Source organism: Anguilla rostrata, chromosome 1, assembly GCF_018555375.3.
Source record: "Anguilla rostrata isolate EN2019 chromosome 1, ASM1855537v3, whole genome shotgun sequence".
In the NCBI taxonomy this organism is placed as follows: Eukaryota; Metazoa; Chordata; class Actinopteri; order Anguilliformes; family Anguillidae; genus Anguilla; species Anguilla rostrata.
Window position 1 is genome coordinate 30,326,177 of NC_057933.1, and position 60,948 is coordinate 30,387,124.

The window sequence follows — 60,948 nt, forward strand, 5'->3', positions numbered from 1 at the left end:
AAGGCACATTGTATGCATTCAGTTTACAGGCCTGCATTGCTTAGTGATGTTTTTAAACTAAAGGTCATTGACTCAATCTTTTCCCTTTAATTTTAGGCTTTGTATAGCCTGTTTGTATAAGAATCTATAGGCTCTATTATAGGTAATTTTTGGCATGCTTTACAAATATATAAAAACTTCTTTTGTTTCTTTATAACGTTACACGTGTTGTTATACAGTAATGTGGAGTAAAAAAGGGAAAGGCTTTGTCTGTGCAGATCGCCCATTGAAATCACTGATGTGAATAATAATAATAGGTACATAATATTACCGATATTACCACTAATTCCGTCCGGACAGGGCTTAAGACAGCACCTATTGGCTGTTGGCGCTGCATGGTTATAAATTGCATCGACCATCACAAACCTTTTCATCCTAGACTAAAGACCTACAATAGTATTAAACATTTATAAGATATTAAACATAATACATAAACATTTGTCAGAACGGTCAAGATGAGAAAAAAACCGTCAGAAACTCAGTCTGAGTCGTTTTAATGCAATCTGACACAAGTCGCACCAACTGGGGCTAAGACGGGAGAGATTTTACTACGACTCCTGAGACTGTGAAATCGCTAGCCTTACAGTATCGCTAAGTGTAAGGCCGGCATTAGTGTGCTTACTGCTTGCTGTTCTGTTACAGCGCTGATCTAATGTCCAGATTCAATGAGCGCTCATAGATTTTGAAACAAACCCACTTTCTGTTACCTGATTATTACACTAACTGTATTCAAACAGAAATGATAGTTCATTGAAATATGACTCATAACAGAATCTAAGTATTCATAAGTCTGTGTAGCAGCATTACGAGTTGTGGAATTTGACTGCATACGTAAATTGTAATGTCTCTGAATCTGTGAGTCAAGACACGTCCTACAAAAGGGGGTGATGCAGAGGTTGCAGACCTTTAATTTGGCTCTGCTAGAAGACTTCTTGCTCTTAAAAAACATATTTTCTTTATATTCTCATCCTTCTGCCCAGTTTGTATCCTAGGCCAACTCATTGGAAGAATCAGCATGGCAAGCTATGGTGGTTCTCACTCACTTTTGTAGGCACGCTTTTTTCTTATCCGGATTCCTATACCACATTAAGCAGAAATAATTGAAGCAGTCATGCATATTATTTTGCCGATAGACAAAGAACCAATTTGTTTTCCACTTTTTTATTTTTCTGTCATGTCATGTGTAAACTCATCAGAAAAAAAGGTAATTTTACAATACATAAGATAATGAAACCAAAAAGCTAAACAAACCAATGGATGTTATGGCTACAACACATGAGAAATGTAAAGTGCAAATGAATTGGTAACTGTTGTGAATGGATTTTTCTTAACTCCAGAAAGTAAATTCAACCCCATTTCTCTATTTTGGTCCCTACAGTCTTTCAAATACACTTTGTTTTGAAAACGTTCCTTCTAAAGTTAATTATTCACAACAGTTTTCCTAATTTGCATGTTATGCGCACGCACGCATATACGTACACACACACACACACACATACACAGTACATACCTGGGTCAAATACATATTCATTTTGGATTCAACTACTTTTCTGTGCTCTGTTGATCTTGCCTGTTGTAACTGAGCCTGCCAATATGACCAGAAGGCAGGGTTTGCACTTTTTGACCAGGCAAGATCAGTAAAGCGTAGAAAAGTATTTGAATCCAAAACAAATACGTATTTGACCCATGTCTGACACAGTATATATAAGCAACAAACTAATTTCAAAGGTATTTAAATGCATAACAAAATTACAAAACCTAGTATAATTTAAATAAATACCAACCTGTGCTTTAGCATAACTTTAGATTAACTGGAAAAGTTTCAAACAATCATGGTTGCCTTCTTGAAGTGCTCATGCGGTTTGCCATAATCATGAATATGCGTGACTTGTACTACATGAAATACATATAGCCATAATACAGCCCAATTGGTTTAATGCATTCCACACTGAAGCGGGACAGAATTAATGTCTGAGATAAAACATTTAATAATAAAACAATAAATAACAGTACATAGACCAGCAGGAAATATGCCAAAATGCATTTTTCTTTTTCAAACTCGTATAGACACTTTCACACACATGATTTGCTACTTCCTCTGATATCAAGTTATTTAAGTCTCCCACGGCTTTCAAACTAACAGTTACAGGGAGAATTTGCCCATTAGTTATGTATTGCGGGTTACACGGAACTGTTCTGTGATTCTGACACGTGAAACCTTGTCTTAGAGGTTCCCGTTTGGCGGTGGCCATCTCCCGCTCCATGATTGCATAGCCAAAACCCTACCAGACACTGCATAACCATCCATTCCAGGAAATAACGAAAGAACTTTTCAAACAAGCGGAGCACAGACACTTACAGAAACCAGTGCTTCTACATTGAATTAGCTAGCGGTTCCGTCCCGGGGGGGGGGGAGGGGGAAGGTTGTACCCTAGCAATGCGCATGCACTTTTTCTGTTGCTTCCCCCCCTCAAAGGAGCGTTTAGTTTGGGATGTCGGCGCTGTTGTTGCGGTTCCCATATTTGTGGTGGATGATGAGGAGGACCACGCCCAGGAAGAAGCAGACAGAGCCCACGGTGATGTAGGCGATGCCCAGGAAGGGGTTCTTCCCCCCCATCCAGGAGATGGTGCTCAGGATCATGCGCTTGCGCCCCTCAAAGCTGCGCACGGGGTAGTCTTTGGGTCACGCCGTCAAGGAAAAACTCAGCGCAGCTCATCAACAGCATTACAAAAAAAAACACATTTTCAAAATGTGTTTCAACACATTTCAAAATTTGGAAACATGGACTCCCCCACTAAAGTGTGCGCTTACAGTCACTGCTTGTTTTCCCGATAGACACGCATATTTAACTAGACAGGCAAACACGTCTTCAGCTAACCTAAGCTTGTGAAGTCACAGAAGTAAGCCTGTAGGGAACATGCGTTGGAGCACCCATTCAAATGAACGAGAAATATTTTACTTTTGAAGGCAAAATAAAATTTACCCAATGGTATTCTGAACCTCAATATACAATCGTTACATTTCATATGAAAAGCAGATTGTAAAAATGCAATATGTAATATAATAACCATTGTTCCACAAACTGCTGCACATAAAGAAATGTATGATTACAAAAAATTGACCAATGACGTTTTCTTTGGTAGTTAAATCACCTTGATTTTCTACATTGAATTCAATGGGCAGCAAGCTATTTTTCCCTCAACATATGGAGTGGAGTCTGTTTCCAGTTACTTCCTAGGCTTCACTGCCTGGCCCCTCTTACCCTCTCCAGTTCCCATGTACGCTCTATGGCTTTCCCTCCAAAGTCTAGCGGTCACCACGTGAAAGAGTACGCTTCATGCACATTGGCCGAACAGCCCCAGACCGAAACAGTCCCTCCCGAGGCTGCGCTAAGGCCAACGATACACCACCCCCTGTGGGGCCGCACACAAGCCCAAAACCGGAGCGCTCCAAACATTCAACACTCAAAGCCATCCTCTCTCTGGCCTCAGCTAGGCAAAAAGGATACTGTAGGTGATGTCGAGCGTGTAGTTGCCCCTGGGCAGGGTCGGGGTCATGCTGTTCTTCCTCTGGATGATGCGGTACAGTTTGCGGAAGGTGGGCAGGGCGGCCGTGCGCATCCACACGATGAAGTCCTCGTTGATGAAGCCGTTGTTCTCCGGGTCGGTGTCCAGCTCGTACACGGGCTTGCGCCAGTTCACCGGCTTGGATGTGTCTGAGGGTGGAGGGGGGGGGGGAAAACGAGTTTTTAAGCAGGGCCGATGTCTGCGCCCCACGAGCTGTCTGGAAATGCCTACTGCCAAGACGTTCACATTATATTGAGAAAAGCACATGCACTTCTACTTAATCCAGTTACCTGGTCAAAAAACAGACAGACTAAATCCCTACAACTAGCAGCACTCTCACACTGGTGTCAAGCTCGCAGGTCGAGGCAATGGTCAAATATTATCACAGTGTGGTCGAGAGGTCTTCCTTCCATCTGCTTGTCTTTGGTCACTTTCTGAGAGCTTCACACCACCGTGGACGCCATTCTTGATTTAATTTACTATGATGTCACCTTGGAAAACCACAGTGAGGTTGACGTTATTTCCGCCAGGATTCCTGAATTTCACGTGCTTGTCCGTCCACCAAGCGATGCCTGTCTTCACCAGTTCGATCTTGGTTCTGGTGCCGTTAAGATCAATGTAAAACAGTTCCAAGGTGTCTGAGAAAGAAGAGGAATGAGAATGATGCGATACCATTGCCTGAAATTATGTCATTGTGACATCACGCGCGGTCTGATCACTGTAACATCACGTACAGTAGGATCATGACAGTCTTGTGCTTTTGCTTGCTTAATAGCCACATGGGTCTTACCATTGAAAAGACTGTTGGCAATGGCGCCACACGGTGCTATGGCCTTTCTGTCACTGGTACGATACGGTTCACATTCCTTGCTGGGATTCTGTGAGAGTGACAATTTACATTAATTATTTATACAGATTAAAGAAAATTTAGTTCACTAGCATCAGGAACCATGCGGGCCAAGTGGTTCAAAAACACAGAAAAGTCCTCTATAAGAATAACAAAATGAAAATGCCAGGGACAAAGGCAAACACTGGTATGATTGGTCACTTTTAATACGAAGCCCATACACTTCCTATGCCTTCTAACGACAATGTTCTTGTTAGCTAAGGGACGATATGGAGACAAGTTGTGAGTAGCCTACCGGAGACAATGCAGTGTCATTAAAGGAGTAACATGGTGGTTGAATGTGACACTTGCCAGTTGTCTTTAGGCAACAACAAAACAAATGTGCATCATTTTTTTTATTCTTCAGTAATTTAAATGTATTTCAAAACGTATTTTTCTAAGCCTAAATTCCCCACTATAAAAGTTCACCTGAACAGTCTGGGCGTGGTAATGAGAACTGTCAGTTAGCTATGATTGACAGACCGTGCCCCGTTACCATAGCTACCTCCATGATATGCGCTTATCTTGGGACACTGAATTTTCACAAGCTAGCTAACTTAGTATATAAAGTATCCACAGCTAAGGACGTTGACTTATATCCAATAATAATTTTTGCTAGCTAGCTAGCCAGCCAAGTTAAGATAAAACCACAACTATAACGTCCTTATGAAAGCAAACTAGCTAGCTAACATTATTGATAACATTACATTATTAAAGCAAACTACATAGCTAGCTAGCTAACGTTAGCTAGCTATAAATGAATATGACCAACCAGAGATTGTCTAATAGTCCTTAAAAGGCACTCTAATAAGTTAACCTAACGTTAGTCAAATATTTGCATTATCTTGCCTGTAAGCCAGCAGCACAAACTATGGGTCACGAGTTATCCATTTAGAATGAGCTATCACAGCAATCTGACTGACTGTAGGGATGGCAAAACGTAGTTTTAGAATGTCGCCAGCAGTGTGTGCGCGTGAGCTCGACAATACATTTCTCACAGAAAAGGTAGGTTGTCGCCTTTTTTTTTTAAGTTTATTACAGTGGTGGTAGAAGTGACAATAATTAAGTGGTGCTGTGCTGTTAGCCTTTACTGATCGCCTTACAAGATTAATGTGAAGTAGCTAGCACAATCGGACAGCACTAACCCATAAAAATGTACTTTGAATGATACTTGCTCAATCGAACCGTAAATCTGAAAAACATTCGATTATAGTCAGCTGCACCGAAATTTTCTTTCACACCCTCAATAAATGACACAAGTCCCAGTAGAAGATTGAATTAAACCTTTTAAAGTAAGATATTTTCAGAAACGTTACCGATAGGCCACAGTAAGTGAAACTATGCGATCTGAGTGTATAGTTTCCATGTAAATTACGTCAGAAGGATTCAGCCTTGTTGTTTGCTACGTAAACACAGCACACTTGTAGCAGGACAGTGTGTCCAGTCAGATTTCTTTACGGGGCGTGGAAAGGGGAGTGGTTACTGTACTCGTGACGCACTAAGTTGATAACATTCTCAACCGCCTGAAAATAGGACGATAAATTTAAAACGCATATTTCTCCAAAAATAAAGAACGGACATATTTAATACTTTACTCATCATGTTTCTTCAATGCCTCTTGTGCAAATAGCACATGAAACCGAGAAAGTGTGAAAACCACCATGTTACTCCTTTAAATGTTAGGGTAATTAAAGAGCCATTCAGATCAGATTTAGTGGGTAATCCATGGGTTACATTACATTACATTACATTACAGGCATTTAGCAGACGCTCTTATCCAGAGCGACGTACAACAAGTGCATAGGTTTCATGATGTAGAGGCGCAAAAGAAACACTAGAGTGAAGTAAGGATCGTAGTGCCAGAACTGACCACATCGATCAGGACTCCAACCCTGTAGAGTAAGCTTGTTCAGCAAGCAAGAATCCTACCAAGGGTTAATGGAATGCCCATTGTTCTCTTGAAACCCAGCATTTAGGTTGGTATTTATGGGTCGAACTCGGTCTGAATGGAGTCAACCCACTAAATCGCACCCTGGAATTACCCACCCCTGGACCTACAACAATACCCGGGTATTTAGTGGGTTGCATTCTGTGTGAATGGAGTTAAAAGCGACCCACTAAATCTGACGTCATGTCAACATGCGACGCTGTTACAGACTGCAGATTATTATTTTTTTAACGTTGTTAGACCTGTTTCTAGCAAGCTGTAGTTACTGGTTAGCTAACTAGCTGCAGTAACTGCCTAGCAATCGCTGGTTAGCTAGCTAACATTGTTAGCGACGTAACGTTAGCTAGCGTCAGCCAGCTCAGATAAGGTTACTTATGACTAGCCAGGTCTATTGCGAACGATTGCAGGCTAGCTAAAAACTTTAGCGGTTGCTAACTTGCTAGCTAGCTAATAACGTTAGCTAACGTTACTTTGGATATCAAAACATAAACAGCTGTCAAGACGTTACAGCCGTTGCCCTAGCAATGACGATAGAATCGTAAACAACCCAGCTCCAGTGTGTGAATGGTACCTACCCACTAAATACCCACCTTAATGCTGGGTTTCAAGAGAACAATGGGCATTCCATTAACCCAGGGATTACCTGCTAAATCTGATCCGAATGGGGCTTTAATTATATATATTAATAAACATTTAATGACACTGCATTGTCTCCAGCAGGCAGCTCACAACTTGTGTCTCCATATCGTCCCTAATTAGCAAACAAGAACATTGTTGTTAGAAGGCATAGGAAGTGCATGGGCTTAGTATTTAAAGTGACCAATCATACCAGTGAAAACATTAGCATAAGGCCCCGCCCCCACACTGACAAAAACCACCTCACGCGCGGCTCATTGTTTTACTCTTGGTGTTGGAATTTATGAAAGTGGTTCTGTGCTCGCGCAGTGACTATCTGCTCGCGCTGATTATTGGCATAATTTACACCATTGGATTACCTATTTTTAAATAACATCAGTGATCATTTCCTAGGTCACAACGACAACTCTTGTTGAATCATTCACTCAGAACTGTTTTTTTTATTCTCGGACAAATGAAGAGAAAAGTAAGCAACTGCCACAAAGAAGGCGAACTCTGAAATGAATTCCCTCATCATGCATTCACATACCGTCAGTGATGTTTTGTCACCATTCAGCTGGCTGTCGTCCCTAGACTTCACATAACGTCGATGGTTCTGGTAGAAGTTGGACAGTCCGTAGTACATGAAAACGTTGCTCTGAAGGTAAAGAAACGTACTGTAATGCTAAACAAAATCACTTTCACAAATCTGATCATCTCCAGAGTCACATTTGAGTGATTTTTACAAAAAACCAATAAGTGAATTTCTTGATGCAACCATGTATTCAATCCCTGATAAAACATCTAAATTTTCTAATAAAAGCTCCCACAAAAAGGAAAATGTATAAAAATTGTACCGCTCAAACACCATGTGTAACATCTACAGATGCTGAATCAAAGGCAATTTGACTGAATAAACAAATAACAAACCAGACAAATATTTCGATATTTTAAAATGGAATGGAATATATTGCCACAGATACCCAGATAATCGGTTGACAATAGTCAACAGTCCCAACAGTACATCAGCCTGGGGAAATTGACAAAAGTAAGACCAATGATCATTAAAAGGTGAGCTAAAACCAAGTCAGCATTCTGACCCATCTGTAAACCACAAACACAATTATATCTGTATTTGAGGAGGCAATATTCATGAGTACTTCCCAATTTTAACCAGCTAAACTGAAACTTTGTAGGTCAATCCACAGCCCCTGGAGTAAATAGTAAATGGAACAAACAATTAGAAACTTCTGTTTTTAGAAACCTGCTTTATTTATTGTTTTAGGCATTGTAATGTATGCCAAAAGGAAATATGTTTTGGTATTCCAACTCAGACAAAGGTTGATTTACCAGGTTAATCGGTACATTTAAAAATAGTGAATAATATTTAGCCTGTAATGTTGCATCCCAGTGGTACTTAAGTTAAATCACAAACACTTCAAACCAATACTGAATTCCCATGCTAACCATAACAGTAGTCAACCTGACCATTAAATAATATATAAGCATATGGGATAACAATAATTAAATCACACAGCAATGCTTAAAAAATAAATAAACAAAAAAAAAAACTAAATACAAGCAGTCAGCAAAGTGCCTTCTTTTGAATGCCAGATCAATGAGTATTTTGCTTGCAAGGCTAGTGGTATAAAAAGCAATAATCGATATCGAGGCCAAGACTTTACCTTTACAGTATCTAAGAATAACGTACACAGCATCGCAAACAAGTGCCAACACTGATATTTACTGGAAGCTGTAACAAAATCAATATGAACTAACTGAATTTACCCTACCCAAAGAAAATGTGATGTTGATCATTACTGGTATCTTTACTTTAAAGCAAATGACAGAGTATGAATTGTTAAGTGCATAAATTTAAAAAAAATAACCTGCCAAGACATACCCCTGACAGTATTAAGTAATGTTTTGACCATTAAGTTTGGTCCGTCTTAGACTTAACAGCTTAATTGAATTCACACGTCATGATGGACAAATCTTTTCACTAGTACTAGGAAAAACAAGCCATTACTGCTCACGGTGACAATTTTGCCATCTATCCTTCCAAAACCATTGCTATGCATCAAAGGGCTTACCTCAAATGGTTGGTCAAGGGAGAAGGACACAGAACATTTGCAAGGCACTGTGCTATTCCAGCTGAAGTTATTTGAGCAGTTAAAACAGGGGCTTGACATGTCTGTCCCTGTATAATCGATCTGTAACGAGAGGGACCATGCTATTAACACAGGAACAACTGTAGAGGCAAGGGTGGACACAGAGGGGTGTGAGGTTGGGCATTGCCCACTTCAGCCACCCGACCAATCAGAAAATGAGAAAAATTAAGTTTGTCAATCTAATTTCAATAGTTACCCTGGATAGGACCTTTTTTTATTACCAATTTACTTGCTCCACTCACACACGAAAAGCAAAGTCACAAGGACTTTGTTGATGACATTTACATAAATGGAAACTACGTTAGAGTTTAAGTTTTAGGCTTATATTGATCTATGCTACAACCTCTTGGAAGCCATTGATTGGTCAGTGTTTTGTTTCGTTGTCCGCTCATACCGATGCTGAAATCGAAATTGATGTATGAGGCCAGTTCATTACATTTAAAATGAAAACTGATATTTCAAAATGTCCACCCTGTCAATGCATTCTAGAACCGACCTTTACAAGTTAGCGAACCGTAATGAACAATTTTATGCATACCTTTTTAACCTTTAAGTTCTTTTTTGGGTTAAACTGTTTGCTGTCAAAACAACTTATGGCTGGTCGGCTTTAATTGCAGCGGCAACCATGGACATCAGTTGTACTGATTATCTGTATTTAACTAACCAGCCAACATGCTATATTATAGTCATTTTGTTGGCAAGCACACGTCGCTACCCAGTTAGCCTATTCCGCAATACCTGATAGGGCCACTGAAAAGGGTCCTGGGTGGGAAAACTGACTCGGCAAAAGTTAACTAGCAAACAATAACTAATATATTAGCTAGCTAGTGAATGCAAAGTTTCGGGTTAACTTTCACTAACCATCATCTAAAGCAGTGTTTTTCAACCCTGGTCCTGGGGACCCACTGCCCTGCATGTTTTAGATGTTTCCCTGATTCAAATGAAAGGGCCATCATCAAGCTCTGCAGAAACCTGATAACGACCCATTCAGTTGAATCAGGTGTGTTGGAGCAGGGAGACATCAAAAACATGCAGGACAGTGGGTCCCCAGGACCAGGGTTGGAAAACACTGATCTAAAGATATAACACAGTGGCAGTGAATCCTGCAACAGCACTAAATTAGCCAACTATAACCTTGCTATTTCCGAGCTAATTTAGTAACATACTATCAATTGTATGTATGTATATATATATATATATATATATATATATATATATAAAACTGGGAACTACCTCGAACTCCTTGATGTTGTTCGATGTTACGAAAAGGCCAATGCCGATCGGAATAAAGATGAGACCGATGACGAAAAAAGCTGGCAGCACGGTTCCCGCGGTAAGGATGGGCTGCCAAGCGGGTAATCTTTGCTGTTTGAAGGCAGTGTTGTCGGGTTTCTTGCTTTTGACCGCCGCCCCACCGCCTGGTCCCGAAGCTCCAGAATGGTGCCCATCTTCCTCCTTTGCGTTATAGCTGGACGCCATCATGGCTGCGGTTCTACAGAGCAAAACAATCCCCCTAAACGATGCAACGCAAGAGCTAGCTTGTTAGCAAGCAAAACAGCTAACGTTACAGGAAAGAAAACCAACTCGAACCCTTCACTTGTTACTTAAAAAGCGACAATATGACGTTCTTGTAATTCCACATACTACGTTTTAAGGAAATTAGCCTTCATCAACAGTAAGCCTAGCCCGCGCTCCGAGCGACTTATGAGGAAGAAATACAGGAATCCAACCATCCAACAGCGCGAGGTGGAAGTGTCATTACGTCACGACTGTTCGACGGAGTACGTGCAGTTGTGGCGCAGTGTATATTGCTGTTGCTTCGGAGAGAGCTTTACTGTGGGAACGGATACAAATAATAATAAATAACCGCACAGATAAAAATATGCCCATTTTTGCATAAAAACATATTTCTGTGTTAAATTGTGAATATAATCAGGCGCTGCGGGAAAAAAATGCAATGCCATTAAAAACGATAATAAATGTATTACTATGTCTTATAGTTGTAGCTATTGTACGTACAGCATTCGTCTAAATCCAAATCCCCGTTAACAGGTTACCCTGCCAAAGGCAGTAAATAACAAGAATTCACACTATTCCGAAAAATGTGTATTTATTGTTGCAACCAAACCAGACACAAAATACAGAGCCGTGACAAATCTATTAATATTCTCAAGCACATGGTATGTAGGCTACTTTGTGTGTGAGTGCATGTGCGTATGTGTGTGTGTGCGTGCACTGAATACTGGTCCACATCATTTAATTGATGCCATTGCGGATGAAATAGATTCTTATTCTTTAAAGGCCAATTGACAAAGTCAGTAGTGGTCAGTTATTAGCTAATATCAAAAAAAAAAAAAAAAAACACACGTGACGTGCGGGTACTTTGATAAAATTTGGCGTGTCAATGCGATGTTCCTATACTCAGGCATTGCCGTGTTTTCTTTGCCTGAAGTTCTCAGAGTTCACTGAAGAGTCCAATATGTCATGCTCGATGGGACTTGTATCACCAAACTAATCGAAAGGCTGGTTTTGCCGAACATTATTTTTTGATATCACTAATGACATAAGTGAAAATATTGAACTAAATGCTTGTCCTTTGAAGTGATGGCTTACCCAAAATCAATCTAAATCGATTGCATATGATAAAGGCAATGACAGGCTCTGCAGTTCACTGTGGGGTTTATTTTCAGAGGTGGGTAACCTGGCTTCAAAGAGTAAAACGACTGACCATGTATTTGCTCTACCACCATGCACTAAACCAGCTGATTCTAATTAGCATAACTCGTCAGCATGATAGGAGAACTAATTATTGTAATCAACTGGTTTAGTGCATGTTGGTGGACCAAATACATGGTCAGTCTTTTTACTAACTAAGTTAGTAGTTTCGCAATTAAGTCTATGCTGAAAGCTGACAATGCTCAATTTAGGCCACACAACTAAAATTGTTGGGCACTTTTTGGCACCAATGTTCTATTTGCAAAACTGGTATCAGCTAAGATCACAAAATACAAAATGTTAAATTTCCAAATGAACCATGTGGCTGAGTAACTTGGCTTTAGTTTATACTGGGAAGTCCTTTTGGAAAGCTATTTCAAGCATTTTACCAGTGAGCACATAGACTCCCATTGTAAAGCTCACTCTACTAGAAATGGGTCAATTCAGTGTTCATGCAGATAGTGATATTGAAAAAACACATCTTTGGATCCATTGTACATTGTATCTAAAGGGGAAGTAGTAGGCCAATATTTGCATTGGTTTTTGGGCGATGACTTTAACCAGTCCCTTTGAAAATGTGTTCAATATTATGGCTACTTTCACCCAAAATAACAAAATAAACTGGCATGCATTGTAATGCAGTAACCACAAGTGACTTCATAATGAAATTTAAACCATGCTTAGATGTTAATAGAAAATGATGTAAAGGTGACATTTGAAAAAATTTTCTTTAACTGAATGCATGTGAGCTGTATACTGTTGTATGAGAATTAACAGTTACTTTGTACCAGGTGCTTCCTTTTGTTGATGAAAAATGAACCAGCTTTATTCCCGGTCCTCCTTCTTGATAAGTTAATAAGGTTTTCAGTTGAAGCATGTTGACAAAACTGAAGACTTGCAGCTTACATATTGCTAGCCTGGATCAATCGTTTAACATGCCCACTGGGAGGCATTCCTTATATCCTTACATAGGCTTCCATTTTCCTCCTTGTAAAATATGAAACCTGAATACAAGGCAAATGGAGAAATGAGATAGACTACTGGTGACATCACTTTGTTGACGATGCACTGGCCAGGAGAGGAACAGCCATGGAGTGCAGGTGCCAGAGAATGCTGAAGTTTGTTTGTGCAATAGCCTCATCTCGGCTGAACTTTCACATGATGTACAACATGTTCTAAGAAGGAGAAAGAAAAAAAGTGAATGGGAAAATAATATAACACAAACCTTTTTTGTTAATCTGTGGTGACATCTTCCCTTCTGTTCAATGAAAGTCATAAGTCATAACTTATGGCAGACAGGCATATGCATTTGAGCACACAAACACACACCCCACATACAACTCCCTTGCATTTGAAATTCTATATGGTGGCAGTAGACCTTCCGTAATATTCTCCACTTACTTGCATATGATAGACAGGGATGAAAATAGCACATCAAAAGCAGAGTAATAAGTAAGTTATTACCCCCTGTCCCGCCATATAACATATTCACAAATGTACACAAAAAATATGTTGCAATGAATATGATTTATATTTAAAATAAAATATAAATATCTACCTGAAATCAACATATGTGGGTCTATTCCTGAGTCTCTGGAAAACTCATCTATATACCAATGACTGAATTCCCGTTGTTTTTCCAAATCAAAACAAATAAGCATAACTGGTGCCTCCAGTCACCTTCTACATTAAAATAAAAAGGTCATGTTCCAGACACAGCAAGCCTGTTAAATCCACACTATAGAGGGAAAATGTAATTTCTGTCATTTTATGCATTACTTTCGAGAAATGTGTGTTATAGCAGAGGTTTGTAGTGGTGCAAATGAACAGTCTAACACAGTGGTTCTGCACCTTTCAAATCCACAACACCATTAATGAGGTGAAAGCATTTCCTACAGCCCACTTTAAAATATGTAAATAGGACTTACAACAGCCTGTATGTGCACAGTTGCTAATGCAGTGAATAGTGTTTCTCTTGACTGGTGTGGCTGTATTCGAGAAATGTATGATACATGGGATATTTCACCCTACCTGTACCTGGTGACTCACCTTAACCCCTCTCACAGTTCAGTAAGTGAGGTGCAAATAGTGTCATCAATAAATCATCATTTAACTCTTGCACCCTGTCTTCAGTGTATGTTTTTCTAGAAACTACAAACATGCACACAAATATGTTATAAACCATTACAACATATACTAGGATACTAAACATACATGCCAGTGAATGAACTGTCAACAGTCTTTTTTTAAAGATCCACCAATCCAATACATTTCCTTCCCAAAGTTTGTTAATAGCAGATAAGCAAAGCACATTGGCACACAAACAAAACAACTGTTGTAGTGAAGTTAAAGGCATTCTTTTGTGAAATGCATCTTTAAGGTTGCAGGATCCATGTACTGATATAATGAATCACCCAGCCATTCCCAAATGCTGTTGTCCAATGGGGCTTATTAATGATAATTCACTGAGCGTGTAATAATATACAGTATGTCTCTTAAGGATTCTCACAGATATTTCCTCTTGGGTTGTCCGTGATGAATTGCTCTATTTCCCCCTCCCACATGTATTCTTTCTTGAACCTCTGGAACATAAACATACTGTTTTAAATAAACATACTGTTTTAAAACTCCATAGCTGTCTTCACTTTGGGTTTCTGCTCAAAGTGTGTTGCCAACGTAGCCTGATCTACAGCATGTTGTAGTTTGTGACTACTGTCAAGATATTATTATGCTTTTGCAATGACAGTATCATTTGAACTCCAAGTGTGAAATAAACACATTGATTTTAAGATGAGGGAGCATCTGAGGGAGCCATACAGCGTGTGATCACAAGAGCAGGCAGCTTCCTTGTTAGACTCAGCAGCTTCAACTGCTAAAAGGATAGGGCTGATGTAAATTTTGAACCAGGAGCTGACTATGAGAACAATGAACGCACTCTTTGCAGAGTTTTCCTGTCCAGCAGATCCATGGATACTGGTGCATAATCCATGATGTGTGCCAATAATTTGTTTTATGTAGGAACATAGCATGGGATATTTGAAGGTCTGCCATGTTGCTAGAGTCCTAATGAGGACACACTGTAGACTATAGAGTTCAGACGTATGGTCTATACCATTGTAGCACTACATATTATTCAGTACACTAAAAGAGCGAAATTATTATCCACTCCCATGTGAATCAATCCCAATATAGACACAACATAGTGCACTAGAACTGTTACAAAATATCTTACTCCATATAGCTAGTTAATAATGAAACTCTATCTGCCCACTGAACTATTTGTATGCAAATGTGATATCAGAACATATTTCGGACTGTATCAATACACCTTCCCCATTTGTGCTGTGGTTATTCCTTCAAATAATTAGGAAGTGCATAGACTGGTCTCTCAGATTAAATAGATTAAATAAATTCTCAAATGTTCATGTACCATATTGCCTGCCAGAAAATTGTAATTGCAAACCTACTGAAGTTACATACTTCATTTTAATTACATTCAATTTCCATTGGATAAGGGTACCTGATAAATGATGCAATATGTGCAATGTATTGTGAGAACTGGGCTGACCAAGTGCTTTTCAGTTGTCATAAATTCACTGAGTTTTTAAGCTGCCCATTTGAGGGATGCAATATCTAATATTTTTGTGTTTGAGACTATCTGACATTTGTTCATGAGACATTCACATTGGGAGGGTTTTCAGTCCAATACTGGCCCCCTGTGCAGGTACTGCAATAAGGTCAATGAATCATTCACACATTGAATCTTAACATTGCATAAATTAACTTTGTGTGGGGTACCAATCTTGCAGAACACATTTCAGTTGTTGAATTTTCCAGTGGGGTTAGATTCATCAGGACATAGTTCATTTCATATGGCTTGGATTAAATTGTTTTCAACATATGAAGACCATGGTTATGTGTCCTTCCTCCTGCTTCTATGACAAAACATTGTTGTAAGTAGAGTATGTTTGACATGTGTGTCACATGCCAAATCTGTCCACACAGGGGAGCCAAATACTTAAAACTGAACACAAGCAAGCACATTCATGTTTTATACTTTTACCATGTGTCTTACGGTCCTGCTGCATGACTGCTTTAAATACTACACGATTGTATCAATATCTAATGGCTTAAGATTAATGTAACTGCAACATAAAGTGATCAACTACAAATAAATTCTGCATTCTTCTGTACATCTTATCGAATTTTGTAGTTTCTTAAACACAATCAGGACATATATGTATTGTCTTTCTGTTCTCAGTTACATACATCATTCCTGCCAACAGTGAGGAAACAGTCACAATCTGGTGAAGACTTTGTTTTATCCATTGGCCATTGCCGTACTTGAATGGTAATCGAACTACAACAAAACTGCAATATAGAATGTCTCATTTACAAAAAGCTGTTTCTTTCAGTGTTTCCATCTTTACTTAATACAAGTTTCTCTTTGAAAAATGTAATACTTGATTGAATCATTTTTATAAAGCACTAAATATGTTAGATTTATTTTAGTAAACCTTTTTAACAAGAAATATTTAGAAGTTGAGAAAGATATTTGTGCTGATCATCATTGAGGCTCTTCTGGTATTTAGTGAATTGTGTTTAACAAGGTGGTACTTTGCTTTAAAAGGTCTAGTGGACATTAATTTGTATGTAAAACCTTTTACATACCAAAATAAGAACAACTTGCTGTTTTGTATGACGTGATGTAATTTATGTAAAGCACACTGGGTTGCCTCTGTGTATGAAGTGGTTATAGAAATACATTTTGATTGATTGATTGATGTCAGCACATTGAATTATCGTATGGCACAAAGGATATGTTCAGAAAGCCCTGTTGCAGTGTTTGGCCATCATTAACACAAGAAAGCAGTTAGTGACAACATAGCCTTGCAGAAAATAACAGCCCAGTTTAAAAGAGTATAAACATGCTGGAAACATTCTTAGCTGAAAGCAAACCCAACCATTAGTGTTGCTATTATAATTACAAACATGGACAGAGCCTTGGGTCGACCAGTTAGGCAGTAGGCTACTAGCGGTTCAGTTTCCATGTGTAGGCCTACAACTGGAAAAAGAGGGCAGTCAGTCATCTGCTTGATAATAAAGGTTGGTTCAGTTTTCCAATCAATTGCTGCGTGCTGCCAGGGCGCATGGTCTCCACAGCGCTGATTCCGCGTGTTCTGCCGCGTTGGCGTTTCTATGAGAACTAACCCTTTCCTCCGCTCAGAGGAGCAGTGCTGCCGCAAACTGTGGATTTCCTCAGTTCGATTTTCATGGACTGGCTCTCGGCCCGTGACTCTAGCCTTGTCACTGTGGAGACGCCCATGTTCCCCAGAACCGATTTCCCTGTTTTCATACCTTTCGACATGGGGATGCGAGTGACGGCTGTCCGTGGGGGCGGTGCTTCTGGTCCAGGCTAACGAGTGGAAGAAAGACAAGACATGCACAGTGAAAATAGACAATATAATAATTATAAGAATACATTGATTTAAATCTCACAGCCCTTCAGATCTGGACAAATCAAGCGAATGCTTTTCAGCGGTTAAGACCTGGGGAGGATGGGTTTTGGTTTTTAGGAAGCTAGCCAAACAATCCTCCAAAGAATTTGCATTTGAAAGCGGAAGAGAGAGAGGTATACACGAAAAACGAGAGAAAAAATAGATGGTCATGATGTAAAGTGGCGTAGTAAAGTTTGGTAAAGTATGCAAATTAAATGTGTCGGTTGAGGACGGCAAAAAAACAGAAACTGGAGAACAGCCATGATTGTAGCTAAATAGCGCCTCGTGCCGTAGACACCAACATAGTGGGCAAAATTATATCGCATCCGTAGTGGTTTAGCACTACCATTGAGAATGAATGGGTTTTGGTTAAGGACGTTTTAGCTAAACAATCCAACACAAACCTGTGCATTTTAAAGCGGAAGAGCTGGCCAGGCTTAAAGAGAGGTACACACGAAAAACTTGAAGAAAAAAACCGAGTATCATGACGTAAAGTAGCGTAGTAAAGTCTGGTAAAGTATCCAAATGAAATATATTGTTTGAGGACGGCCATGATTGTAGCTAAATAGCGCCAAGTGTCGTAGACACCAACGTAGTGGCCAAAAATACATTGCATCCGTAGTGGTTTAGAGAATGAATGAGTTTTGGTTTTGGAGGTTTTAACTAAACAATCCACCAAGAACAATTTGCATTTGAAAGCGGAAGAGCTGGCCAGGTTGAGAGAGAGGTATACACGAAAACGAGAGAAAAGATACAATCATTTCTGCATATTCATTGAGACTCAACGAAATATAGTGCCTGTTGTTCTTGATACCCTTTTGACAGGCAGTACTTGCTACCTTCTTCTACGCAAGCATTGGTGGTTCAGTGGTAGAATTCTCGCCTGCCACGCGGGAGGCCCGGGTTCGATTCCCGGCCAATGCAGCGAACCTTTTTTCCCCCGTGCAGGTGTTCATAGACCTGCTAGGTGTAGTTACTTATTTTGCTCCTGTAACTTACAAATATTTAAAAAGACAAAAGTCGCATAGCCTATTACATTTAACAAGTCTAAACCAGTTATTTCAGTCATACAACTGCGTAAACTACAACTTAGCAATACGTAGAATTACACATACAGGATTCCTACAAAATTCTTACAAGATTCTGCACTGATTTGTGCAGAGAACCCAGAAGACCTGGAAAATACCATAGTTAGGCAGACGAGGGCAGCATAAGTTCTCTTCTGCTAAGAGAACTGTGCAGTGTATAGCCATTGCTTTTCTGCAGTCAGGTCGCACACAGATTGCTTTTGCTACCTGTGTGCGGTGCTGATGAGAGCAAAAGAGAGCTCAGATCATTGGCTGCAGATAATTTTGGATTACAAGTCTTGTCGTTGTACATCACACAACACATGGCTATACCTAAAGAAAGCCTATGAAATCAAACCTGTGATATTATTGGGGTGCCTAAGTTCAAAAAAGTATTAGGAGCTCCATTTGGTTCACTAGCCACCTCACGCTAAATGACCGTCTTTAACAGAGTGCATCCCTATCAAGCTAAAACTCTAGTGATTTCTCTAGGATATTGATAATTTGGCTACAACAGCAAAATCACAACAAATATCCCACAGTATATGGTAGGCATAAGACAAAAGGATTGCTGAAGACAGCATTGCTGAAAAATTGGCTTAATATTCATACATGTTGTTTCTGAATTAAGAAAAGTGAGCAACCTCAATTAAAATTTCTTGTGTTCTTCCTCTGGTCTGCTCTACAGGTCATTACTTCATTAGAGCGTGCATTCTATTTATGTTAGAAATAAATTCTGACACTTACCTGTGATTGAGTTGGCCTGGAGGGAGCAGAGGTGATGGGGGTGATGGTAATGCTGCTCATCACCTTTCCTGGTGTGGTCTTGGAAACTGTGCCATGGCGTGGTGAGCGCAGAACAGTACCTGTGGTGACCTCCTTGCTCTCCGTTGTCACGGCAAGAGGTCTGACTGTGATGGTGGGGGGGCTACTGCCACTCTCAAGGGGCCGCATGAACTGCGACCCTAAGTGGATGTGGATCTTGTTGTCCTCTGTGGTGGTGATGATGTTGGTATTGGAGTTGTACTTCCTGGGCGTGGGTACCGTTTGCTTCTCAGGGGTCACCTTGAACACAGCCCTCCCCATGGTCATTTCCTGCTTCTCTTGGGAGCCAAACACATCTGCCATGGCGGATGTACTGACTGTCACAATGGAGATGGGTGACAAAGGCCTACCTGAGTGTGAGGTCTCTGGAGACTTGGCCCTGGAGATGGTTGTTATAGTGACAGGTGACATAGCCCTCCCCAGATCACCTGTAGCCTCACCGGCTTTGGTGGGGCTTGGGACGATGGTTATGCGTGGCTTATTCAGTCCCAATGTGGGGATTATGGTAGCATTAGAGAAGAACTCTTCAGAGTTGGGGCTGGTGATCTCCAAGGTGGCTGTGCTGGACCCATGATCTGGGGTCACTCGGATATGCAAGGGCTGCCCTTGCCTCTGGGGAGCTGCCATTGTTCTAGTCCGTGGGGATTCACCGTTGAGGTGTGATGACTTCTCCAAACTTCCATCTTTTTTCCTCATCCAGGGCATCCATGACTTCCTCATGTTGAGCTCGCTAGCAGCAGGAGGGTAGCGGTCCAGCACAGATGGTCTTTCCGCTGACTTCTTAAGGTCCCTCTGTCGAAGGTTGCTCATGATATGGTTCTCCTCTTGGACAGATTTCCTGATAAACACTGCGGGAGTGTCCTCAGTGACATCACTGGCCACCATGTCTGTCTGTACCCCGGTGGATGCCAAGGGGACGTCCACCATCCTCCGTCCATTAGTGCTGGGCCTCAGGGCACGACTATAGCGTTTAGTGACCTCCAGTTCTTTTGTGAGGTTGAGGACCTCGTGGCTCATGTCTGTCTTCTTCCTCTCTTCTTCAATGAATCTCTGCTGGAGGATAGAGTAGTCTACCTGCAGTTGGGAGAGCTGGTCCTCTTTGTACATTAGCTCATGTATCTTCTCCTTGAGTGCCTGGACGTCAGCTTGTAGGTCCCTCGTCTTTGCTTCCTCCATCTTGTACCGCTGCCGAAGCTCTGACTCCTGACTCGCTGCCTCCCCCTTCTCTATCACCTTATTCCTAGCGATCTGACTTCTCATCTCTTCCAGCTGCTGGGAGAGGACATTTGCCTTGTCCTGCTCTGTCCTGAACTTCTTCTCCAGCAAGTCATACTCATCCTCAGTCTTCATCAAGTCTCCCTCCACCACCTCCAATTGCTTGAGGCGGTTCTTCAACCTTTCAATTTCTAGTGTCAGTTCCTTGACCTTGTCCTCTTGCCCTGATGTGTCTGAAAATTTCTCCAGTGCCCTCTTCACCCTGCTCCTGGCAGATTCTCTTTCTGCCTCCTCTAGATGATCAATCCTTGTCTTCATCAGGCCGACCCTCGCGCTTAGATCCTTGCATTTCTCTTTCTCACTAATCAACTTGCTATTTAGCTCTTCCTTCTCTTTAACAAGGCAGGTCACCTTACCTTCCATCTCTGACTTCAGCTTGAGCAGCTTTTTGCTCTCCTCAATAAGCTTCTCTGTCACCTCCATGACCTTGCATTGCTCTGTCTTGAACATCCTGTTCAAGTCATCACCCTTCTTTTCCTCCTCCCTGATCCTCTCTGCCATCTTCTTTCTCTCATCCACCATTAACACCGTGAATGACTTCAGCTTAGCCAGGTCATCTTTCAGGCCCATCTCTGCTTTCTCTAGCCTAGACTCTGAGGCCTCCAGCTCCTTCACATGGTTCTTCACCACATCCAGTTCAGAGACCAGCTCTTTCACAAGGCCTCTCTCCTTCTCCAGACTCGTATGCAGCTGGGTGCACTCAGACTTGCTGATGCTAAAGGCTCCCTCAAGCTTCTCCAGTTCCACCATTCTCTTCTGGAGCTTTTCCACCTCTAGCTTCAGCTCCTTGCAATGGCTCTCTTCATCCTGCAACCTCTTCCTCAACTCTCTGCACTGAGACTCAGTCTTGATGATCTCTTCATCCTTGCCCTCCATCTCCAGCACCCTCTTGCGCAGGGTCTCCAGCTCTGCCATAAGGCTGGAGTTGCCACACTCCCCCTTGCTAATCTTGTCCCTCAGCTCCTGGAGCTCCTCTTCAGACCTCTGTAAGGCCCGGTTGCTGTCCTCCAGCTCTTCGATCCTGCGTGTCATACTGGCAAGCTTGAGTCGCAGCTGCCGGTTCTGCGACTCCTGGCCACCCAGCTTGGTGGTCATCTCCTCGTGGTCCTGTGCAAACTTTGCTGCCTTGCGCTCCAGGTCCACCTCCAGCTTCAGGATCCTCTGGCCGTCCTCCTTAGCTTTGCTGGCAACAGCACTGAGCTTCTGCTCCTTCTCCTGCAGCTGTTGAGCAAGCTCTTGGACCCTCTGACACTGCTGGTCTATCTGCTCAAGGTGCAGCTGCCGTTCATCCACCAGCATCAGGGCGAAGGACTTCAGCTTCACCAGCTCTTCTTGCACCTTCTCCAGATGTTTGCTGTGCTCCTTGTCTTTGCGAGCTTGGTATGCTTTTTCCTGTTCCAGTAGTCTCTTTAATCTGAAAGCAAAATATACAAGGTTTCAAATTACAGAATGAGGGAAAAAGAAATCACATGAGGTTACACACAGAGAAAGTTCATAATTGACATGGATTGCTCCTGAGGCAAATAAAATTACAAAAAGAAAGTTTTGAAAACTAAATAAGTCAGGTATTCAGTTTCTGCCATACGCTGTGCCCTGTACTGCAGTATATGTTCAGTTTTTTAGCTTCTCTATGGAGGCCAAATTGTCCCCAATTGCCTAAGAAGCCTTAACTCTTTAGATAACACAAAAGGTAAATGATGTCAAGGAAAAATCAGTCATTTGGTCCCACTCTGATTCACAGCAGCCATAATGTAGCTGAAACCACTGTGATTATCTAATTTCACTTAACATTCCTCAACTATGTCATACTTACTGTCCAACAGCTTAAGGCAGCTGTCTCAGATTGTTTTATCTTGATTGTTTTGGTCCTCTAGAAAAGCTAGTTATATTGCTCTAGTGCACCACACATTTAAAGCTTCATTTTCAGTATGAACAGAGAATGGATGGAATTCAGATTTGTTCTGAGTGAGTGCAAATGAGATCAAACTACAAACAATGTTTCACTCACTGAAACATTGCTCCATAAGGAACAATAATGTTCATCCTCAGTCGATGAAAACATAAGACTGTCACATGTGCACTTTGCTAACTGCTCCATTCCTACTGCTGTATGCAAAATACCACTAACCAAAATAAAGCATTCCGATAAATTAACTGCTCACATTTGGGGGGGGGGGGGGGGGGGGGGGTTGTTAATGTCAGTTATTCATGAAATGACTTTAAATTCCACAGTAAACTGGCCCTTACCTACACACATCTTTAAACAACTTCAAAGGTATCTGGCTCAGACCAGATGTGGTAGGCACCGGTATGCCAAACCAGCCAGAATCCCCTGCACAGTGTAGAGAAGCAGCATTGATAGAGGAGGCATGATGAACAGGAGAACAAAAGGGGTCAGTTTAGAACCTGAACTCTCTTATTTGATTCTCTTTTAAACTGAGGTTACCCGTGCCTCTCGCACTTGAATGAGCTTGGAGCCACAGCAGCAGAAAACGGTCTATATTGCCAAAAGGGTCTCTTGCCAGATTTTTTTTTTGGGGGGGAGGGGGGAGTGGAAGGGGGGGGGGTTGTTTTGTTTCAATTTTTGTGGGGGGTATACTAAAAACTTGGAATCATTGACCTACAGCATAAAAATGAGAGTGAATGTTTAACCTGACTCCCACGGCGCCTCCATATCCTTGTCTCTCTCTCTTCCCTCTATTTCAATCTCTGCCCTCCTCCCTCCCTCTCTGTGCCTGTGTTCATGACAGTGCTCTCAAACAGCCTGCAACAAGTTTCCCCGGCATGAATTGGACACAACAGACACTGACTGGTTTCACATGAGAGCACTGCAAACTACTAAGTTTCAGTTCACTTCCATGCAGAAATTCCACACTGCAGATTCATTCTGACATACAGGCATTTTAGATTTGGACTGGATCATTTATTTTAAAAAATGTCTATGTCTGGACAGTTATAGAATCATTCAAACTTACCCTGGTAGTCAGGATGCCCTGTAGGTAGGTCCATTCCTAGCATATTTTGCATTGTGCAGAATCTGTGCAACAGACTTTGGCCTTTACTCTCCAGGGAATTAGCCATCACATTCCAACCATGTCATCAGAACAATGAAAGGTGAATGTTGTGAAAAATAGCACTGAACCACAAGCTGATGATGTCACCTCTCCCATATATGGCACATAATTGTGCTGCTCCAGTTTGGATGCTGGGGAGGCGGGACTAAAGCTGGGTGGGGGAGAGGGTAATCCCCATTTGTTTTCACCTCCTTCTTTAACAGACTAAAGGAAAACTAGTTTCAAATGGAGCCTGTTTATTTTAGTTGAAAATGATGGACTGCATAAATATGATACAGCTACCATTTCTTTTCCACTGGATTTATACACAATTCAGTTGTCAAACAGTCTTAAATTCCTAAAATGTTTCCATAGAGACAGGATTACAATGGATGGGGTGAAGTCCTGTTTTGGGGAAACAATGCAGACAGGCTTACAAATACACCCCACCCCCCCCAACCCTGTGAGACTTTCTATATGGCAAAGAAACCTCATGGATGGAAGAGAAGGAGAGAGTATTACATGTTCAGAACAGAACTACTGCTGTATCATTTTGTTTTGCTGCTTTATTTTAATCAGAGAAACAAACATGGCTCAACAAGCATGGGGAGATGTCCCAACTGAATTCAAGAGGGAAACTCACTTGAGTGAGTTGCTCAAGTCAGGCTGGAATACTGACAAAAACTTAATGATTCACTGAGAAACAGACAGTCTGCACAGACAAGTGGGTTTAACCTAAAGTTTGACTAAATAAGTTCCTGTCAAAAGGCAGTTACATCAAGCATGCCTTCATGTCCTCATCACCTGTTTTCGCTTTGTCATTATTGGGCATTGTGTGTAGATTGATGAGAATAAAAATGAATTTAATCAATTTTATAATAAGGCTGTGATGTATCAAAAGGTGGAAAAAGTGAAGGGGTCTGAATACTTTTGAAGGCACTGTAATAAAGTCAAACAGAATGAAATGAGAAATACTCATATACAGTGAGCGCCATAATGTTTGGGACAAATGCATTTTTTTTCTTGATTTGGCTTCAAACTTCACAATTTTATATTTGTATTGAAACAACTGACATTAAAGTGCACATTCTCAGCTGTTATTTAAGGATATTTTAATATATTTTAGTTGCACCTTGTAGGAATTACAACACTTTTTATACAAATTCCCCCCATTTCAGGGCATTATAACTTTTAGGACAAACGGCATCACAAGTGTTTCTGATTAGTCAGGTGTGTTCAACTGCTTGTTAAATTGCTTCCTTAGTAAAGGTATAAAATAACTTTCAGTATCTAGTTTTGATTCTAGTCTTTTGATTGCCTTTGGAGTCTGTAAGTGGCATTTGTCAAGTTGTGCTATGAAGCTATGAGGCTGAGAAATAAAATTAAAAAAAACAACCAGAAACATAGGCCAAACCTTAGGCCTACCAAAATCAACTGTTTGGAGCATCATTAAGAAGAAAAATTGCATGGGTGAGCTCTTCAGGGGGCAGGTGAGGATGTGTCAGTGACTACTGTCCGCAGAAGACTTCATGACCAGAACTACAGGGGCTACAGTGCAAGATGCAAACCACTAGTCAGCTGCACAAACAAGATGGTCAAGTTACAGTTTGCTAAGAAGTACCGAAAAGAGCCTACAGAGTTCTGGAAAAAGGTCTTGTGCACAGATGAGACCAAGATTCACTTGTATCAAAGTGATGGCAAGAGTAAAGTCTGGAGGCCAAAAGGAACTGCCCAAGATCCAAAGCACCCCCCTCATCTGTGAAACATGGTGGTGAGGGTATTATGGTTTGGGCACTTATGGCTGCCACAGATACTGGCTCATTTGTCTTCACATATGACATGACACTGATGATAGCAGCAGAATGAATTCTGAAATATATAGAAGCATCTTATCTGCTGAGATTCAACCAAATGCCCCAAAACTCATTGGACGGTACTTCACCCAACAGCAAGACAATGATACCATCCTGATCGGAAATCATGTGAACATGCGTTTCATATGCTGAAGAGAAAACTTAGGGCAACTAGCCCCCTGAACAAAAACAAACAAAATAATAACTAGCTGAAGATGGCTGCAGTATAGGCCTGGCAGATCATCACCAGAGAAGATACTCAGCATCAGGTGTTGTCAATAGGCCTCAGACTTCAAGCAAGTCATTGCATGCAAAGGATATGCAACAAAGTACTAGACATGAATATTGTCATTTACGTAACATGAATTTGTGCCAAATATTGTGGTGCCTTGAAATGGGGGGTGGGGTGGGGTGGGGTGGGGGGGTGGGCGGGTGGTGGTTGCTATTTATAAAAAGTACTGTAATTTCTACATGGTGAAACCAAAACTTATAATAATACGATTTAATAAAAACTAGGAATGCACTTTAGCTACATGTGAACAATTGTGGAGTACAGAGCCAAATTCTGAAAAAAACATGTCTTTGTCCCAAACATTATGCAGCTCACTGTATTCAGCTTGGAATACTTGCAGGGTATTCTTCTTATTGAGAATACAGATGGTCTGAGGTTCTAAACCCAAAATAAATGTCAAAGCTGTTTTTTAAAAATAGGCTAAAGGACCCCCATCAGATCCAGCCAGTGTTCTCATTCATCTCTCCCAAAAAGTTGGAGCAATGTTTTTTAAACATTAACATTGTTGTTATCATTACATCTATTAAATTAATGAGAGAAATAAATCATGATCCCTATACGCCACACACTCCACAATGACTCTGTTTTCCGTGTCTTTTCAGGACCACATTGGCAAGGCGGGCATGTTGGACGTAGTGCTGGTGAGTGGAAGTCAGCTTCCCGCCAGTGGAATGCGGCACAACATTAATACCCCCTTGCCCACCCCTGAGTTGAGCTGACACCTACAGATGCAGCGCTTTGGAGGGCTAGAGGCGTGATGTCACCGCATTCAGGAGTCACATTCTGCTTTATGCCACCCAGGGTGACACCTAACCATCACACACATGATCATGGGGCACGAATGAATTACAGTCTATCTGAGGTGGGATAGCCTGTATCTGTCCCACGATGGAACGGTGGGATGTCCTTAAATGGCCTTTCTGTGGGCCGGGTCCAGGTGACCAAAAAGGGGAGCCCCTGGAGACACTACAGGACTTCAATTCAATTCAATTGATTCAATCCAACCCAAAGAACTTCATTATCTATCGTATGCCATGACGGCCCCAGTGAAGTGATCTGATCTTCAGTCTCAAATCCTGATTATTGCAGATTGTTGGAGACAGAAATATAACTAAATAATAAATTAATGCATTATTGTTCCTTAAGTTAATTAGCAGTGCTGTGTGTACACATATATTCCTTAAGTCTGTTCTGAAAGGATGAATGTAAAACAAGGATAGAGCTGTCACAATTAAACTGAAGTGCTGGGACTGTACCCACCTCCAATGAGAATCATACAGCATGTTTTTCTATAAACTCAAGAAAAGGCTGTGCAAACAAACAAAGAATGTGGTGACATTTTTGGGGGAGGTTTCTTCCTTGGATTTTCCAAGGGGGATCCGTCATCACATTGAGACGATGAAAAATACCAAATAAATGTAATTATTTCCAGAGAACTGTGAAAAAGCCTAAATTTGATTTTCCCCTGAGCAGCAAAAAAGGAAGAAAAAATGAGGAGGCATTCTTCCGCTACTCCTAGCTGACTCTAGGATTCGTTCTAGGCCACCTGTTCATCATGGCTGCACATACGTCAGAGGCTGCCTATTGCAGCTGACGTGACATGGCCGCACTCATCAAAACAAGCTGTTATAAGTGCTGCTCTTCATGTTCTTCGAGGGAAAGAAGTGCTCTGAAACATCTGAACCATACAGGGACACCCATCCTTTCTTTCAATTTACATCACTCTCCATTACGTTGAACCCAACACAGGGACACAAAGATGAACTAGAAGGAGAAACATTTTTTTAAAATACTTTTTTGAAGTCTAACTAATCTGAAAAGATTTTTCCACAGCTAAACATTGTGATTGAAATGAGAATCTGGGGGAAAACGATTGCAAGAATTTGAAATATTTGTCAAATTTATCTCCCTTGCCAGACAAGCATTTACTGCTATTGACATGCTGAAGACTCTACTGGGATAAATGTTACAAAAATCCCTGCTGTTTATGTAAAGACAACTGTCAGACCATTACCTCAACAGAGGCTGGGTTTGAGTTCAGGGGTGTGAACTTTCAAGTCTTTGCCACATCCTGAAAGAACATTCTGGTTTGGCATAAATACAAACAGATAAATGTCTCCCAAATCTGAACAAGTTGTCCTTTAGTCCCAAGGGTGCCCTGTCCTTCATCACAGGTAATCTAGGTCCATTGTGACATCACTGGCAGAAAGAACAGGCAGCCTGTGGACAGGGCTATGACTGCAGCACAAAGGAATGTGCTATCACTCGGTGCTGAAAGATCAGAACATGCCAGTGGAGCACTGGAGGAATGGGGGAAGGGGTCAGGTCACAGTGATGTAGGTGGAGGGGGGGGGTGAGCCCAGGGGAGTAGGGGAAGCCCACTCAGAGCCCTGGAAAAAAAATTTAGCAGACAAGAATAGGACTGACACTGGCTGGATCTAAAGGAGAGGTCCCTACAGCTATTTTCAAAAGTAATTTAGACATTTATATGAGGAAATGCAACCCAGGAAAAGTGTGCACTTGGATGTGATTTATGAATCCCCTTTGGGTGCACTGGCACTGTGACTACACATGCTTGGTACATCCAGCTAAACCCTTTTCAGAAATGTACTGTATAAGTTCCACTTATGCATTTTCACTCACAATGGTGTGGTACTGTGCTTTTTTTCAGAATGACTGCCTTACATGTCTCTAACATAGCTAAACATTTCAAGCATGGATTAGGGGTTTCTTAGGCTTGAATAATGCTTGATAATGTCATGCAAATTTAATATTTTAATAAGTTGTTTTTGTGCATCATATTTCTTAAGTCACATCTTCTCTGTACATTCAAAACTGAGGAGTTTAAACAGACTTCATACGTCTCAGTTATAGTTTGTGTTTCAAGGCAGCCTGCTTAAAATGTAATTAAACCACTCAGTAAGGTCACATGCTGTCATCTCCATGGCACATTGAGCAGACTGTGAAACCTCACTGTGAACTTTGAGACGTTTGGACTTGGGATTGGCGTTGCTGAAAACAGAATGCACATGCTCTTTGAAGCAAGGCCCTTCCCAACAAACTTAAAGCTTCGACTGCACACGAGCAACTCGGACAGTGATCTGCCCTCTATGCACCTTTTGTGCATCAAAAAAACAAGAGGGAGGAGACTGGGTAAAGTCAGAGCACACTGAGTCTGACAGAGTCTGATGTTACTCGAAGTTTTACAGGTGGTGAAATGCAGGTGCTTCTGTTGTCTCCCCCTGGTGGTGACTGTGTGTGGTGGCAGGATACTCCTGTCCTCTCCTGATCATCGTCTGCCTACTCACAGAACCCACGTGTGATTGGAATGTGGTGATGGTCTGGCAGGAGCAAGTAAAACACTGTTGCCACGGCCAGCAAATTCAACAGATGCCTGCCGGGGCTCTAAGCTGTGCTGGGAGTGTATATTAACCCAGTCCTGTATTCCTGTATTCTTGACACGTGAACAAGTGAAAATGCATGTAAATGCAGAATTACATGCAGAAACACATACGAGGGGTCTCTTCGGAAATTATTAAAAATGTACTCACATACACAAGTATATATATACATATATATGTGTGTGTGTGTGTGTGTATGCAACTGTACGCAACTGAGTAAATTTCACTATATCCAGAAGGTGTTGCATTATAAGTGGAAAGTAGCTTACTCCTGAAGGCACACAAAGTTCATCGCTAGTGCCAGGCAATTATTTATTTGTGCAGCAGAAATGTAAACCTCTCATCACATCAGTTAAAAGTGAGTAGAGGATTATTTTTCTGCTATGTAACACTTGGGCCTACTAAAATTTGAACTGAATTTGAATCTAAATTTAAGTTCCAGATAAAGGGGATATCACTGCAAATTATCTTAGCTCTGATATTATGCAGCTGTGCTGTGCATAATATTTCTGGGATTTGTGGTGACGCTACAAGTCTAGTTTACATTTTGAAAAAGCAATGGTAAACACTTCCATGCTGCAAGCAACAGCAATATTTCTGTTTTAATGCTAAAAGATTTTTAATGCTAATGTGTGAGATCTGTACTTTGATTAGAACATTACAACATTTGCAGACAAGTTCAGGTAAATCTGTCTAAAGACTATCCTAGTTCATCATTTGTGACCGTGTTACTCCAACAAATACAAATAAATTGTATTATAGTAAAAAAAAATGCAAGAGGTCAAAAATTCAATGATAAAGAACAAAATAAAACAACAATTGTAATGGATATTGTGATAAGTAGTAAATGAGCATAAATATATTTAAAATGATTTGCCAGATAACATCATTGAAACTTGTGGACACTAACATACTGCCTTGTTTGTGCCCTTAGGTCACATGATCCACAGGCATTTGTCAGATTGTTTAAGATACACAAATCCCTGAAGTAGATGCCCGCATTCTATTAATCCATCAGTAGCCCCATAGACCAGTCCAGTGTCCCACCCCTGAAATCGATAGGACTACTTATTTCTGTTACTTTATCTGCTCTGGCTTGCTGGTCCTTTCAAAGTTCTTCATGGTCAGGATGTGTGGTTTGCAAATCTTGCTTATGAGTGCAAACCACCTCTGAATGATTGCTTATGCTTAAGTAACCGAATACTTAACTAAGAGGTTATGCATTTGAATCACTGAGACGGTACAAGCCTTGCACTCATGAGTAAGGTAGTTATAGTTCTCTATGCTAGATGAAAATATCCCATTGTATACAATGCCAATCCAAGCAAAACAAAAACCGTACTACTACGACTACTGGGACAACGATGTGAAAAGGAAAGCATACCTCTTCCAATTCCATTACTCGGTACATTAAGATATAACTGACACTTAGCCTTATCTAGTCTTCACCAAGTCCTAACAGTAGATAAATCTAACCTTGTGTGTCAAATAACACGGACAACATACAATATACAAAGAACAGATTTTACTTTGTCATTATATATTCAACCACAAATAAGCCAACATGCAGAATCCATCTCTGGAAAAGTGCACCCCATTTCAAAAACTTGTAGAATCCCCTTTAGTACCATTATCCTTTGCTTTCCACCAAACTTTTTTATTAAATGAAAATTATCAGTTAAATTTGTGGGTGTTGTGAGTCGCATTTTATGTTAGATTCATCTCCCCTTAGGACTTGGTGAGGACAAGATGTGTTAAGCAAATAAGAACAATTCAATAGCTCTGAGCCACTAATATTGGCAATTACAATATTTCACAACTACACGATTTAAATGTGCATCGAACAGCGGATAAGATGTTTCCTGCTGATTCAGCACTTCAGTGGCATGTTCAAATTAACCCTCATGGGTGGGGCGTCTCAGAAATCTTAGAGGGGTTAATTTGCATATGGTTCACCCACAGTACTTCACCCCACAGCTTCTGTGCTGCGAACATAATTCATTGCCTCCTCTTCAGTGACCACTACCATGCGTAGACTTCAGTTCCTGTTCACCCCTCCACTACTGCACACCCTCTCTGTGAAGATTGATATAAAACAATGGGCTTTCCTTCCTATCTCCCCCCCTCCAGGGTGGTAATATGGTAATACCCCCCTCCCCTTTCCCTTCACAGTAGTGAACATTGGTATCTCTGCTCACCACTCTCCTCTTTCAGGGTGGTGTAATATGCTACCACCCCCCTCTGTCCCTCCATAGTGGTGAACATTGGTATCTCTGCTCACCCCCCCTCCTCTTTCAGGGTTAGGGTTAGGGTTAGGGTTAGGGCGTGCGGGCCCCCTTACCTCTCCCGCTCCTGCTCCAGTAGGTTGGTGAAGTCGTCGCTCTTGTTCATGTAGTCGGTGTGCTTGTGCTTCTCGTTGTCCAGCTCGTGGACGGTACGGCGGTGGCACTTCTCCGCCAGCAGGAGCTGCTCCAGCATGCGGCGGTACGTCTCCCGGCTCTTCTCCTCCAGCCGGTCCAGCTGGGGGGACAGGGGACATGGCAGAGACCCTCAGTGTCGGTCCCGAACGCTTGTGTCGTCCGTATCTCAGTGACTACCATCAACTTGGATATGGCTATACGACTCAGATAACACACTTCAAGGGCAGACTGGACCCGACAGTGCCAGAATTATGCCTAGGCCTGCTATCGGGGTTGGAATTTGGTCTGTGAGATTGTGGACTGAGGTAGGGGGATGGGGGTTGCAAGCACGGACCACAGGGGCTCAGGTCTCTTTCAGGGGGCTGAGCTCCCCCTGGTTCCCCCATAATTTGAATATTGCGGTACGTTCTCTCTTAAGCTTTTGTTTTCATTTCTGTCTGGAGAGTCTCAATTGGGGGGGTCAGACTCTCCTCAAACCCCCCCATAATTCACACCTTGCCTGCTATTCCGAGGGAACTGTGACTAGGACCCAATGAACTTTTTTCCCCACCATAACCAGAGTAGTTTTCCAGTGGTAATGTATATCCTGTAAGGTTTAAAATTGTAACCGGCTCACGAGCAAATGCACTGGATGACAGCATGCACTACAAAGCTCCTGTGAACAGGTTATACAGGTGATACAGAGGCAACAATGGCAAGTTTGAAAATCCCAATGAGGGAGAATAAAATGGGGGAAAAGAGGAGGTTTTTGTCACTCACCTCTGCCATGGGCGTCTCGTAGACGTCATCCCCGAAAGAATGGGAGTGGATCAGCAGGCCGTCCCGATGCAGAGCTCTGAGAGCCTTTTCTGGGACGGCCGAGCCATAGTGAGCCTCCAGGGCCTCTGGACGGGTGCGCTCCGACTTCAGCATGTGGATAATATCCTCCCGGGCCTGCGCGATGGGATAAAGATCTGCTGAGGGATGGGACCCAGAGTCACTGAGCAACAGGACACAGAGTCACTGAGTGATAGGACACAGAGTCACTGAGCAACAGGACACAGAGTCACTGAGTGATAGGACACAGAGTCACTGAGTGATAGGACACAGAGTCACTGAGTGATAGGACACAGAGTCACTGAGTGATAGGACACAGAGTCACTGAGTGATAGGACACAGAGTCACTGAGTGATAGGACACAGAGTCACTGAGCGACAGACAGATTCACTGAGTGATAGAACCGAGAGTCACTGAGAGACAGACAGATTCACTGAGTGATAGGACACAGAGTCACAGAGCGACAGACAGATTCACTGAGTGATAGAACCGAGAGTCACTGAGAGACAGACAGATTCACTGAGTGATAGGACACAGAGTCACAGAGCGACAGACAGATTCACTGAGTGATAGGACCGAGAGTCACTGAGCGACAGACAGATTCACTGAGTGATAGGACACAGAGTCACTGAGCGACAGACAGATTCACTGAGTGATAGGACCGAGAGTCACTGAGCGACAGACAGATTCACTGAGTGATAGGACAGAGAGTCACTGAGCGACAGACAGATTCACTGAGTGATAGGGCACAGAGTCACTGAGCGACAGACAGATTCACTGAGTGATAGAACACAGAGTCACTGAGCGACAGACAGATCGACTGAGTGATATGACAAATTCTTTGGTGATAGGACACAGAGTCACTGAGAGACAGACAGATTCACGGAGTGATAGGACACAGAGTCACTGAGAGACAGACATATTCACTGAGTGATAGGACACAGAGTCACTGAGAGACAGACATATTCACTGAGTGATAGGACACAGAGTCACTGAGAGACAGACAGATTCACGGAGTGATAGGACACAGAGTCACTGAGAGACAGACATATTCACTGAGTGATAGGACACAGAGTCACTGAGAGACAGACAGATTCACTGAGTGATAGGACACAGAGTCACTGAGAGACAGACAGATTCACTGAGTGATAGGACACAGAGTCACTGAGAGACAGACAGATTCACGGAGTGATAGGACACAGAGTCACTGAGAGACAGACAGATTCACTGAGTGATAGGACACAGATTCACCGAGTGATAGGACACAGAGTCACTGAGAGACAGACAGATTCACGGAGTGATAGGACACAGAGTCACTGAGAGACAGACAGATTCACTGAGTGATAGGACACAGAGTCATTGAGCGACAGACAGATTCACTGAGTGATATGACACAGATTCTCTGGTGATAGGACACAGAGTCACTGAGAGACAGACAGATTCACTGAGTGATAGGACACAGAGTCACTGACAGTCAGGACACAGAGACAATAAGCGACAGGACATAGATTCACTTACCATTTTGAAAAGTATCATGCATTGAAAAGTAGTATGAAATGAAAAAGGGAGTTCGGAAATAAAAACACCATTCGGAAATACATCATTCGGAAAAGTGTCATTATGAAATGAAAAAAGCCATTCGGAAATACAACATGAAATAGTTAATTAGCCATGAGGTGGGAATTATTTAATTATTTCAAAATAAAATGTAGAATTTATTTATTTATGTAATCATTAATTTAATTTTGGCACATGTAGTCGTCCATAGGTTGGATGCACATTCACATCCATCATTTGAGGGAGCCACTGGTTAAAAAGATCATTTGACTCCACTTATTGGCAGACAAAAGCACTGTCCTGAGAAGCCAGACAAACAATCTCACAGCACACAAAAAAAACATTTAGTTCAGTTCCCCTGTATAAAATTCATAGGCCTTTACTTTAAAAAAAAAAAAAAAAAAAAAAAATTCATATCTTTAGTCTAGTTTGGTGTATTTTTGAATTGCCAATGCACTTGTATCCTTTCCTGTAATTAGCCTGATTTACTGATTTAGTTGACTCATAAAGCATTAAATCAAATATCAAAGCATCATACTTTGTTATTAAATCATACTGTGAGTTTGGAAGGAGCCTACAGATCCAGCCACGTATCCAGGCTGGTATCTGAACATATGTTCACATTAGAACTCGCTGATGGCTGGTTTTGAACAGGTAGAGCATGCAACTCTATGACAACTCTCGCTGGTCGAGGCAGCAGTGCACTGATACATGAACAGAGACACTAACACAAAAAATTCAGAACAGTGTGATTTTTGATCACGCAGTAGGAGGGTACAGTTACTAATCTGAAATGAATCATACCCAGAGGGAGGCTGTAATGAGGTCTACATCCATAAAACGTTCACAAGATTTCAATCATTGTACGGGGCTAGATTTTTCTGGAGCTTATATATAGAAAAATGGATTTGTTTGGAGGCATGGAAATGATCCACCTACTGTTCCATCTCTCTCTCGGTCTTTTGCCTTGTTTGGAAAAAGCCACAGTGAAGTGAAAACTATAATGTGAACATCCCTTTGGTCAGAAAGTAATTTGCCAGCTCACCACCTGAACAAATCCCCCACCCTCTTCTGGGAAAGAACTTTAGAGGCAATGTGAGAAGGGGGTGGGGATTAGCGACAACTGGCTGGTACCATGTGAACTACAGGCTATCTGCTGGCCCGTTGATTGACCAATAACAAAGGCCACTGTGCCAGCCAGCCTCAAGTAAGAATCTACAGCAGGGATGGGCAATATCCATTTTTCAAGATTTTAGACCAACTTCAGCTTAATTATTTAATTAGCCCAATAATTTAGATGAGCTGACATTTTAGCCACATTCCGTGACATGAACAACAGCTGATGAATGCTCATGTGTCTGTATGCCTGCATTGTACAGTTTCTGTGGCCTAATCAACGAGTTTAGACCACAGAAGTTGGTGTTGTTTGACTGTTGTTGTTTGAGTGTTTGACTAATGGTGGCAACAAAAACTAGTATACACACAGGCCCTTTCTGGAATGTAGTTTCCCAACCTGGGTCTAGAGAGACCAGGCCTCTTTAAAACACCCTCTTAAAATAATGAAAATGAAAATAATAAAATAAACCTGTACAATAAAATGTGATGAAAGTTACACTGAAAAGGGCATTTGACTAATATATAATTAAACAATGTTGGCCTGCATTCCGCACTGCATATCATATTAATGCTATGTATCCAAGATACTGGTGTTTATCAAACTAAAAATCCCAAAAACTATGACTAACTATGACCAGAATAACAAAGGGCCAGATAGCCACAGACTATCAGATGGTGTCTGTGAGAAATGTGTTTCTCCTCTGGATAGCATTGAGTGGCTTGCAGGGTGTAGACCAGGAGGGTGCACATACTTTAGATGCAGTGCTCTAGGCACATAACAGCAGGTGATACAGTTGGAACAGAAGATGCATAATAAGGTATATCCAAACTTGGGAGAAAAAAATGCAGTCTGTGCAGGGGTAACCTGAGATTTAATGAGATATAACTCTGCAACCCCAGTACTCCAGATTCTTACCTGAACCTCTCCTTCCATTATCCCCATAAACCTGAGCAGTTGCTTTCTGGAAAGATCCATGAATCCACACTTTTTCTTACTCATCCTGCAGGGTTTCTGGGGCCTTTTCACTGTTTCAGAGATCCCCATCCCTCCATCTTTTTCCTGCAGAGGTTTAGCCTTCTTCTTTGAACCCTGAAGGTTCCCACCATCTTCTTCGCCATTGGTTGTTTGGGGGGCATCAAGCTGACTGTTGGTCGGGTTCTCCGGCTCACTGTTCCGGGACTTCATGACTTTTCTGCCTGGACACCAACACAAGAGTGAAATGAATCAATGTTGTTTACCACAGTCCGGTTATAATAAGGTTTTAATAAGTCATGGCACAGATTTATCCTTCTCCCAGTCCCCTGCCAACCACGAATGAGATCCAGTTTAGTTTTTGAGGCCTGCTATCCAATTACAACTGCATATCAAAACAAAAACATTTTGCAACAGCTGATTGACGTAAAATGGTCCAGGGTAATGTGAGACTGAGCAATTCTTCAGCTACTTTATTAAATGACAGCCAGCCAATTAATGTATTGAATTGCACTGAGATCAAATGAACCGACAGTAATTAAAATCCATTTCAGCTTCATGGACAGGGTCTATGCTACGTGGTATACACTGACACTCCACTATGTAGTTATATATTTACATTAAGTCATATTCATAAAGAAAACAGGTATTATGATAACTCGACACGAAAGCACCTTGGAGGAGAACGCAAGAAGTACTGTATAGTTGCGGACGGCGTATCCATGCGCGCAAATGAGCTGCAGCGTGGACGCACGCACTGAGCATGTTCAGGCCTTTCATATGACTTTTCCAGAAAGGCACGCGCACATCCAAAATGTTTTCTCAGGTGCCGGGCAATAAAAAAGGAAATCCACAAAAAATGCCTGCACACTGCCTATTAGCTCCCAATTGTGATTTATTTTTAATTTTTTTATATGCTGTGAAAGATATTTCAAAATAAGGGTACTTAGAGCATCATTTCACAATAACAGACTTTAGAATTAACATGTTAAATCCTGCTATTCAGGAAATAAATAAATTCATCAGTTATATTGCAATAGAAATATTAGTTCCTCAAATATTTTAAAATAAACAAGTGAGCAATATTATATTATGTGTTTGTATTATGTGTTTGTTTTGACTATAAGCTAAGCATATAGCTTATTTAGAGAACATAGACAATATATACACAAGTACACCTTTATGGCTCACGTATCATTATAAATCAAAATCTATGTATTCCACTACGCAATTGTACAACATATTAGTCAGACACCATACAGAACATGGCAAGAGAATTAGGACTATAAAACAGTCCAGTTCAGAAAAAAGGGCCAAATGTCAAATGACAATTCATTAAGACGTTTGGGAGACAGTGTATCAAGGCAGGCGTTCATTCAGTGTCCCATTATGTGCTCTATTTGACTGTAGGGACAGTTAAAAATGAACATAAAGAACCAGTGCACCATTACATTACATTACAGGCATTTAGCAGACGCTCTTATCCAGAGCGACTTACACAACTTTGTACAAAGCATTTTACATTGTATCCATTTATACAGCTGGATATATACTGAAGCAATGCAGGTTAAGTACCTTGCTCAAGGGCACCAACACGCATTTAACAAACATGTATCTTACACTATTTGACAGGTGTAGGTAGAGTTGGTGTCCCATGTTGGTTGTCTCTCATCCAAGGAGCATCCATTGATTACCTCCATACAGGTGCAATACCAAAATATCCAACATTCGACTGTATAACTTGCATATCAAAAAGTCAAATTGAAATGAACAAAATATTGATCTGTGTAATGCGTGCATGCATTAATATGCGGTGCATTCACAATGCCACCAAAAAAAATTAAATAGATGCAGCAGCATTTGAGCTTAAACCGGCCTGGGGTTGGTTTAAGACATGAATGCCTTATTGGCCACCAAACTTGCGCAATGCAAAATGCTTCTATTGACAAAATCCCTATTGTGGAACTCAACCCATGTTGATATACAGTATGGGTTTAATGCAGACCATGAAACTACAAAAACAAGCACAGGCAACAAATATTCCATTTGTGGGAGACTTAACAGGCAATTCCACTTGCATCCAGGCACATTTCCGCTTGGGCCTACGTTGTCATGAAAATAGGGCTCAATATTTGTTTTCAGAAGCCTGTTTAAATATTGACCAACTGAAAGCAACTGAGATGACAAAGTTTGTAATGAGACCTCAGTGAGAGATGTATAAAGAGGGATTAGGAACCGTGGGGTTATCTGAGGGTATGGCAAATTGTTCTTAGACAATTTTCAACCTTTCAAGGTTGTATTTCAATGTGTTTCATGGATTTCATGGCCTGAAACTGGGATAATTATTTTATCTCTCAAAAGCCACAAAATTGCATGAAATGCCTTCCCTTTAAAAGGGAACACCTGCATCTGCTCCTGATTATGAGAGCCACATAGACACACACCAAGTTATGTGTTACTCAAATACTTCTGGACACCCAAAACAAGAGACAGGGTAATAAGCCAATGCCGAATTCTTGCTATGGTTTTAAAACATAAATAAAAGCTGTTAGTGAAATATACCTTCCATATTGTCCCTTTCATTGGCATACAGGCCCACAAACTCATGTCACTATGTAATTGTGCTTTGTGTACACACGCTACTGTGTTAGAACAAGGAACCTTTCAAGAACATTTTTAAAAAGGCCTGTCTTTAACTCCCAAACTTACATGATTAACTCACTGGTAAGCTGTGAATCCCTTTGAGTGTTGGAAGACAGGGAGATATCTCTACATCTTTAGTCTTGCCTCAGTTAGGTTATTAATGGAGTTCTTTAGTGCTGACAAAAGACCATTATAGCCCAGCACATTAGCACCCTTTAGGGATTTCACTGCACCTGTACTGTTTTAATCTTAAAGACCCCTGCTAGTCTTTTTAATTTAATATATAGATATAAAATATTTATTATAGTCATTTTGGAAGCAGAAACATAATATTTTTGATATTTTTAAGCAACTTTATATGATAAATGACCATATGCCTGAACAAATAAAACTGCATTTACAATTCTGATAGGAAATCTCATGAAAGTTGTATACTGGCAGGCAAGCTGTTTGACCTGAATGCCAACGGAAGACCATACATAGTCCCAGGCTTCCCGTTAGTAGGCTGTGTGATCGCTACAACATCGGTATCAGATAACAACTGAGTGATGGCCAGTGCTTGCCCGCACTTACCACTTTACTTGGCCCACATACCATCGAATGACGGTGATGAACCCATCCGAATCTGGCTGCCAGAACCCAGCCACAACTCTACCTTGATGAGACCATGGGCTCTGTTTTCCGGAAACAATGTTGCATGGTGCAATGCAAAGCCGATTTCACACGTAGTTGCGTTCTAAAATGTGTCACATGACTTTTTTTAAGGCAGCACAAGCACCAGCTACAGTGTCAAGCATCACACCGAGGGGCATCATAGCAGGTAACAACAGGACGAAGCCGTCTTTTTCTATTAGTGCTTTCTTCTGCTCAGTCTTTCACAACTATCCTGTATCGCCTCCTTGAGGTGTCAGGTTTATTCTCTCCACAGGGACATATCACATGAGTTGAGTTGGCCTGGCATTGTCATTTGCGTTCATGTACTTATATAGGGTATGTTTCGGGCCTAAAGCGAGTGGCACGCCTGCCAACAGGGTGAGGGAATACTGAATATACTATCAGTGGGTGTGGTACAGCTGCATTTGTTAATAGCCAATTACATCTTTTCATTCCCTTTAAGATCTGTGCACATTGCTGCAGGGTGTGTTGCCAATTTCCATAGTCTACTGCTGCAGTGGAAGACGCGGATAACGATAAACTAATCTGATGTTTCTCACAAGAGGTGCTATTGCAAGGGGTAGGGATGTCACTGTTTTTTTCAAAAATTGAGTTAACAAATCTCATAAATAAGAAAAATTAATTCAAACTTGTTTGAATTTTCGTCCGTCAGAATTAGAACACTGCCTAAATGTTTATTACGGGTCAGTTTTAATTTCCTATTAAACCTTACATGCCAAAAAAATGTTTTGTTTTTTTCTTCGCCCACATATAATTTTATGTTCAAAAAATTCTGGACAAGGCAATACATGTTCAAGCTGATTTTAACATTTCCACCATGCAGTAAGATACTGTACATTAGACTGCTCAGTTATGATGTCATAAACTAATACATATATGAATTTGTAATGAGCATTACTTGTTTCACTCAATTGCTAATTATTTCTACATATTTGTTTTATGTTGATATTGCAATGAAAAGATTGTCCAAGTTACATTTATTGTCATACTCATCACAGACGGGTGTAAGAAAAAGAATGAAATGTAGGACCACAGTGCAGTATAAGAACAGCCATAAACAATTAAAAATATAAATAAACACAGGAATTCAAATTATAAAAAAGAAAAAAAAGACAATGAAACATAAATGCATTTTTCCTACTTCTGGGACTTATATCAAAGCCAAATTGGACAGCATATGAAGCCCCAAAATGACCAATACACCAAAGGTGGCCTGCACCATACGCCATAGATGTGGTCTGGCCAGGCGGGCGGCGAAAGGCACAAACGGCAGACTGGAATGTCTCAAAATGCGAAATTGATTGACGGACCCCCAGCAGTGGCTCCCCTCCCACTTCGGCACACGTGAGTCATGAAATTACCAAACCACTCAGGTTTATAAAAATGTATGGCGAAAATGCCATTTTGCCAGTGCGACTGCCCGCAACATGCCATTTGCTGGCCGGAAAACAGAGCCCCATGTCTCAGGTGTGATATATTAGGGTACGTTTGCTCAGGAGTAAGACCATGTCTGGCAGTCGAGGTTGCGTTCAACCCGCCTGGGCATGTCGAAGCGTCCTGAGCAAGATACCTACCCACTGCTTGGTGATGAGAGGCATCATTGTGCGCTGAAACGAATAATGCAGTCCATTTACCATTTACCATATACATTTGGGCTACGTTTTGCCCTGATAAACCTTATATGTGGCTATTTACAGTTGTGCCACGTCTGGCCTAAAATTCGAATGCTACACAAACCTCATGTGTGGTTGGTTGCATTTGGGCTGCTTGTGGCCGACAATACAGTTTCCATTACCATTACTGACCCGTAGGTGCCTAAACTCCATATTATTTGGCCCAGAATCGTCTGCTATCTGGGTACACCACAGTTTATACTGAAATCATAACTGGCTGTCTGCTGGAGAAGACACATCTGCAAACTGTTCTCTCTTGCTCCTCATCTTTTTCAGTCATTGATTTACTGTATTGTTACGACACCAACGACAGACCTGAAGGAGTATGAACGAACCGCTACGTACAGGGTTTTATAATCCAACCCAGTGCAGCACCACAGTCAACATCTGTCATTCTGCTAATGCGATGACACTGGGATGCATATTCAGCGTGTGACATCACTTATCCCCCTGCAGCTGCCGACGTCCATGTCCCGGTCCTGTGTGGGGGTCATTTCTCATGCCTTGCACTGACACCTTGGGGGGAATTCTTGGACATTTGTGGGACCCCTGGGTATCCCCCCTCCTCATCCAGTGAAAGCTAGCACAGTAATGGATGATCTAACACAGAAGAGAGCAACGAAATGGGTGCAAAACCTGGCCAATGCTGTAATGTAGAACACACAGAACTGATTAAGTCCATGGCTCGCACAAGTGGCTCATATGAATCGCCTTTTCCTATCCTCAGTTTCTTTTTGTGCCAGGTAATAAGATGAACATGAATATTATTGATGAAGCGCACTGAATTGAAAAAAGAAATACTTAAGAAGATACACTAGTCAATGCTAATGAGCTGACAAATAAGCTAATGCCATGTCCTTCCTGTTTTCCTTCTGGGAAGAGATGGATGTTTTATGGTAGGCTATATTCATGGAATACTAGAACTATAAATCATGGATTGTATTGCATAACATATTTATGTAATTAAGAACAGTGCTTACAAAACACTGCACTAATCAAACATGCAGGTGGCCTCTACGGTGGAAAGCAATGCATTTTGTATCAGTTTTTTTAATAGCACAACATTAATATCTCTATATATTCAGGAGTAGTAGGTCAGCCATTAGCGAAACTGCAGTGCATTGCTCATCTAAACTGCACTTGCAACCACTAAGCAGTTAGAATTTTCTGGTCTACCTTGAAGCAGTTGTAATAAATGTAATCCATATTTTATTCTGACAATGACAAGGTGCTCCTGCTGTAATTCTTCCCATGTTCAAGTATGACTTTGGGACTTAAAAAAAGTAAAAAAAGTTTTTAAAAAATCACTCAACCTCCTCTGTGATGTCATGTGAGCTTTGACCTCTGACTCATGCTCTCTCTGCAGTTTTGAGGTAGTTCACAAAACACTTTTTCCTCAGAAATTTTGCAGTTCCTCTGAAAAAGATTAGTCATTTCGATTTGATGCCTGACGTCAGTCTGGCAGCAAGGAAGGCCCTCAAAGCTCCCGTAGGGGCTTTGAACAAATCCTGGATACAAACATCATAGGGACTGTACACATCAATAGCAACTGAAATTTCATTGACCCAACAAAAACAAGATGTTCAATATGTTCAATATTTGAGAGACATTTAGCCAAGCATAAATGGTTGAAAATGTGTTTGATACACAAGTGTTTTTGTTATCTTCAACAGTGCTCAGAAGAACTCAAATCATAGCACAGGCTATTGAATTCTCTCCCTTTTAATCTCAATGTGCTCACTATTTTCCAGGTTCTTCAGATGAAACTCAGCATCACATCAAGTGCCTCAAATAGCATGCAACCTTATCAAGCCTTTGAACTAAACCTGATATCCCTCAACCACATTCCATAGTATCTCAGTACCAGCACCAATCGTTTTGTAATGGCTGCTAACTAAACGCCAACATGCATCTTGTGCTTATAGTCAAAATCTACTACTTGAGCATGAAGTGCTGCGATTTATTCCAGCTGAGAAAATTCCCAGTGATTCAGACTGGAATTGTGAGAACATGGTTTCCACAGTCACAGCCAGCCTGCCAGAATACAGACTCTGGACTGACCAGATGGGTTACTCCTTCCATCTTCCCTTACTTCACCTCCAATGGGGGCAAGACAAATCTTGTTTTAAGAATATGGAGCTGACCATCTGGTTAACCTATAGAGTCTGTGGTCAGAGTCAGTGCTTCCACTGCTCCTCCAGCCAGGTGTTGTTTATACATGAGTGTGACAAATATGAGACTCACACAGAGAGACAGCACTCACACATACATGCTGTACAACATAGTTTTGTGAAGAGCAGCAGTTTCCTTCTGCAGGCTTGAGTCGTGTTGGTGCAAGAGCTATAAAGGAGGAGACTGCTTCATCATGCTGCTATGTATGAGGCGGCGGGAACGGAAATTTTGATGGTGCACCCTGTGTCATGGTGCAATGAGCCTGCTTTTTTCCTTAGCACAGCCACCTTTCCACACTAATAATCAGTCACCCGAATAACTGAAGTTGGCTGCTTTCATATTTAACTGTATGCATGAGATTGAGAGGACAGCTATTCAGGATGTGGTGCAGGTAACAGAGTAAGAGAGGAAGGAACTTTGGTCATTGTGGACCTGGGGATATTAAGCTTGAATGTGAAGTTGACACAATAGACGTGTGTTTTACACATGCATAAATTGGCCTTACTTGTGCAGCGTTACAAAAGTCAGATTTTATTATTCAGTCACTTTGGAGGTGCATGCCAATACAATAATTCTATTCTAATAAAGGTGGCATGTAATTCAAATTGTGGTGGTGTGGAACTCCCACTGATAGAGTCAACAGCACGACAAACACCAACCAAACACAATATTCAAAATCAATTATTATCAATTATGTGCTTTTTTTTTGGAAAGCCTCGCATATGCAACTAGGGCACGCAGACCCCTTGGAAAACTGCAGTCTTGGTGGATGAGGGAGTGTACTCAGTCGACAGATACACGCCCTCCCTGGGTGATCTATGGTTGATTGTGAGTTGGCCCACATGATTCCCCGTCACAGTTAGAGCTGACACCGGTCGGGGTTCAGTTCCGAAGCCACGGGGGGCACCCCTGCATTGAGGACTATCACTTTTAACACAATGGACAGCCCGGGAAGCCCTTGGGAAACACATGCTTTTCAAATGCGAGTGTTTATAAAATGTGGAGCAGCTGGACTTGACCGTGCCAGCAGTAAACGCCGAAACCTTGACCACGATACTAAAGGTCAGGCATTTGAGAAGGTTGGGGGGGAAGGCCTGGGCTAAAGTTGGAATGAATCCCTTCCACAATCCTTGATCTGATCCCAGAGGGTGGCAGACCCAGCTGTCCAACAGCAAATTTTGAGAGTATTTATAGACCCCCCGAATTGTGTGGGAGAGGATAAACAAGGAAGTAAGTACCATTGTGAATGGACCCCCATCACCGGTCGACCCATTAGTTGTACCCACTTGGTTACAGTACAGCAGCAGGCCAGATCAACAGTTGAAGGGTCGTGTCCAATATTTTGGCTGGACAAGATTTAGTTGGTAGATGGTAAATTTAACAACTAAAGATCTCTCTCACAGTGAGCCATGGAATCCACTTACTGCGACTGTTTGGGGCTTCATGATACAGAGCTACAGTGAAGCTAAACTGGGAAACAAACACTGGATTGCTCCAATCAGAATAGACCCTGGTAACTGCAGTGTGATATAAAAAGGAACATGATGACATGCTAACAATATCAGTGATCTTCACTTGCATGGTAGTGTACTTGGCTGTTTCCCACAGAATATGGGGACTGGCCACATGGGAAAAGCCAAATAACTGTCAATTCAGAAGAGACCGATGGTAATTTACCGTCACAAGTCTGGTAATGGGTACAAAAAAAAACATACACGGTTAAATATACCACTTAGCACTGTAAGGGCAATAATAAAAAGGTGTAAAACATATGGAATGTTTGCAAATATGCCAGGAAGAGGAAGCATGTGCATGGCGTCTCCACGGACAGTGAGGAAGATGGTGAGGGAGGCCATTAATAGCCCAATGATCACTGTTTAAGAATTGCAGAGATTGGTTTGTTTCTTGCGGTCAACAAGTCTAAAAAAAACATTAAATTGCACCTCCATACCAACTAACTCTTTGGAAGGGTGGCACGAAAACAGCCCTTACTGAGCACAACAAACAAAACCAAGAATCTGGAGCTTGCCAAACCTCATTGGAATTATGACTGGAAGAGAGTGCTATTGTCAGATGAGACCAAAATTGAACGTTTTGGTCATACACACCATCGACATGTTTGGCGGCAAAAGACGAATGCATACAGGAGAAGCACCTCATACCTACAGTCAAATATGGCGGTGGGTCATTGATATTTTGGAGATGTTTTGCTGGCAGTGTCCCGGGGCATTATTTTAGGTCAATGGCACAATGAATTCAACAAAGTACCAGGAAATTCTGGCAGAAAATGAGGCTGTCTCTGCTAAGAAGCCAGGACTTGGTTATAGGTAGATTGTCCAGCAGGACAATGACTCCAAGCATACATCAAAATGTAAACAGAAATGCTTAAGTGAAATCAACATCCATGTTTTCCAATGGCCATCTCAGTCTCCAGACTTAAATTCCATCAAAAACCTGAAGAGGGGGGGTCCATAGTGCAAACCCGAAGTTCTACATGGAGCAATGGTCAAAAATCCCTCCACATGTGTTCTCTAAACTTATCACAAATTATAGGAAAAGACTCATGGCTGTCATCTTTGCCAGGGGTGTTTTCACAAAGCATTAAACCAGGGGTGCCAATAATTGTGGAACCTTTTTTTGGGGAAATATTTTTTTTAATTAATAAATTTAAGAATTTGGTTGTTTCCAATGAATCATTAACCAAGCACACTAGTTTACACATGTTGGAAAATAAAGCTTATGTCAATTGCTGTATTATTGTTTTTAGTTTAGAATTTATATATTCTTACTGTGTGGTGACAAAGTGTATAATTGGTCTTCTTCTTCTTATATTATTATTATTATTATTATTATTATTATAGTAGCCTTTATGCAGTTTTTTTTGCTGTGGTAAGGGGGGGTGGTTCTAATTTCACCGCTGTTGCTGTCAACACTGTCAAAACTCTCCTGATCCTTCAGCCTTCAGAAGGTCCCAAACAAAAGTGATTAAGCAGCGCTAAAACCCATTTGTGCCTAAATAAGGGAAGATGAAAGAGGGGGGGCACGACTGGAATTTGGCAGCAGGAGGACGTCTCCACGCGCAGGCCTGATGCCATGAGCCATACTCCAAGACGTTTCCTCCTTGGCCAGTCATGGCTCTGAACATTTGTGAATATTTGAAGAAAAGCAGAAGAAATTCCCACAGAATGAGCTTCACTTCAGTTCAGGGGCAGAAAAATTATATACACGTTAAGAACTGTATATCTCTGGATTTGATTGTTGACAACTGGAAACTAATCCAGAAGAAATTCAGACAATGCGGGAAGATACCATTATCTTCATATTTCACTGTGAAATACTCCTGATGTTTCTTAGAGAAGATCAAGAAGGCACCAGACTGTTTACTTTGGCATCTTCTTTGTCATTACTATATCACCACCATGACTAGTTAGTACAAAAAGAGTAATTTCTAGTTCTCCTTGAGCAGCTTTGAGGACAGCATTCATGCTAATCGTTCATTTTGTGAATACAGCCCGCACTACATCAAACAGACTTGTAACCTTTTAGGCAGGTCAGACATGAGATGGGAGAGGCCCATACTTGGCATAACTTAAATGAAACATAATTAAAGTCTTGCCTTCAGCAGTGCTGAATCATTGGTGGGAAAGACTAGATTTCAACATCAAAATTGAGTTTTAACTATTTGTCTGTGCTCCATAGTACGCTTAATTGCATAACCCATTTGTCAGCTAAGTTCATGCGATTGGATGGGGGAGCCCAGATGAGTACAGTATTAGCCTTTTAATTAAGTGGATTCTACCGTATAACAATAAGGCAAAATAATGCAGTTTTTCCTTTTAGTCAGCAGTGAGTTATAAGGCTCTTTGTAAGGTCGTTTTGCTATATAACAAATTAAACACATGCATTTGCAAACACGTTAACACTTTAGATAGTGCTCATATAAAACAGTACTATTATATAGGATTTCTCATTTTAAAAAAACCAATACTATATAAAAATCTTATAATATGGGAATATTCAGAATATGGGAGATTACGAGAGATTGATCCTAAACATATATATTATATATTTAAATTCAAATTTATATTTTCTTTTTTCAAATAATTTATATACCATTTTGCTAATGTTCATTCTTTACTCAGGTGCTTATGTGGCTAAATAAACGCACTTCCCTTTTCTCATATATCCCACTCCAGATATATAAGGTACACACAGATTGAGTATTATACAGTAGACTTTACTGCATATAGTTGTGTGGTTCTATTAATATCAAATATAAATATTACTTATGCTGACATGTGCAACAGAAGCAAGCAGAGTATAACTTTTCAGGTTATGTTACAACTTGTAGTGTCCTCTTCAAGACATAAATACAGTGGTCTGAGACAGGCAGGAAATTTGGCATCCCAGAGCATGTGCTTTTACTGATCTCTCCTGTGCTCCAAACAAAGGAGTAAATCACCTCATGACAATTTACTGAATTCTTCAGAATACCACACTGGTTGCTCTCACTTCACTTAAAATCACAATCACACCTGGTAGTCCAAATAGAAAAGCACACAACTTCTACATCCAAAAAGTGGACAAGTAAAAAAAAAATCTAACACTATTAGTATAGTACCTTTTTATTGGCATGACTTCACAGGACAGAGTGAATAATCACTTATTGTAACTGTTATCATCCTAATGTTGTAGCTTGTACTTCCCCCTAGTTTGACTTAGCATTAGTTAGGTCTGAATAATGTTCACTGCGTGAACTGAACTGTGTTCTTGGCTATGAATAACTGTACAAAATGAGTATTGTACCATATCGAACCTGTGTTTTGTAGTTCCAATGACCTTGATATGCTCTTTTGTATGTCGCTTTGGATATAAGCATCTGCTAAATAAATGTAATGGCAGAGGGTTGTTTGCTTTCCTACCAATTAATCCCATAACATTTTAACTTTATCTTTCCTTGATTGGTTGCCTCAGTACTCTGCTCACCACTGACTCCTATTGCTTGCTATTTTGAGGTAAAATAAAAAACTATTAAGGGACCACACCTTAGAATTGTCTGCTGCTCTTACATTTCTGTGTATGTCAGAAAACCTGCACCCTACTCAGCTTCTTTGGGTGGTTTGACATAATTAAATATCACCTTTAAAGGGTACCCTGAGGAGTGGAGACAGGTCAAGTTCAGGTTGATATATAAATAGCAGATACAGATTATGTCTGACTGAGACATGGTCAATCCTATATAGTGCATGGTAAGTCACCAGGTCAGGCCTTTATGTGAAATGTGATGTTTTTAGGGCTTACAGGGTGCTTGTCTAGCAAAACAACTCACTAGTGCAACAAGCACCATGGCTAGGAATCAAATCCAGATTGTACCATTACATTACAGAGCGACACAACTTTTTACATAGCATGTACATTGTATCCAATTACAGCTGGATATACACTGAGGCAATGCAGGTTAAGTACCTAGCTCAAGGGTACAAAGGCAGTATCCTACCAGGGAATCGAACCTGTGACCTTTAGGTTACAAGACCAAATCCTTGCCTATTATAGTACACTATGCAGAACCAGTGCTGACCGTGGTCACAAGCCCTGCAGGGTACATAATTAGCCATAGTGTCGCAAGTTTTCATCCAGCAGTGTATGCCCTGATTCATTGGGCAAGAGCAAGGCCTTTAATCAATCTGTGCTGTCCTGAAATGAAGTATGACACTGCTGCAAGCCTGAACAATTTTTTGTTGCCTCAATCCTGTATCACACAACATAAATCTTGGTGAATATTTAAAGCAGATTTTTTGACACTGTGAAATTGTTCTTGGCAATGCAGGATAAAAAAACATGACACATTCAAGCTGCTGACATTTCTCACATTCTCTCCCGCAAAAAGAAAAAGTTTTCTGTCCAAACAGACTGTCTACTCCAAGAGAAGTCCAGGCCTGCCAGCCAACTGCTTCTTTTCACACAGCAGCCGCAAGCCGCACATGTGCAGAGCAGGGGCAGAGGAGACCCATTCATACGTGTATGCAGAGAGCAAGCCACGGGCACCTGATCGGTCAGCAGGACTCGCTTGAACAATGAACAGTGCTATCCCGACTGACTGTATCCCTGAGCGAATCAAACCCAATAATGCACTACCCCTGTGGGACTGCCAGCCACAGTCGGCACTAGCATGAGTTGGATTTGATTCGATACCGTGGTACTTTCTCATGCTTACCAAGTGAGCTACCCAGCAGCCTCTAAAAGAGTTTTTTTTTTATCTAAACATGTAATGCACACATAATACAGATTTTTCAGCTGCTTTTGTCAATGTAACCTCATGTTTCTGCCACACTTCTTAAATATCTGATAGGTACTACAATTGATATGAAAAAAGGTCAAACTGACCAATTGTCATGGGAAAATGAGGCTTAGAAAGGTAGGTTTAGATCAGTAGGTCGCTGATGACAGCCCTACCCATTTTGGAGTTCATGAAGCTTCACTCTGTCATCACTGCTGAGATTACTTTGATTTGTCGTTTTAGTCCAATGGGTACTGCAAATTGCTCTGGGCTTGGGGGGGCCAAGAAGGCTGACAGTACAATGACAGCACCATACTCAATAATTTTGTCCTAAATTACAGTTTCAAAGTGTGGTCCATTATTATTTATTTTTTTCCAAGGAAGGTTTGTTTACAAATGTTTGGTGTACTTCCATACATTTTTTTTTACCGATCCAAACTATCTTTCTATCACAAGAGACTGTCATCTTAAATACTGATGTAAACCAGGGTGTTCACATTGGCCAAGTACCTGCATATTAAGTAGGCAGTACAGGATGCAGTTGTTGGATGAAGGTGGCAAACACTAATCATATGTGGCTCCTCAGTCAGACGGTGCTCATTTTATGGGGTTTTGTGATTTAAAGTTTTGAAACTCTTAAAATAAGCTAAAAACACAAATGAAACCTCCCATAAATACCTTATGTTCTGGTATTTAACAGACAATTTTATCCAGAATGACTTTTTTTTATTTTATTAATACAATAAACAGTACCACAATAGCCCGTGTCAGATGAATGACTACTGTATACAGGTAGTTTGTGTTCTCTGTAACATTGTGAAATTTTAACATTATTTAGGTGGAGGCTTCAAATAAGCCCACTGGGTTTTCTGCCTCTCCCTGCACTGTATATTATTTGCTTTCTTTGTCATTTTTACGTATTTTTAAAATTGCGCAAAAATAAAACCTAAATAAACTGAACTGTAAACTTGGGTGCCAGTCAACACAATTTGCTATGTTGTGAATTTTCCCAATTCCAAACCTACCTTAGGCCTGTACATGTGTCACAGCATGTGAAAAATAAATGAATAAATAACTGGGCTATGACAAGTATTTTGCAGGTCAAAGTGTTGGTTTGCTTTGAACCTAGAAATTAATCCAGCCCTTATAGACATTATAATATAAAGAGAAATTAAGGAAATCCTATAAATCAATTTGGATGGCTACAGTACAATAGTACAGAATTAGTTTTTAAACAAGACCAGGTCAAAACCTAGTGTATGGCTGGACCTAACACACGTGATCCGGCCAACCAATGGTGTAACTTCATAACTTGGCCAACCAATGGTGTAACTTCATCACTCAGTCACTCACTCAGTCACAGACATTCACATTTGTAGGGCTGGCCCCGTGGTTGCGGTCCAGCCAAAAATATGTATATGGAAATATAAATCATATCATACCGCACTGCCAGCCCTGGTGGCCAAATAGTGGAAACCAATCCAAAACGATGACATCACTAGCCAGATATACTTCTCCAGCACCCTATGCTCACATGTTTTCCTGTTGAGAAATGGCAGTGAGGTCACTTTCTCCAGAGAGTGAGACAGCACTTTTCCTAGATTATTATAGCTGAGTCTTACTGCTGAGATATGTCCAGACAATCTGGTGCTAAGTTTCGTAAAACATTTATCATTAGAATTTCCTGTATGTAGGAGAGGAGAATAATTCCATTCCAGGACAACATTTCCAAAAAGACTAAATGTACAGTATGTAATGCATTATTAAAAGTAAAGCTACTGATCAGGCACTTAAAGGAATTTAAGTGTCCTGCAAGAAATTAAGGTTTATCTTGACAGGCATGATATGTTGCCTGAAGGCAGTATCTGGATGGTGGGTTGTGCTGTTCTTAGGGAGGACTGGGTTCAGTTGCAGTTGTGGTAATGAACATTCTTGTTTGCTTGCGATGCAAGAAATACAGAACCTGCTGTTTTCTGGGGAAAGACTGGAAGTGGGGACAGACAAGAGATTTGAGTTTTCATCTCACAAGAGCCGTTTGGGTGACAGAAGGGATTCCACATGTCAGTCGCAGCTGTTGCTGAAGTGATTACAAAGCAGAAACTGTATCGTACAGCTACCAGGAGAGTGCTAACTTTACCAGCTCCGCCAAAAAAGTGGGCCAGCCCCGGGCTTAGGTTTCAGGCTTGCCCTGATCTCTGATGGGCCCTGTGTCTCGCTCCACTAAATTCTAGGCAGAGTGATAATTGGCTCAAAAAGTGATGTGTAACAGGCCTAGGTTTAAGTGAGCATCGCACAAAGACCACAGAGGGATTTGTAGTGGAAAAACCCCATGAAACATGTACAAACACGTAACACACACACAAAAATGGGTGTTCTCTATGGCCTTTGTACTGTAAGGAGTCTACTCGTAGCCATTTCACACTCACATTCTTTATTCATTATTCTTTATGTTAGCATAACACTGTTGCATTGCCCTGCATCCACACATCGAGGGATTCGGTTTATTGGTCACTTAAGTGTACTAGGCTGAGGGAAGGACAAGATAGCTCGTTACATATCTCCATCTCAGTAGCCAGATGGCTACCTATCGATCTCTCTATCTCTCTCACTAGCTAGCTAGCTAGCTAGCAATCTCAATATATCTCGCACTAGCTAACTACCTAGCGATTTCTCTATATACCCCTCTCACAAGTTAGCTATCTAGCTAGCGATAGCGCTATCTCTCAAAAATTAGCGTTATCCGTAGCCGCTTCTCCATTGCAGTAAGTGAAGCCAGGGCGGAACTATATTCACAAAATTGTTTCATATCATTTGGAGAAATAGGAAGCCTGAAACTCTGATTGGCTGTTGATGATAAACCGTGGGCAACATTGTTTGTACAACTTTTGTCGCTTTGTTGCCAGTTGCTCAGGTTGCTGGCTGTCGCTCAGCTTTACAGAGAATGAATGGACTTCTGGCAACTGGTCGACCCAATTGCTCGCTGTGTGAACTTGGTGTTAGTTTGAACTGTGGGTTAGTTTGAACACATTCACAGACACTCAATGACACACACACACATGCACACACTCTGTCCCTGTTTCAAATAAACTAAATAAATAAGTTAAAATTATTGATGACATTTTAAGTAGCAAATGGAAAAGGAGCAATTATAATTGTAGCTAGTGAATGAGTAAGACTAACAGTAAGATTAGTAGTACTGTACTAATAGTATAAAAAGACATAAACCTGCATTAAGTGTATAAGCAACACATAACCTAATTGTTTATTTGTCCCTGGGTGAGTCTCTTATTATTGAGATAATTAATAAAATGAAAACTAAATAAACTAATGAAAATGTCTCTGTTTACTAAATGTTTTGTTGACATGGAAACACTTGTGTTTTCAAGACATTAGGACACAAGGTTGACACATCCTGTGCTGTCAGATTACTGTGCTGAAATAAGGGTGTGACCTCACCTCTTATCATTGGCCCGCTGGTGAAGTAATGACAGAGGATGACTGAAGCTAGAGGCACAAAGAACAGCGGAGGCGAGATGGAAGCAGGTATTAAACAAGAATCACACTCAGTTATGGCAGCACCGGAGATAGGTCTAGAATAAAATAGTGTTAGTGCAGTATAGTAGGTAGTGCAAACCTACTATACTAATAACACTACCCAGTAGTATGGTGAGTTATTTTTATTGTATAAACTTAATCTAGTATTACTGTATAAACTTAATCTCAGTAACACATTACAACCTAAATTGGTAGTTATTTCCTAATAACGGCTACTTTATTTTGGAAATGAACAAAATTATATTAAAATAAAGATAATTTTACGATAACATACAAACGTTTTTGATCACTTCAAAGCGCAGGCTTTTCACTCCCTTTCTTTAATAAAAAATATGGAGTTTTGAAGCATATTCTAAGCAAACAATTGACAGTATTCTGTCCTCCTCCTTCAGGTTCCTTGGTCATTTAGCCAACAACCCAAAACAAAAGACAAATTTTAACACGTACAGTAATAGCTTTAAAAATCTCATTGAGTAACAGGTTTGGCCATTTTGTGCCCTGTTAAGCCACAGAGTTTGCCTTTGTGTCCAAGAAACCATGAGACCATATTATTTTTATTGACTCATGAAAAAGTCTAGGCTAAGAATAGCATGGGACAAAAACATGGGAAAATAAAGCAATGTGGGGCCCCCATATCTCTGGCTCTGGCCGTAGACTGTGATCGCACCAGCGGGAGGCCCTATGCAGACCGCTGTGAACCTACAAACAGGGGTGGTGTTCCAGACCTTTTGTGCTTCCTAATGTAGACAGATTTTCCACTTGGTCATGTGGAAAGTGTGTTTCATGATTTTACAGTAAACAGAGACACACACGGTAACAGACATTAATTGCAGCTTGACCTCAATATCAATACAGTTTACACCTGTCCACTATTTTGAAATGATATATGCAAGTTCTGTCAGCCACATGTTGTTCTGAATGAACTAAAAGAGACAATATACTTATGAAATCATACTTAAACCAAGCTTAACTTTGATGTCGCAATGGAGGATGTGGAGACAATGAAAGAAAAAGGAACGACACTTTTACATAATTAATGAGAATTTACGTTTGATACTGCAGTCCCACCCTACAGCACCACCCCCACCCCACCAGAAAAAAGACCTGACATGACTTTAACAAGATCCAGGTACTGAATTTCACAATAAGTCAGGCCCCCCTAAAAATCTCTATAGAAGAACACTCCTAATGTAAACCAAAGAATATGGATAAGCCAGTTTCCGTCCAAAGCTCTTAATGTCATAAGAACATGATTTGTCTGGATTAAATTGTCACGTTCCCTTTCACTTTTCTTTTCCCTGTTCTCTGTTACTCTGCCTCGTAACAAATCCAAGAGGTCAAGCAAAAACCTTCTTCTTGGCAAAGGAAATATCAACTCATCCCTTTTTTTCTAAAGTACCATAAAATGTGAGTTTTTGCCAGAACACCAGTGGAGCGCATGGACCTTCATTGAAGTGTTCAATTCCTATCTGGCTGCCTAATATGAAGGGACTGTTTATACTCAAACTTGCAGTCACTTCTAGCAGGGAAATGAATCAACGCAAGAGGAAAAACACGTAACAGGCGTCTGTTTCTCTATGTGGGAGTAACATCGCGCTCCGGAAACCATTGTCGCTCTTTGCATAGCCGTGGCCTGTTAAAACAACGCGCTGCTGATTCTTAAGCCGACGCTGTCTGTTCTTCCGCAGTAAGTAACAGATGGCAAACTTCACTCTTGTCATACATTCAATACCATGCTTATAAAATATGCCATTGAACTTTTGGCGCCTCCTGTCTTGAGAGTGGAAAAACTCTCAAGAGTCCAGTATGTTAGAAGTTGATGGCAGCCAACTTATGACTGTCCCTGCTGAAAGGAATGACTCTGGGAACAGGTCCCCGCTTACCTGCTCAGGCTGATGCCAGGGCAGTAGAGCAGGCAATCCCACAGTCTTCACAGTCCTCCAGCAGGAAAGGGGGGAGTTGTCTCACCTCAGCCTCCTGTTCCCCAAAAGTACCATTGCCGGATGGGGCGGAGCGGAGAGTCCTGTTCTGGTCGTTTACTTCTGGCCCACAAGGTCACAGCAGAAACGCAGGACAGCAGAGAGTGACAAAAAACACTCTCGCTCCTCTCAGTGAACCAACAGAGATGCACACACACTGAGAGGAATGAGTGGGAATGAGAGAGAAAGAAACAGAAAGAGAGGCCAATGGGGAGGAGGCGGAGGAGGTCAAGCAGTTCTGTCCCCACCGAATCCCTCTCTCGACCGAGTCCTCCTCAGTAAAGAGCACGGCGAGGGGGAGAGGGTTTGGCTTCGTCTGTCAGTCGGTCCTGATTGCTCCCAGGCGCCTGTCTTGTTCCTGGGGCTCTGAGTGTGGAACACGGGGCTGAGCAACACTGTGCTATATTTATCATCATGGCTCACTCGCAGCCATTCCCACAGAAGGGGGTGGGAGGCTGAAGCAGGATTTACTCCTGTTGCTCCGACCAAAACCCAACCAGGGGAAGGTACACAATCAACAAGTAGTCACTGTGGCCGGGCTATCTTACCCCAGCAGTCTGCTAATGAACAACACTCACGTTTCCCCCGTGAAGAAACTTTTCACAATAAGATAAAGTATTCCAGCACACTCTTAATGTAAAACAATAACTTTAACTGTATTATTTTTAAAAGTTAAGATACAAAAAACATTGACCACAGCACACTTTGAATTTACAATATTAATTTTCGCCGTCTATAGAAATCTTATCCAGAGATGAAGAAGGAGACAGTGTTCCAAAAGCTATAGTCAGTTATAAATCAGAATAATTTTAATTTAGCCACCAAACAAAGACAGTTCACTCATTAAGGAATCCTACAGTATGTTTGTTTTCACATTTGTGAATTCGTTTACATAAAGAAAAAAGAAACAGAATTGTTATAGAGGAAACTGAAACCAGTTCTTTGAGCTTTGCTGCTGTAGTGCTGCAGACATGTAACCTTTTAAAATACTGCTCTGTTGACGTGAGTGTGTGTAATGGCTAAGGCATTCTAAGCACCCTTATGTGTTCACCACTTTTTTCTTTCTCTTTCCAATAGTCAGAATGTGAATTATTTACATGCTAGCATTTACAACAACAAAAAACAACTACAATAATAAAAGAAGAAAGATGAATAATTCATAAAATGTATCTATTTATTCACAATCTGGCACGGAAGAATAGAGAGATAATGAACAGAGCGTGAACATGCAAACAGGGGACAGGTGAATGAAATGACTGATTAACCAGTGTGTGAGAATGCGGCCAGAACAGGTGAGAGTGATCAGCTGAGGCGAGAGAGAGAGAGTGTTAGAGGAAAAACCACGCCCACACAAAAACCGAAACAAAGATCGTGCAGGACAAAAACAGATAGTTAACTAAAAGGTGACGAGAAACAGAAACATCAGTTACAAGTCACACCAGGAATGTGTTCTTCCAGACAGGTGTGAGGTTATTTCATTGTTTGATTTCTCTCTCCTAGTTGATATAAAAATGACAGCTGTCCCAAATGCAGTGTAAGAGAAAGAGAAATTTGTTCCAAACCAAGTTCATAAAATTCCCCTTATGTTATTCTGATTTCATATCATAATCCATGACCTAACAGAAAACATGGAGGTGCTCATGGTGGATGTAAGTGTTTGCTGTTTTAAAGATGGAGTAACACTCACAGACTGCAGAAAATATATGAACCAAGTCACTGTGACATCACCCATTGACTCTCCATTGGCTTGGTGAAAATGTTTTGTAGCCTGGGAAGTACAGTTTGTGGGCACCACCATGATGTACAAATTGGAGCCAGAGACTGTGAAGTTAACCTCAAATACACAAGGCGGTACACAATTCAAGTAAAGACAAGTTTGATTAATCTTTACGGGTGATCGATATTCAAAGTCCTCTTAGCGACTAATGTGTCCAAATGCGCTAATAGTGGGCGACTTCCAACATATTTTCTGGCGCAGAAAAAATGTGAAAGTACTGAATAAAAATAGTCTCTGAAGGATAACAAAGACATTTTCTTCTACATAACTAGGTACAGGCAGAGCCATAGAGAGAGTTGCGTCAATGGCATACCCGGAACTAAGAATGGTCACGTGATTCATGAAGGTTCAAATAGTTCCTTGGTTAATTTGAAATACAATTCTACATTGGAAAATATTGGAAAAATCCAGATATATGCAGCTAGTTAGCAATATTTCTAATTAACAATGTATGTATATAAAAAAAATGAAATATATATTGTCCACTTTGTTCTAATTATGAAATACTCAACAACGTTTTTTTGTTTTTAAACATAATATTAGCCCAACTCTTAGCTAGCTAAGTTGTATTATGTCACTCAACTTAATGTTTAAGTTGAGTGACATAATACAAGCAGGTTGACAGAATACAAGCAGGTCCCAATCTATTATACTTACAGTTCAGGCCAAAAGTTTACATACACCTGGCTAAAGATATTCAACTCCGCACATTTCAGGTTACCATACATTACCATACATTTCTTTTAGTAAGTCAATTAAGGCATTTACTTTGTTCACATCAGAGGTAATTTTAAAGCAATATAAAGCAAGATATGGCTTAAACTAGATGCAGTGCCAACTATATTCATGCATCGGCACAAACAAACAAAAAGGAAGGCCCCTGCACAACCACTACCTGTGCTGCCACCAACAAATACCCATATGGGCCTAGACCACAGCTACTCCGAAGTTGAAGTACCACCAGGTATCTATGTCCACAAAAAGTGTTTCTTACATTATGTTTCAGAGAATTCAGACATTGTAGGAGAAAGGGATGAGGTAGTTGAGATAGAGTGTGAGGAGGAAAGGGAGGTGACAAAGTTGCAGGTGAAACTACAAAATGCAAAAATGGCACTAAAAAGAGTAAGGCCCGGATCAGACAGGACGCGTTTTAGCAGCTGGGGGTGGCTTTTTGTAATTGTTGGTAATGAAAGTGAAACTTTTTGCTCGCTGCTTTTGCGTTGCTGTGCGCCTTGATTTTATCCGCTCTGTGTGCCTCGCGTTTTTGCAGGAGCGCCCTGAATGCCTTGAGTTGAAAAAACTTCAACTCAAATGTGCCCCGCGTCATTGTCGTTTTTTCCCATTGTCCAATCGGATGAGTTGAGAGGTGGGTCTTCTGTGATGACGACAACACGTTTACAGTTGGAAACAACAATCATGGAGGACAGACTGGTAGTGGCAGTAGCAGGACAACCGGAGCTTTACGATTTCACAAATCGCAATTACCATGATCTAAACAAGAAACACCAGGCCTGGAAGCTGATAAGTGCTGAACTTGAAATTTCAGGTAAGTTGTCACCGTGAATTCAAACTGTTGAAGCTAACGTTATTGTGTAGCGTTTATGGTTTGAGCTAAGCTAACGTTAGCATTGCTATGCTGCCAACGTAACCTAGTACGCGCTAGGCAGTGAAATAATGTTAGCTCACTTTCAACATCGCCCTAGGCACCCTGCGAGACAGATATCTGTACAGACTGTAGCTTCAACTACTAACGTTATGTTTAGGCAGCAGACTAGCTGTTAGATAACCTTTTTTACCTTGTGTTGCTAGAGGAGGAATGCAGACAAAAATGGAAATATCTTAGGGACAAGTTCATGAAAGAAAGGAGGGCAGAGAAGGAGAAACGGAGTGGGGCAGAAGGATGGAGTCAGAAGAGATGGAAATAATGGCTATAATGTCATTCCTTGAGCCACACTTAAAGGAGAGACCAAAAAGCTTGAACTGTCAGTTTGAGATAGGCAGCCAGGAGGAAAGCAGTAACATTACTGTTGAGTCTGTCCTACTCCCTATGGTGTCCCAAGTTGAGGTAGGAGGAGCAAGTCTCAGGGACCTGTTAGGAATTATAGGGTGATTTGGTCAAAGTGAATGATCTGTACATTAATTTTTTTTAACACTTATGTATTATATTCTCTCAGGAGGAGGAATGTGAGCCACCCTCTTCATCTCCTACAACACCGTGTCTCCCACTAGCTACAGCCAGGGTCTGTGAGCCACTCTGTACACCTGCACATCCCCCACCCAGTGCATCCTGGGCTGTGGAGACCCTGTCTGTCCCACCACAAGCATTACATTACATTACATTACATTCATTTAGCAGACGCTTTTATCCAAAGCGACGTACAAAAAGTGCATTTTCATGATCGTAGACAACTGCTGAACACGGGTTCAGTAAGGTACAATTACTTATTTTGTAAAGCTATTTCTAGCCGAGAACAAAGAACACTATCCTGGTCTGACATCTGCAAAGCCAAACTAGGCAGAAGAATAAGCTACAGTATTAGGACGAATACAATTTACCAAGAAGTGCAGGGAAGGGGCAACATGTAACAAGTGATAGGAAAAGGGTATTTTTTTTTTTTTTTTTTTTTAAATATATACAGCGTGGTGGTGGTTATTCTAGGTATAGTCTGAAGAGATGAGTCTTCAGGCCACGGCGGAAGATGGATAGTGAGGGGGAGGTTCGGAGAGGGACGGGGAGTTCGTTCCACCACTGGGGAGCTAGGGTGGAGAAGCTCTGTGATCCTTTGGCGGGTGGGAGGGGTTGCAAGACGCCCTGCTGCCGCAGAGCGGAGTGGTCGAGCAGGCACATAGAATTGAGTCATGTCCTGCAAGTAGATGGGGGCTGTCCTGTTGGCGGCAGTGTAGGCAAGGGTCAGGGCTTTGAATCGGATCCTGGCAGCGACCGGTAGCCAGTGAAGTGATCGCAGCAGAGGAGTGACATGGGAGAATTTGGGGAGGTTGTAGATGAGTCGGGCAGCGGCATTCTGAATCATCTGTAGTGGCTGTATGGCACAAGCTGGCAGGTTTGCAAGGAGAGAGTTGCAGTAATCAAGGCGAGAGGTCACCGTAGCCTGGACGAGCAGCTGGGTGGAGTGCGTCGGCAGGTATGGTCGAATCCTCCTGATGTTGTATAGGAGGAATCTGCAGGACCGTGATGTTGCCTTGATGTGCTCCTTGAGGTCCAGCTGGTCATCCAGGACCACCCCCAGGCTCTTTGCAGAGTGAGAGGCAGTCACTGTGGTGCCATCAACCGTGATTGAGAGTTCACGAAGCAAGGAGGTCTTGTACGGGAAGAAGAGCAGCTCAGTTTTGTTGAGGTTGAGCTTCAGATGGTGGCTGGCCATCCAGGTGGAGATGTCAGCCAGGCAGGAAGAGATCTTATCATTGATCTGTGTGGCCGAGGGGGGGAAAGAAAAGAAGAGTTGTGTGTCATTTGCATAACAATGATAGGAAAAACAATGTGAATTAATGACTGAACCAAGAGATCTGGTGTATAAGGAGAACAGCAGAGGACCCAGTGCAGATCCCTGTGGCACTCCCGTAACAAGTGGATGAGAGGCAGAGGCAGACCCCTTCCAGGTGACCTGGTAGGTCCTATCTGCAAGATAGGAAGCGAACCAAGACAGGGTAGTCCCGGCAATTCCCATCCCAGCCAAGGTGGAGAGGAGTATTTTATGGTTGACCGTGTCAAAAGCTGCAGACAGGTCAAGAAGGATCAGGACAGAGGAAAGGCGTGAGGCTCTTGCAGTGGCAAGTGCCTCCGTCACAGCTAGTAGTGCAGTCTCTGTTGAGTGCCCGGATCGGAAGCCAGACTGGTGAGGGTCTAGAAGGTTGTTCTGATGGAGAAAAGAGGTTAATTGTTTAAGAACTGCTTGTTCAAGGGTTTTGGACAGAAAGGGTAGAAGGGATACGGGTCGATAATTTGTTACATCGGAGGGGTCCAAGGTGGGTTTTTTGAGTAGTGGGGTAACACGAGCCATCTTAAAAACAGAGGGAACATGACCAGAGGAGAGAGAGGAATTAACAATGGAAGACAGATAGGGAAGGAGCTCGCTGGAGATAGATTGGAGA

At 41.4% G+C, this 60,948-nt stretch overlaps 2 protein-coding genes and 1 non-coding gene across 6 annotated transcripts; 1 reads left to right on the top strand and 2 right to left on the bottom strand.

The window, feature by feature from the left end:
- Nucleotides 1-1,184: 1,184 nt before the first annotated feature.
- On the bottom strand, nt 1,185-10,932 carry LOC135254107 (cell cycle control protein 50A-like). The gene is made up of 7 exons (XM_064334062.1): nt 10,460-10,932; nt 9,149-9,268; nt 7,606-7,713; nt 4,397-4,484; nt 4,098-4,244; nt 3,549-3,755; nt 1,185-2,715 (listed from the first exon to the last, which is right to left on the bottom strand). Exons 1-7 carry the CDS (start codon nt 10,706-10,708, stop codon nt 2,522-2,524), a joined length of 1,113 nt encoding a protein of 370 aa, XP_064190132.1. The 5' UTR covers nt 10,709-10,932; the 3' UTR covers nt 1,185-2,521.
- A 387-nt stretch (nt 10,933-11,319) lies between these two features.
- On the bottom strand, nt 11,320-55,444 carry LOC135254075 (filamin-A-interacting protein 1-like). 4 transcript variants are annotated; one of them, XM_064334044.1, is made up of 8 exons: nt 54,966-55,444; nt 52,984-53,031; nt 36,031-36,311; nt 32,385-32,558; nt 31,547-31,725; nt 19,254-22,020; nt 17,300-17,357; nt 11,320-13,116 (listed from the first exon to the last, which is right to left on the bottom strand). In XM_064334044.1, exons 2-8 carry the CDS (start codon nt 52,991-52,993, stop codon nt 13,079-13,081), a joined length of 3,507 nt encoding a protein of 1,168 aa, XP_064190114.1. In that variant the 5' UTR covers nt 52,994-53,031; nt 54,966-55,444; the 3' UTR covers nt 11,320-13,078. The 4 variants fall into 4 exon arrangements, with proteins under 4 accessions (XP_064190114.1, XP_064190099.1, XP_064190106.1 ...); XM_064334029.1 differs by lacking the exon at nt 11,320-13,116 and having other exon boundaries at nt 14,033-17,357; XM_064334036.1 differs by lacking the exons at nt 11,320-13,116; nt 52,984-53,031 and having other exon boundaries at nt 14,033-17,357.
- Nucleotides 18,293-18,363, top strand: trnag-gcc (transfer RNA glycine (anticodon GCC)). Its single transcript has one exon. It is a non-coding gene; the product is annotated as a tRNA-Gly (tRNA).
- Nucleotides 55,445-60,948: the final 5,504 nt, after the last annotated feature.

Excerpts from the sequence above, each read along its gene's own strand:
- LOC135254107 (XM_064334062.1), bottom strand. The coding sequence starts at position 10,708 with ATGATGGCGTCCAGCTATAACGCAAAGGAGGAAGATGGGCACCATTCT. Across the intron at positions 9,269-10,459 it reads ACAACATCAAGGAGTTCGAG|ATCGATTATACAGGGACAGA; the intron begins GTAGTTCCCAGT and ends CTCTCGTTACAG. Across the intron at positions 4,485-7,605 it reads GTGACAAAACATCACTGACG|AATCCCAGCAAGGAATGTGA; the intron begins GTATGTGAATGC and ends TCACTCTCACAG.
- LOC135254075 (XM_064334029.1), bottom strand. Across the intron at positions 32,559-36,030 it reads TAATGGAAGGAGAGGTTCAG|GCCCGGGAGGATATTATCCA; the intron begins GTAAGAATCTGG and ends CCCATCGCGCAG. Across the intron at positions 22,021-31,546 it reads CTGGAGCAGGAGCGGGAGAG|ATTAAAGAGACTACTGGAAC; the intron begins GTAAGGGGGCCC and ends TTTTGCTTTCAG.